This window comes from Uranotaenia lowii, chromosome 1, assembly GCF_029784155.1.
Source record: "Uranotaenia lowii strain MFRU-FL chromosome 1, ASM2978415v1, whole genome shotgun sequence".
Lineage (NCBI taxonomy): Eukaryota > Metazoa > Arthropoda > Insecta > Diptera > Culicidae > Uranotaenia > Uranotaenia lowii.
The window spans coordinates 60019384-60089768 of NC_073691.1; the positions used below are offsets into that span (position 1 = coordinate 60019384).

The window sequence follows — 70385 nt, forward strand, 5'->3', positions numbered from 1 at the left end:
AATTCAAAAATGTCCTCAAATCAACTCAGTCTAATCACGCACCCCCTTTGAAGAAAGTTTAAAAAAAATAGAAAAGGTTCTCGAAAGGTTAAGTTGGCGTGTTTCGTCGTGGATTTCTTGACTTCTTGATGAAATTTCAAGAGAAATCAAAAGTTTTGCTTTAGCTTCGAAAACAGTAAAACTACCAACTTCGATCGCCTTCGGATGCATTCTTAAATAGAAAAAGTTACATTCAAGCTATTTGTGGACCGAAGGAAGCTTGCTGTCAACAGAATTTTTGCAGATGAAGAAATTTGAGGACTGGGCCAGCCGGCAACAGATAGTTTGACATAATGTCACTCCCTGAGTTAAAGTTTAAAGCGAACATGGTGGTGGATTACACAAATCGAAAGGAGATGTAGTGGCTTTCACATTCCGTTCATGCGGTTGGGCTAAGTGTTGGTGCTAGTATCTTTTGATTGCCCTGTGATAATTAACCCTCATCCGCATTAGGGTGTCATTTTGACACCATTGCAAGTTTGAAGGCTTGTAACTTCTGTCAGAAGCTTCAAAATTCAAAAATTTCTTCGAGGACCCTAAATGAATTCAAAAGTTCTTCAATATTGCATCTTTACTTTTTTTATGGACGAACCCTGGAAGCCTGGACAAAAAAACTCCCTTTTCCGACTTTTGGTGTCATTTTGACACCACAAAAGTAAAATCTATTTAAGTCGTTTGAATTATTATGAACTTTACATAAAACTTATACCAATAGAAACCTTGTAATGTCAGTAAAATATGTTTAGAACATTATATACAGCTAAAGTTACTAGTTTTCTCGTTATTCAGCATGAAAGAAAAAAAATCCGAAAAAACATGCCTCACGAGAACTGCTGTAGTTCATATGTTACACGTCCAAAAAAATATTTGCCTTATGCATATGAAAGCTGAAGTTAATGCCTACATCATGGAGACAAGAAATATTTTTTTAAATTTTTTTTAATGAAATGGTCACAAAAAGTTTAAAAAAGTGGTCTAAAAAACCTACTTTTCATTCGATTGCTAGTAAATACTGTTTGAGCGATGGTAGAGTTTTGTAAAAAATATGACTACAAAATGTACTAAAATTCCAACATTTAGCTGTCTTTAGATTTTTGATGCAACAAAAATTGAATTAACTGGAATTTTTCAAAGTTCACTAATTTGCGCGAGTTTTTTACAAATTGAAATTTCATCTGTTTTTGTGGTCCACTGTCAGGTTGTACCCAGATTATCAGTGCTTTTACTTTGTTTGGACCAATCAAGAGTATATTCATTGGAAAGCACATTTAATCTAAATTCTAGTGAGGTGCTACAATTCCCGCTGTGAGATTTCACAAAAATATGAAAATTATAAACGTAATATCATTCCTGAATTTCTAGAACTACAAGCACCGCGTCCAGCAAATCGTGTTTGTTTGCTCTCCGAGTAGGTACGGTGGGTGGTGATTCGGGCAGAGAGCGAAGCCGACAGACGAAATAATGATGCATGTCGTACGTTTCGCGGTTGGAAATTTTCTGTTGAGAGTAGTTCTCGTTTGCTAGTCACGACACGCATCATTATTTCGTCTGTCGGCTTTGCTCTCTGCCCGAATCACCACCCACCGTACCTACTCGGAGAGCAAACAAACACGATTTGCTGGACGCGGTGCTTGTAGTTCTAGAAATTCAGGAATGATTTTACGTTTATAATTTTCATATTTTTGTGAAATCTCACAGCGTGAATTGTAGCACCTCACTAGAATGTAGATTAAATGTGCTTTCCAATGAATATACTCTTGATTGGTCCAAACAAAGTAAAAGCACTGATAATCTGGGTACAACCTGACAGTGGACCACAAAAACAGATGAAATTTCAATTTGTAAAAAACTCGCGCAAAGTAGTGAACTTTGAAAAATTCCAGTTAATTCAATTTTTGTTGCATCAAAAATCTAAAGACAGCAAAATGTTGGAATTTTAGTACATTTTGTAGTCATATTTTTTACAAAACTCTACCATCGCTCAAACAGTATTTACTAGCAATCGAATGAAAAGTAGGTTTTTTAGACCACTTTTTAAACTTTTTGTGACCATTTCATTAAAAAAAATTTAAAAAAATATTTCTTGTCTCCATGATGTAGGCATTAACTTCAGCTTTCATATGCATAAGGCAAATATTTTTTTGGACGTGTAACATATGAACTACAGCAGTTTTCGTGAGGCATGTTTTTTCGGATTTTTTTTCTTTCATGCTGAATAATGAGAAAACTAGTAACTTTAGCTGTATATAATGTTCTAAACATATTTTACTGACATTACAAGGTTTCTTTTGATGTAAGTTTTGTTTAAATCGGTTTAACACGCCAAAAGTTATAACGATTTGAGCTTATGGTGTCAAATTGACACCACAAGTGCTGATTAGGGTAATGAAATCTAATGCGGATGAGGGTTAATGCAAAAAAATCAATTAAGTGCTCTCTCTCTCTGGAGCCACGTAATTGAAGCTGGCAGAAAAAGCCTATTTCCCAACTGAATGCGTTGAGCAGCTTAACAAGAACTATATCATGTGAAGCTGAAGAAATTGAATTATAAGTTCATAACATTTATAATCGTGGCTCCAGAGAGTTAATGTTCGAGATTTTGCTCCAATCGTTCTAAAAGGAAACAAAACTGTTTACTAACAACCATTCCAAGATGTCAATAAACCCAAAACACGTCAGTAACAGGATAATTAAAAGGGTATAAATGATTTCAAAAGGTTCTACAGTGACCGAAATAATAAAAGTACCACTTTGTGTTTTGCTTGTTTAAATATGAATGATTGTAAATCACCAAAATATTCTTCTACAAGTAGTTTTGAATTGTTTAACGGATAAATCAAGCATGAGTTTACTTTTTTTGGATGTAGCAATAGGCGTTGAGGACCAAAAATATGAAAAAAAAAAAAAAAAAAAAAAAAGGTGCGAAGTAAGAATAGTACCACTTGTGTTTTTCAACAGAAACAAGATTTATTCTTAAACTTTACTGGGTAAAACTGAATAATAATGCTTCTAAGAATCATTTGAATAGAAAACTGCATTTTAAGGAGTATTCTAGAATTCCAAAGGTTTTCAAAGGTTTCAAAAGGGGGTTTTAAGAGATGAACCTTTAGCGCTAAGGAATTTGATATTCAGTCTCGTTATTTAACAGGTTTTCAAGACAATTTTCTCAAAAATAGCAGATCACGTTTGTTTTTTCAAGTCACATTTATTTAAAAAAACCCAATTGAGCAATACTGGCATTGTCAATACATTGTTATTACCCTTTATTCAGAGCATTCTAACGGACATAGAGAAAAAAATATTAGGAAACCGAAAAGACAAACTTCTCGCCGGTAGTCGATATTTTTTGGGTATTGAATATGATGGCATGGAAAAAGTTGTAGAAGAGGTTATCGGCGGGGCAACAGTTGGCAGCGAAAACTTCAAAACACTGCAGCAGCAGAACGAATGCCGTTTTGAGATCATCACCGAGGGGTATGTTCAAACTGTTCCAGCACAGGTAGCAGACGCCCTGGGAAAACACCTCGGATCGGACCACTAGCGAAGGGAATGCATTGTTGGTCGGCAGCTCCGAATCATTCTGCAAAAACCAAAAAAAAATAGTTCGTACGTGCTGTTAAAAATACAGTTAATTTAGTGTACAAGCTGAAATTGACTGTTTCTTAAAGTGTTGTTAAACAGGTATAATAGGTATGCTTTTACTAAAAACATGTCAAAGTTTGTGTTTGAAGAACGGAGCTGTAAATACTGTTTTCTGACACTTAGACATGGTTTTAGAAGAATAATATGTTAAAAATTTAAAAAGAAAACTATGAGAGATCATCAGATTTCAGCTTGTACATCTCGATTAAACTACCGTTATCCAATCGATGACTCCTCTAAGAGGGTTCTCCAATGCTTCGTTCTCCTGTCGTGCTTGCCGGGATCCTCTGTTGGGAGTTTTCAGTCGAATAATGGCCAAAGCTCGGAGAAACCCTAAGAAAAAAAGACAAAAATGTCAATTTGCTGGAACGAAACAAAGCGTATCCATAGCTAGCCATACCATTTCCACTTCCGATTTCTCTGTATAGAGTCCTATGCCCGTTTAGCGTCTTCTTCTCCCAGGTTGGCCAAGTGTAACCGAACATGGCCGCGGCATCAATGTTATGAATTTTTTCGTAGTCGTATGAAATCTGGAAGGCGAATCACATTAAATATGAATTAAATAAAATATATTTGAGCAACCAAAGGACTTGAATGCCTCAATGCAAGCTTCCAATGTTCCAAATTGGCTGAACAATAATTTCCAAAGATTATTAGAATGAAAATATGAGATAGAGACTCTTAAACGCTTCTACATGACTTGATAATATAATAAAAATTGTTTCGGAACTTCGTAGTTGCCTCAAAAGAAACTTAAAATTTGAGCTTTTACGAAACATAAGAGCTGCTTATTTTTATAGTTACCAGATCTCCGTTGAAAGCAAGCAAGATTGGGTACTCCTTGAGAAACGCCAACATTTCCTTATTTTTTCGACACTGATTTCGCCGTTCGAAGGTTAGGTCCCACAGTTCTCTGATCCGGTCTTCGTTTCCGAGGCTCGGCTTAATGTACTTCAGTTCGTTCAGCTAAAAACTCGTAAAAATAGAACCGATTTACAAATAAAAACTTACAGCTATTTCCTACCGTTTCCAACAATTCCTCTGCCGTCACCGAACATTCACTGACCAGCGAGTTATCGGCTTTTTCGGTCGATCCGGCTTGCTGCCGGGGTCTTCTTACGAACATCCGTGAAGTATCCTGCTTTGCCAAAGATTCCATGCGGTTTTGAATCTTCCCGGTGTGACCACCGTTCATACGAGCATTGCGATGGAAGAAAACCGACTGGGGACAATCGGGATTAACCTTCGAAGCGAAAATCGGATACCGATTTACAACTGCGATGGCCAAATTGTCTTTCTGTTCGGCGGACGGTCTCCTGAATGAGAAAATTTTAAAAAAAATAGTTGTTTTAAATTTAAAAATCTACTAAAAAAAACCAATTCACAACTTACAAACCGTAAACTGCGCTCAGATAGTCGCACAATATGTGGGTAGTTTGCGTCAGAAGCCTACAGGTTGGTTTTGTGGCTTCTTCCAGTTCCAGCATCAACTGTCGCCCCTTCATAGTGGTTGAAAAAATAAGTTCAACGTCGGTTTCCTGTACAAGTATATGAATTAGTAGATTGAAAGTCTTATATTGTGTAAATTAAAAATATATTAAAGTTAATGTTCTTCTGGGTTCAGTAATACTTCAATAAGAAGATATAGTTCTGTTGTGTTGTGAGCCTACTTGTTTGAGTGATTCAACGGAATCAAAGCAATCGAAAGATTCCTTTTAATTCAACCACGGTAAATGAAAAGTTCATATACCGGTATTTCGATAGCAACTTACTACCTTCTTCAATGAGCGTTGATCAATCGAAAACGCTCACTGAAGAAGGTAGTAAGTTGCTTTAAAAATATCGGTATATAAACTTTTCATTTACCGTGGTTGAATTAAAAGTAATCTTTCGATTGCTTTGATTCAGTAGATATAGTTGAAAGTTTGAACTTAAAACTCATGAGTCACGACTTCGAAATTTGTGAAATTTGACGTCTTTTCTCATTATTTTTTTTCTATTAATTGTCAATCAAGGTTTTATTTGTACTAGTATTAGCTCAAGCCGTTTATAATCAAAGAAATGCAGCTTTGTACAAGCCGGGTGGAGAACATCTATCAGATTTAAGCTGTGAGTGACTTGAAATATTGCGAGAAGTGGCAGGTGAACCAGGAAGTTTATCTAAAAGTGAGGCTTTGAGATCGAAATACATATTCTCAAAATCGATACGTTCCTCGGATATTTCTTCCGAATCGGGAGATTCGATTAGTTCAATATCGTCTTGAACATCTAAGAAAGGTAGCCAAAGTTTATCCAGCATATCAATACGAATGTGTACTTGTTTCTGCTGACAAATTTGAAAATCATCCGAGGATTATTTTATGTGACCTGCTGAGCCAAGTATTCAATGTTTTTAATTTAGTAGCATTTGTTAGACATTTTGGCTTAAACGGTATCCACGTTGAAATTGCCACACAGAAAAATCGATTCGCAAAATTCGAGTTTTCATCCGATTGCCATCAAATTTTCAGGGATTGAAAAATAACTGTTATACTTCATTTTACCATTATACTCGTATTTTATTTACAGTCCACACGCAAATTCCCGCACCTCAGCCTTAACCCCGGCCATAAAATGTTGCACAACCTGTGAATTATCCGTTTTTTGCATGTAAACCCATATATCATTCAGTTCCTCTACTGTCTTCACTAGCTTAGGTCATTTAGGGAGGTGCTGCTTCATAATCGCCCAGTACTTCTCGTTGGGGAGGAGCTCCGGAGTGTTGGGATGGTTGAACATTTTCACTTCACATACCACTTCAGCGCGTCCTTGGAGTAGTGGCATGAGACCAAATCCGGCCAGAAGGTTGTTGGGACGTTGTGGGCCTTCAGGAGTGGAAGCAGCCTCTTTTTTTTTAGTTGGTAACCACAGGTGGTAAACCCCGGTTTACAGATTGTTTTCCAAGGCACGGCGGGCCACCACGTCCCCCCAGTTTGCTACTCTGGGTCCACACAAACCTCTCCTTTTCGCGACTTGAGGCCTGATCTCTCCTCTAACGACCCCTCCTCGCAATCTCCTCTAACGACTTGAGATCTGACCTCTCCTCGTAACGACTCGAGGTGACCACTTGAACCCCTCCTCTTGTTGATACAGAGCCTGGTACCTCTTCTTACGATTCGGGACCCGACCCCTTGTCATAAAGACTCGGGGTTGACCACACAAACTTCTCCGCCTGAAGGTTTGAGACCTGACCTCTCCTCTAACGACTCTAGGCCCGACCTCTTATCTTCAGGGTTCGAAGTTTGCCACCTTGCCCGTCGGGTGCCTGATCGAGAGCAGCTTATCCTAGACTCGCGCCTGTCACGGCACACGCGCGGGATTTAACGCAACGACTCGGATGATTCCCGACGAAGACGTCATCCTACTCCGACTCGAATAGCTCACCCGGCGTCGAGAGCCACTCTACCCGTGGGTATTCCCCGAACGTGGAATAACCCTTTCCCAACGATTTCCACTGCGAAGAAGGTCAAGTCTTATCCCCGCAACTTCTGTCGTTGAGAACCGCTCTACTCGGATACTCCCCGAAGGTGGAGCATCCTACGCACGAACGCGGCGCACCCACGGCATCCGCTACGCAGAAGGTATTGTCTTATCTTTGTAACTTCAAACCGTGGGGTCGGACGCACTCTACTCGACAGCCCCCCGTCGATGGGGTCAGTCTACTCCGACCGTTGTCCGGTCTTCTTTATCCCTCTTGGCTGGCAACCCTAGGATTTTTGGCCCGCGGATTTTCCTGTCCGTTGTGTGCCAGATCGAGAGCAGCTTGTCCTGGACTCGCGCCTGTCACGGCACACATTCGGGACGGAGCAGCCGCTTCTGGAGGCCCACTTTCATGTACACCTGTCCGTTCATCGTGTCCTGGGTCAAAAAAAGTGCACTCCGCTTCCCGCAAATCCAGATGGCTGGCTAAACCAGGAATTTATTTGAAATTTGGACATCTTCTAAGTACAAACATGCTCCGGAACGCTGAACTTATCCTTGGCCGTGAAAAACAGATTTCCGGGGATCTCTTTGAAGTCGGCCTTCACATATGTTTTGTAGTCCATGATACAGCACTCAACTTTCGTCAGCATGTTGAGGTACAACTTCCTGGCACGGGTTTTGGCTGACTTGTTCTGCTTCTCGTCGCGATTAGGGGCCTTTTGTAGCTTGAACGTTTGAAGCCCAGCCTTAGTTTTGGCCTTCCGGACAAAACTTCGGCTTAGGTGCAGCTTCTTAGCCACATCCCAAACAGAGGCGTTCGGGTTTCGGTTGAAGGCCCCAATACTTTTTCCTTCACTTCTGGGCTTCCGATTGGTGGTGAATCGTTCCTCGAACCGCTTAATCACTCGCGACACCGTGGAATTTGCGATTCCCAACGTTTTAGCGATGGAACGATGCGAGAGATCCTTGTTCTCGTGATGAATGCGCAAGATTTTATCACGCAAGAGTTGTTCTTTCGACTCCATTTCCGCGAGTTTTGATCACACTATGTAACCAGCATAACTTGTACTGCCTAGTTCAGTAGGGATCTTTGATAAAAGCGCGTACCATGCAAGGAAATGCCTTAGTGAGCAACGAAGGAGGACCACCTGACATTCCCTAGCGCACCACCAACAAGCGCGATTAGGTCAACGGGGGCGTATTTGGCGGATAGATGGTGATGTACGTCTCGGTAGCACCATTACCAAGAATGACAAGAGGGCATGATGGGAGGAATCCAAAGGGGTCAAAGACCGCATGCAAGATCCGCTTCATTTGGATGGAAGATCTCGACGAAGCCACACAATCCTGCGAGCGCCATTAACCAGCTGTGAAGAGCGTTCGAACATCCAGGTAGCAATCCAACTCCACCCCGAAAAGGCAAGAATATAACGCTGGTGCAATTCTTTCTCCCATCATGTTCCTACAGGACCCCGATATTTGGCTTTGGAAAACCATCCCGCTGTGCCAGCGTCCGTCAACCAGTGCTGGCCGTTTAGGGTTCATTCCATCGAGCCACCTTGGCAGCATCCGTTTACCCGTGCTGGCCATTCTAGGGCTTGAACCCAGTTGGCCGGATTACCGGCCTCAGTCAACCTTGCTGTACGTCATTAGGCCCGTGCTGCACCCGTCCTGGCTCTTCGACCGCCCGTACACTGACCGCGTGTGTCGACCATTTGCACCGGAACCCCCCCCCCCCCCCCCCAGAGGTTTTCGGATTTAGTGTAGTGCAATCAGGCATCCATCAACAACCGACGGCCAGGACGTCAGAGGTGCAGTATCAGCAGTGACCCGTTGACCTACCTGTGACCCACGTTCCAGGGGTCCTTCCGGCATCCGTTTCTGGGAGAAGCCCTTCCTCGGCCCACGTGCTTCGGCTGTTCCAGCTCGCCGCCTGAAGGACGCCACCCTAAAGTAGAACACAACCCAGCTTGATCTAAGGAAAGTTCTGGTGACCATTTGTGTGAACCCCAAGATAGGGAAATAAAGGTGGGATTTCTTTAACGCGCATTTAAGGTGTTTCCTTGTTCCGAATAACTTATTGAGTGTGCCGACCCTGAGGCTTAGAGGGGGGTTCTTGCTCGGCTGAGCAGTCTGGGGAACCGTTGGTTACAAGTACTTTAATCTTTTTTTTCCTGGGATTTTAACGCCCGGGCGTTATTTATCCCCTTTCCGGCCGTGTCTGTCTAGTGCGTATAGTGTTGCCAATGTTGTAGATCTGTTTTTTGTTGTTGATTTTTTTCTTATATCTCTTCGAACAATTTAGTCTTTCGTAAGAAGCGTAACATTTTCTCTTCGTCTTCAGGATCATTTGAGAGTACTTCCCGCAGGTTTTGAGCCAGCATACAGTCCGAGCGAACCTGGTGATATATCGGACACTGAATTATGATGTGTTTGACGGTTACGGGAACTTTGCAAATGTGACATTCGGGGGGATCTTCGTTCCCCATTAGGTGACCGTGTGTCAATCTGGTGTGACATATGCGTAGCCGCGTAAGTACTCTCCGTTCCAGGAATGTGATTCAATCATTCCATGCCAGAGTGCAATTTTTCACTTCTCTCAAATTGTTCTTAGGGCAGGTGTTCCAACGATGTGCCCATAGTAGAGATAGTCTGTCTTTTATCCAGTTTGTCATGTCTGACGGCGGGATAGGAATATTTGGAAAAGTTATCTGACTGCCTTCAAAGCCAGACGATCTGCAGCTTCATTCCCGGGAATCATGGAATGCCCAGGGATCCAGCACAGGGTAATACTTTTCTGGATAGCGAGTTCAGAGAAGTTAAAGATCCAGGGGTGTTTTGTGTTATCTGCTGACACGGCACTAAGCACGCTAGCAGAATCCGAGACGATGACGGAACCAGATGAAGGGCATAAGTCTTCGGCGGTTTTTAAGACAGCGAAGGCTTCTGGGAGTGCTAGTGCGATGTTTCTTGTACTGCTAAATATACCACAACCTACCCGGTCATCGGTTGATTTGGAGCCATCAGTGTAGAATTGTATTATATTTTTGTACTTCCTCTCTACCAGTTGGTGGAAAAATTGCAAGACAATTGAAGAGCTTACTTCAGCGCGAAGTTTTGAAAGGAAACACCTGTCAACTTTCGGGATTGGCAATATCTGGAAGAGATGTTTGGTACTCTAAAAGAGCATTTTCAGCACGTCGGATTATGGGAATTCCGGGATGTTTATAGTAAGACAGCCACCTTATTGCTTTGATGGTGATGTTTTGGTGAGGATAAGTTCAAAAGGTGGTTGCCCACTCTCAGCCATCAGTGATACTCTACTCTAGAGCTGCTCCTAAAGGTACCGCTGATGATACGAATTGCTTCATTGTACATCGGTTCCAAATGTTTGGAGATGTGATCACCTCCTCTGCTGATCAATCCTAGACCGTGAAGAATTGTGGGTAATACCCATCCGTACAGGAACAGAAATAACGATTTGCGAGACCCAGCTCCCCTGACGCTGAATACTTTTCTAATGATGTTAAGTTTAAGGGAAGTGGATTTGCGAATTCGGTTAGCATGGTTGATGAACTTTAATCGGTCATCTATCCAGACTCTTAGAATGCGAGCTGAGTGAACGAGAGGAACAGAGTTGTCGTTCATGGTAACTGGCGGGAGCTTTCTGTTCCAGTTGCCGAAGTGCATAACCTTTAATTTACCTGGAGCGAAGGTGAAACCTAGCGTAGGGGTCCCAATCAGCTACTTTGTCTACAGCAAATTGTAATCGATTTCTGGCAAGTTTCGAGAAAGGAGCAACAGACAGATGTGTGATGTCGTCTGCGTAAGCCAAGATTTTGACATTTCCAGGAACAGTGTTGAGTATTGATTGCATCGTGATTAAGAATAGAATAGGGGCCAATACAGAACCTTATGAAACGCCGTTTGTAATGATCCGGGAAGAAGATGACATGCCGTCGAAAAACACTCTGGATTTCCGGTCAGTCAGAAAGCTTTTTAAAAATTGACTCATTCTACAGAGCACTCCCCAGTCTTTTAACGTGGACAAGAGTTTATGTCTGTACACCCTATCGAAGGCTTTGGAGAGGTCCAACGAGAGGCATTCAACATGTTGATTATTTTCGAGGGCATCGTCCAGTATGCTTTCAAGGATGGAGAGATGATCGTTAGTAGAGCACCCGGGACGAAATCCAAACTAACGTGTATCTAGCCGATTTTCTGTTTCTAGAACAGAGGACAGGCGACGTTTAACCATTCACTCCAGGATCTTCCCTGAGCAGTCCAAAAGAGTGATGGGGTGGTTTTGGGATTGGGATGATGAATAACTCTTTCCATTGAGATGGAAATACTCCGGCCTGCTAAATTTCATTCAATATTTTTAGAAAAGTTATCTTTCCGACTGGTGAAAGATTTTTTAATAAAGAGTATCCGATTTCATCCTGTCCTGAAGAACGACCTTTAACTTTCTGAAGTGCAATGTTGAGTTCGTGCAAAGAGAAGTCGGAGTTATATTACAGGTTCAAATCGGTAACAAAGTCGATAGAATGAGGAGTGTTGGGTGGGGAATCTGAAGAAATGGAGGAGAAGTGTTTAATAAAAGCTTCTGCTAGTTGCGAAGGATCGTTGGATTAGTTTTGGTTCAGTAGCAGGTGGTATCGGCTAGTCCGATTTGAACCATCCAGGCGTTTAAGTTTCTTCCCAGAGTTTCGCGAATGGGGTGTTGGTGTAAATTTTTTCGACGAATTCCTTCCAGCATTTGCTTTTTGCAGCTTTTATAATCGCAAAAGCGGCTGAGTGGGCAGCTTTGAACTGACTAAGAGCGGAGTCTTTTCTTGAGTCATCATTCGGTAGACGTTTGAGTGCGCGAAGTCTTTTTCTTCGGAGCTTCATAGCATCTCTGACTTCTGGGCTCGAGACTCGAGCCAGCGTGGCTCCGAGAAAAATGAACCAACGGCAAAACAAGCTTGATTTTGACACTAAACAAACGGACTTGCGATAAAACTAATTCCGGCGATACGAGTCCCGGGTTTCGGCACCATATGTTTAAACTTATTATAAGTTTCGGGATACGAGGGAAGATGTCCTGGCTTCTGCCCGTCGAAGAGTTTTTTTATTGCAATAAAAAAAATCCGTCTTGTTCGGTGGTTGATTTTGGTGGTTCGAATTTATTTTCTCTATCATTTCTGTTGAATTCACTGTTATACGAATTCTAATCTTTTATAATTCAATAGTGTCAGAAAGCGTTTAAAAATTATTGAAATGAGTTTTTCGGTATCCACAACAACCGGATTAGAATGCTTCGTTACTCAATAAGTTTATCTAAGATCATTTTTTATATCAAATCTTTTTCTTCTGACGTATCTATCACAAAAATTATATATATGAAGTATAAGGTGACTAGGGTTCGGCAAAGTGTGATGATATAAATAAAAAAGTTGGCGGTTATTTGTAGTTCTTGTAGTTTATTCAAATCCTCACTTCGTACAATGAAATTCTTTACATATTTGCATCGTTTCTGGCTTAGTTGAGTCAATACAAATTAATTATCAACCATTTTCAGTCAGCATTAGTGGTTGTGAAGAATGTAATATCTTGTTCTTGTTTTAAAAAGGAATTATCACAGCTAACAGGTTCCGAAACATTCAGTTGGTCATCCAAATTACCATATCCTTCACATGAAACATCAGTTGAATCTGATTCGTAATTTGTGTTTTGCGTCCCTTGTTCCACGACGGTAGGTTTCTTATGTCTTCTGACATGACGGGATCCACGACGCTGGCCGGTATTCGACAACCTTTTGAAGGCATTCTTCAGTTTCTTTTTGAAAAACACTGCCAACTTTTGCTGGGTAACTGTTTCCGTTTCCGTGTGTCCGATTCTTTGGAAAATGGACAGTATTCGACGATTCGGCATCATAGCAATCTTCGGACCTTTACGACTGGATCCTGTCCAGGTGCAACATGCTTGGAATTCCAGCGAGAATATCATGTCCAGCGCCGAGAGCATTCTGTTTTCCGCACAGTCACCGTCGACGTTGAAAAGGAGCCAATTAATCTAATAAAAAAAAAAGACAATTGAAGATTGCATCATTTTTGGTTATTTTAATTTTTTACTTACAAATTCAGATTTGAATTCCTCGTCTTCAAGTTTTGCTTCCAATTCTTCGAGTTCTTTCTCGTTGGCAATAGCTTGAAAAAGAAAATCTCCGCCGATAGATGGATTTATCCTTTTACCTTGCAACGAATTCATTATGTGGTCAAGTTGTAAGCTATGGTTCTTAGTTTTTTGGTCGAGTTTGTTCAACCGCTTTGTAATTTCACGAAGCATCTTGATAATTTCTTCCGGTTTGGTCAGTGCTAGTGGATTTAAAGTTTCACCAGTTGGAGTGGAAACCATTGGCGGATTTTCGTAAATGGTGTAACCATGGGTTTGTGCGGGCTGGACTAAATCGATCGTAGACGGTGAAGTAAACATATTTTGTACGTGCTCTGGTAACGGATTTGTTCCTATTCCAGCGTTGGACAATGTCGACGAGGGCAGGTTGCAAGGAATGTTTCGATCCAACATGCTGAAACCACCATCAACTTCTTCGGATCTTTCGCATCGATAGTGGAACTGAAAAAAATGAACATAAAACAATCATGAATAAATAGCAAATAACTAGTTTTTTTGATAATACTGAGTTACTTTTAACAATTTGCTTTCTTTGAGTTGTTCAATAAGTTTGCAGTTCGATTAGGAAAAAAAACACCATTATATAATTTCAAATTTACTTTATTGTTCAGTATAGTCCTCATAGGCATTGGTACACTGCTTCTGAGTTCCTAATTTGTGAATTCCAAATCTAGAGGGAGCACTTGGAAAGATTGCAAGATGCGCTTCGTACAGTTTTGACCTTTTTATTTGATTTTTCAAAAGCGTTCAAGAGATGCCCCATCAATTCGTACTTAAGTTCATGGAACTAAGTCTTCACGGTGCAATTGACAGTTTTAAAGGTTTGTGCAGGTCCAATACTTTCTATGTGACGCTACTATACGTTTACACGTAGAGAGTTCCAATATGAAGAAGCCATGTTTTTATCTCTTATCGAACGACAAAACTTATTGATCAACCTAGTAGTTGGATGTTAATGCAGGTTCTAAAAAGAGGTACTTAACTCAATTAAGAGGTAATTAGTTAATCCAATAACGGTAAGACTTACTTGAGCATCGGGTTGCAATCAGGCCTGTAGGTGAGTTCAGCTTCGACCATTGAACGTTGACTCATCAGGTGTAGATTCTTCATGTGTACTCATTGATTTATTACACTATTTTATGTTCTTACATGAACACATAAACCATTTATACATTCGTACTTTACACCGACATCTAAAATCACACCAAAAATGTTTGGTGTAAAAGTCAACAAATGTTAACTAAACACATATTTGAACTCACTAGCATTTATTCCAAAAAAAAATAACTTATTCCATTTGAGAAATTACATTTTACAGAATAAAGGACAGTAATACTACAGAGATACAAACATCTCCTATATGTTGAAAAAATTCTAATGGTTTCTCATGTCATTTCACACACGGACCTTACAGGGGCATTAACGTTGTCTAGGAAACGGAAAAAGGCATGGCCGCAGATGGACCCACTGAAAACCTCAGTAGTTCTCAGCAAGAGGAGCAGGTTCCATTCGCAGGAAAAGGTGCATCAAGGAGCATAAAGAAATGTGGCCTTTTGGAGGCAGCCGATATGTTCGACAAGATGAAGGAGTTTGTCCGAAGTACCACATTCGCCAAAATGTGTCGCGGAAAGGGATTGAAGGAAGCAAAATTGGATGCTTCTCAAGGACCTTCGAAGGAGTCCAAGCCGAGAAGAACCGCGAAAAGAGATCGCGACTCCCCCGTCGTAAACGATTCTTCCGAAAAAAAAGGAGGAATTCGGACTACGAGGATGCAGACGGAGAAAGCAGTGCAGGAGGCTAGCGAATGGTTCGTAATAGAAAGGAGAACACGAAAATAAAAAGCCGTCACGAAGCCAGAACCACCCCTAAAACCCGAACCTCAACGGGTGATGCCCTTATCGTGGAAGCGAAAGAAAGCACAACGTATGCGAACTTGTTCCGGAAGCTACGCGCAGAGCCAAAGTTATCTACTCTTGGCAAGAGCGCCACCAAAACAAGACAAACCCAAAAAGGCGAACTGCCCTTCGATCTAAAACCAGACCCGGCGGTAAAGAGCGCCGACTTCAAGAAGCGTGTCAAAAGCACCCTAGGCGATGAAGCGACTGTCCGAGCGCTATCGCAGGTCGCATCTATTGAATGCAAGGACTTGGATGAGGAGCTCGAGAAAGCACTCTTCAGCATACCTGGTATGGGCAACGAATCAGTAGCTATAAAACTGAGAAAGGCGTACGGTGGAATGCAGATTGCAACGGTTGTCTATCACCAACAGCGGCCAATACACTACTGATGATAGGAAGTGTAAGAGTTGGGTGATCAGTGAGGCACTGCTTTAATTGCTGGGACTTTGGCCACCAATCCCGAGGCTGCAACGGACCCAACCGGTCACGATGTCGATAAGAGATAAAAACATGGTTTCTTCATATTGGAACTCTCTACGTGTAAACGTATAGTAGCGTCACATAGAACGTATTGGACCTGAACAAACCTTTAAAACTGTCAATTGCACCGTGAAGACTTAGTTCCATGAACTTAAGTACGAATTGATGGGGCATCTCTTGAACGCGTTTGAAAAATCAAATAAAAAGGTCAAAACTGTACGAAGCGCATCTTGCAATCTTTCCAAGTGCTCCCTCTAGGTTTGGAATTCACAAATTAGGAACTCGGGATGTTGCCGAAGATGTGGTGAAGAAGGATACTTCGCTAGAGTTTGCAAAAATCAACCTGCTGTGCAAGCAGACGGACAACGCTCACGAAACTGGTGGCTTAGACTGCCAGGCATACAAAAAGACTAAGGCAAGCCAGTAGTAAAATTGGATGTCATCCGGCTAAACCTCAACCATAGCGAGGTTGCACAGCTTCTGCTGGATCAAACGGTAGGCGAAAGGAAGTGTGATGTGGCGGTTTTATCAGAACCATACAGAATTCCTTCTGGAAACGGTAACGGACAACGGACAGGTCTGGCTTAGCTGCTGTCTACGCCACGGGACGTTTTCCTATACAGGAAATAGTGGTAGATTCTCGGAACGGATTCGTGATTGCTATAATTCACGGCATCTTTTTCTGCAGCTGCTACGCTCCACCAAGATGGACGATCGGGGAGTTCAACGCAATGTTGGATAAACTCACTTACGAACTGATAGGAAGGGCCCCTGTAGTAATAGGAAGAGACTTCAACGCTTGTGCGATTAACTGGGGTGTACAACAACTCTAGGGACCACAGTCTACTGGAGTCCTTCGCGAGACTGGAGGTTGAGCTGTGCAACACTGGATCTGTCAGCACCTATCGTAAGCATGGAATACCAGACAGAACGTCAGTGATAGATATCACCCTTGCGAGCCCATCATGAATTGGAGAGAGTGTGAACCCAGGTCAAAGACCGAATCCCAATTCATGTAAAACGGCGAAGTTGGTGCTACTACCGAAACCTGGGAAATTCCCAGGGCATCTATCATCATACAGACCCATTTGTCTAGTGGACACCCTTGGTAAGCTACTGGAGAGGATAATATTCAACAGACTTATTACCCACACAGAAGGCGAAACCAGATTGTAGGACAGACAGTTCGGTTTTCGGAAAGGGAGATCTACGGTGGACATTGTTACAAACGACGTTAAGAATGCCTTCAACGATGCCAGCTGGGAAGCTATTGCCAAAGCGCTTCACAGGATGCGTGTTCCCAATACCCTCTGCAGGATAATAAGAAGCTTCTTCGAAAAACGAGTCCTCACGTACGAAACCGAAACTGGGTTACGATCTACTGCCCTAACAGCAGGTGTTCCACAGGGTTCCATACTTGGACCTGTGCTTTTGAATGCCATGTATAATGAGGTGTTAACGCTGAAACTACCAGCAGGCGTGCAGGCAGATAGTCGAATTTGGTGACGATATCGTGCTCGTGATCACCGGCGAAACAATCGAGGAGGTAGAAAACCTTGCCACGGTGTCTGCAGAAAGGGTTGGCATTTGGATGGAAGGAGTTAAGCTTATAATAGCTCACCATAAAACCGAAGTTCTGCTCGTGACCAATAAATGAGTTGTGCCGCACATGGAGATTACTGTTGGAGGGCGCACGACATCTTCGAAACAACAGCTGAAATACCTTGGAGTAATGGTCGACAATCGCTTAAGACCAAGTCGATGGAGATCGACACAGGAAATCCCTCCAGTTTCATGGTAGCTGCATGGGCAACAGGTTGAGACAGTGGAGTGCTTCCAGTATCTTGGTAGCCAGATAACGTACCAAGAAAGACATCGAAACCCGGATCAGAAAGGCCCGATTTGCGTTTGCGAGTCTCCGAAACATCTGGCGGTAACGCCAGATCTCTCTACCAACGAAAATTCGTATCTCCAACTCAAAAGTCAAATCCGTATTGCTGTACGCGTGCGAAACTTGGTACACATATGCGGTAACGACGCGAAAACTGCAAGTATTTGTAAACCGCTGCCGCGGAATATCATCCGCGCTTGGTGGCCTGGTAACTGGATCTCGAATAAGGAACTACATCGCCAGGGTCATCAAACGGCGCTAGAAATCGAGATTCGGGAGCGTCAGTGGAGATGGATTGGGCACACGCTGCGAAAAGATGAAAACGAGATTTGCAGAGAGGCGCTTGAATGGAATCCAGAAGGACATCGAAGAAGAAGCAGGCCCAGAAACTCGTGGCGGCGAAGCCTAGCCGCCGAAATCCGAACTGTCGACGAGAATCTTGACTGGGACCAAGTGAAGACGCTGGCTCCGGATCGTCAACAGTGGAGGTCTTTTACCACGACCCTATGCGCCGGAGGATCGGCGCGGGAACATTAAGATAAGAAGAAGAATTAAAAAAAGGTAAAATTTACCTGGAAAGATGGGTGAAAAAAATCACCTCGCTTTTCGTTCAATTTTAACCTTTTTTTTTATTCTCCGTGTATGATTTTTTGAAAGTTGAAATCACAGACCAACTGACTAGACACTTCGTTTTCTGGATAATTTTTCCAACAGTACGCAATATCGATTCCATAGTGCGCATTGATCGATTTGAAGAAATGCTATCCCAGTTAGGAAATGCCACCCAACTTTAAAAAACAGGCGATTTTTACGATAAAATCGGGCTATACAGGTACATTTTCCTATAGGGCATTTTTTGTCAAAATTTTCTGGTTCACCACCGGCCGTCGGTATTGCGAATTGCGAGCCTACAAAATCTCACCAAAAAATTAGACAGAAAATTGTTGAATTTTTGTTCTCAGTGTCATGTCAGTGTGATCAGGGTTGAAATGTTAGGGTGTGTCGAAAATAACAGTTTTCCGGCTCTAACTTTTGTGAATGAATTCATAAAACAAAAATGTCTTCTAAGCATTTGTATGAAATCGAAATAAGCTCATTTTACTTTCAGATAGCAAACTTGTTCCACGGGAACCTTTTTCGCGCTCCGGCGTATTTTTATGAGAAAAAATCGAAGCGAAGCGGGTTCGGTCGCTAGTAGGGGAGATGAGGGCATAACGAGCACCCAGGGCATAATGAGCACTCCTTTTTTTTCTACATAAGTACGTATTTTCTTAAACAAATTTTTATAAGGACTTGTTTCGTACTACCCATAGTATTAATTTTTCACCAAAAAAGAAATATCCTTTTCATCTTTACAGAAATATTAAATAATAACCAGCTAGGTTCTCAAGTGACGAAAATATTATAATTTTTGAGCACCACCAAATAAGCTTTTATGACCTTTAAATCATCTTGATCTGAAATGTACGCACTGCAACATGATCTACACATTGTTTCTCAATTTTCAACATCATAAAATTTTTGATTTTTCACTTTAATCAATTTTAAAACGCTTTTTAACTTTAATTTGTTCACTAGAGGCGAACAGAGCACTATCAATGAAGGCATAATGTGCATTTTCTGCCGTATAATCTAGCAGCGAATTCAACTCGATGAAGTCAAGTGAATAATAGAGCTACAGCTTGGCTTGTTTCATCTGTCGACCTATTGGCCTATTGGTAAGGTGTCGGAGAGGTAATCAGTAGACTCGAGTTCGATTCCTGTTCGAGGGGATTTTGTTTGCACATACCATTCATGATTGATTTTTTTTATTGTTACATTATACGGCTAATAGCATCAAAGCATCATCCGTCAAACAAAACACCAGAAACATAATGTATGAAAGAAACATAATGTAATTCTTTGAATTCTACAAACAGACCTAGATTATTTTGTTATTGCTTCGTTTGATGAATCTACGCCTCACCGTTTAGTGCAATCATAATCATGAATGATAAATGAAAAAAAAAATCACCTCGACCAAGAATCGAACTCGAGCCTACTGATTACCTCTCCGACATCTTACCAATAGGCCAAATCGTCAGACGATACAAGTTAAGCTGTAGCTCTATTACTGTTGACTTCATCGGGTCGAATTCGCTGCTAGATTCCCCGGCAGAAAATGCTCACTATGCCTTCATTAACACTAGAAGGACCGGCAAATTGAATATACCTATTCGGACCGTGACCAGTCAAAATGACTGGTAAAGGGGAAATTTTTTATATCATAATATTTTTAACTTTTTTCTTTTGAAATTGTTTTGTTATTTATTCGATATCATTTTTGTTATAAAATGGAAATATTTTTTCACCATGGGTGCACGGAATCACCTCATTTTGGCATAGTTGACGAAGGCGTGTATGTCATAAAATGAATATTTCAAATAATTATCAAAAAATTAAAACACATTATCAATCTAATTGTAAAATCATGTTAGATGGCAATGGGTATTGACTATGGGTGCACGGTTTCACTTCAGTTTTGTTTTAGTAGATATTTTCTAGCATCCATCGCTCTGAAATTTTTCAACACGTTGCCTATAAATTATACCTGATATTGTAGGTTTTGAAGCATATTTTTTCTATAAGTAGAGCAATTTACCATGGGTGCACGGATTCACCGCTATTCATCCAAAATCATTTTTTTTGCATGCTAAAGGCAAAGAATAAAGACTTTTATAGATTCAAATAAAAATTTATGTTATATACATGGTTTTTCACTATGGGTGCACGGACTCACCGCGTTTTAATCAAATATTGGTCTTTTTGCAAATTATTAAAAAGCATTTTTACAAATCAAACCAAAGTCGAAACCATGTCTTTCATGTTGAGACATAATGATTTAATTAACGATTTTTATTTAAAGTTCCGTTTTTTCATTCCTGGAAAAGAAATACTTCAATTTGATCATGAAATAATTAATCAATTTATTTATTATTACAAAACAGGTTTTTGCAATCGTACATTTATCTGATAAGATCTGATCAACATCCAAGAAATTAGAAAACGGTTCCCATGGACCGAGTGAGTGATGAATCAACATTGTCAAATGTACACGTTGATTTGTTTTTCCTTAAAAGTTTTTCGATTGACAAATATTGCATTTCAACTGCCTATCATATCTAACTCAAAAATATGTTGTGTTTTGAAGCAATTTGAAAACTATTTCACTCTATAGGGGGAAGTCGTCTACTACCGGACACTTAAGGTTTTTAAGCAATAACTTCAAAAATAGATTTTTGTTAATATTGGTTCCTCTACTGATTTGAAGAGTATCAATATTATGAACACTTAACTATATTAGAAAAAAATTAATTTAAAACATATTCATGTGGTAAAAGAAATCATGTCATGTTAGATTTCGCTCATTTCCAAAAGTGTTGTCTATGGCCGGACACTACGAATTACTTCACCAAAGTTGTCACCAATGGCACAAAAACGTTGCAAAATGACTGAAATCACTTGCGCAGATCTTGTGAGTATGTGTTTTCCAATACTAAACGTTCTTTGAAGCCAGTCATAAAAGTCCTTTTGACAAACCAGAATGGAACATTTGTTTCGAAAAAACTAGAGAAAAATTCTCTATGACCGGACAGCAAAATCTAAAGTTTTTCAGAGGACCAAAATAGTTTCGTTATTGAATCCTTATCTTCTGCTAACCATTTGAGGGTGCTATAGAGATGAAAAAATGAAAGTTTCAAGCTGAAATCATCTATAATCTTGAATATTTCCTTGTCCGGTCATAGACAACAATTTGGTGTCCGGTCATAGAGAAATCGCACTTTTTTCAACTTTCTTAATATTTCGTTTAAACTTCCTTTTTGTTATCTTATATCTGCTGTAGTCGAAAGATAACCAATTAACGATGTCGTTCATGTGCAGTTCAAATTTTACAAGCCGAAAAAACTGACCACAATACAAATGCAAAGTTTAGGCGATCCTCTCCGTACTACTAGGCAAAAGCTTTAGATGCCTATCATTGGTTTACCTTTTCAGATTAGATTACCATATTTCTAACACCATATCAGGCTACTATTTTCTTTATTTTCATGGTGTTAAAAAATTATTAGGATATTGTGTTTTCGAAAAATCTATGTTGTCCGGCCATAGACGATGTCCGGCCATAGACGACTTCCCCCTATAATATACAACGGCGAATTTGCAGCCATTCCGTGCACCCATGTTGAAATATCCGCATCCGATGTGGTCTATCAGATAGGCTGGCGCGAGTCTGGTCTAGGTATGCCAAGCGTACTGGGTTCGATTCCTTGTATCGGCAAGAAAATTCTTTGGTTCAAACCCCATTAGTTTCCGACAGGTAAGATGTGCTTCCTCTTATAATAAGAATGTTCAATCAGTTGCCAGCTGACCAGGTATATACACGGGTGCCGGAATACCTGTAAGTGAACTTGCATTGGAAATTTGTCGAGCCTAATAATCTAAGAATGCATGTGAATACATACTTGGGCAGAAACTGCGGTGAATCCGTGCACCCATGGTGATTAACCAACATATAAGAATATATCGTGCACCCATGATGAAATATCATTTTAATTATTCAGTTTTATAGCTGATGTCTTCAAATTTGAATAAATAAGTACTCAATTCATAATAATTTTACTCATTCTAGTTCAGTATAAAACATATTTATCACCTAAAACAACTCGATTACTCGAATGAACATGTATTAAATCTAACATAACTTTTACAAATCTTTATGAAATTTCGCCAAATTTTGACAGAAAGTTCGATTATAGTTGAGCAACAAAACAGACCAAAAAAATTGGGAGTAAAGTGCTTGAAGCGCCACACAGCGGCCAATCCGAGAACTTTTTCTTCAAATCTTCACGACTTCGCATCGAAAATCAATAATTTCATAACCAAAGACACACTTCTGCCCACCATAAATCAACTCATTGTCTTGAATGTAACTAGCAAATGAAACCAAAAGCAAGCGAACATTTTTTATCTTGTTTGAGTTATAGGGTTGTAAATTTACCAGTCATTTTGACTGGTCACGGTCCGAGTGTCCATGGCGAAATTTTTCTCGCTTACTAAATGAGCTAGTGAAATAAAAAATACACAGTTTTGTAGAGATTCAAAATTCATGAAAAGTCGTATTTTTTGCGAATTTTTAAAGCGAAGTATGCAAAAGATATTCAAGAAACAAAGTGTCCAACCAGTCATTTTGACTGGTGCGGTCTTTCTAGTGTTAATGGTGCTCATACTGCCTCGGGGGGTTTCTCATTATATATGCCTTTAAAGTGACTGGTTTTCAGCTTTCGGCAAAAATTTTTAAAATGCATTTTTAAACGTTTTTATCTACTTTTTCAAGTTTCATCCAATTAGGCAATAGACTATTTGAGTGTCTGAACACGAAACAATGATGTAATTAACATATTACAGCTGTTCTCTATGGTTAAATAAGCGTTTTCCTTAAGGTGGCCATTATGCGCCCATCTCCCTTAAGAATTAGTTTTTTTAATCCTTAGCTGTTGCAAAATGGTCTCGATCTTCGCGGAGAATTCAGCGACAATGTTAAGCATATTTTCGACTACAGCATTTTCTTCGTCAATTTCGGATCAACCAAGATGAGATAATTTATGATATTTTGGCACTGGAACCTCGTTTGCATATGAAAAAAATCCAATCTGGTTGCGTTAGTTGCGTGAAAATATAAGTAAGTAAAAAAAATCTCAACTTCAAGAACAAGAACGCTTGGATTGATGGTTTAGTTGCACTTTTTGTCTTTTTAGTTTTTTTTTTTTTTTGTTTATGGGTTTATGAGCGCCTGGCTGACCCGGAAAGAAAAAACAGAACGGGGGACAGAAGAGGAAAATTTTAAATGAGAGTAGTATAGCTTAGAAAAGGATAGCGGCCCGAGGGTTCTGAAGCACCAGATTAGGGGAAGCGTTAAAATAGTGCTCGACGGACTAGGACGGTTGGTGGGCCCCATATGAACTTCGAGTTAACCCAACCTTCAATTCAACCGAGCAATAGCAGTATGGTATCAAATAATATGATATCATATGCTAACGCCTCGATATCATTGTCAGAAGGGTTCACTATCTTACCGTAGTTGAATTTTCCCTACCTGTCATCTACCTTACTCGTTTCCATAAATTTGGATTCTTCCTAGTTTGATTTAGAAATAATCATAGATTTGCTAAGTAAAAAATATATGTTCAAGTGATTGATTCTACGCGACTACACGGTTATTCGATAACTCAATTAGGATATCATAAAAACAGAATCTAGAAAAGGTGTCTCTTAAACTCATCAACAATGAACTATAAGCTTAAATAGCAATAACTTTATTAATATCGTCAACTTATCAACAGAACAGGAAAATAACAGTGCTGTTCTTTAAAACCGTATCACTAATTGTGGTCAACTTCTCAAACAAACTTTAATACTCAATCTACACGATAGGGGTTCAATTCAAATAAACTGTGTGCCTGTGTTTAAATGCCCGAAATAAATGATCTGAAGTATCTACTCATTCTTGCTTATCGAAATCATATTTTCTATTTTAAACTTCGATTTATGAATTTCAATCCTAACCGAAAAAATAGCTCTACCAAAAGTAAATAAATAAATAAAAACAAATGTCGAAAGTGTATTACAAACTGAAATATCATATTTGTCAAAACAGCATTCCCGTCCAATGAGCCCCTAGTTCTTGTAAAATGCTTGATTTAAGAATAAGCCAACGAAATTCATAAACCGCAAATGCACACTTTCTAGAGCATTGGGGAGGCGAATACCATTACCTATACCTAACCTAGCAATACTTGAAACATCCTAATTCTATGAAACTAAACTAGCTAACTACCTTACCAAACAGATTATGCCCTATTGAAAAGTATCACTTTATGTCGGAAAAATGTGATATTTTCACTACAAAATTTTCCCATTGTTCAACGGAAGGGAGGGCAAGTGTTTCAACTCCCATTCATCTTATCAGCATGGATCATGAAAAATTGGGACACCATTGAACCTAACGCTAATTTAATTTAAATAAAGGTGTCCAGCACGCCTTCTAATTTGAGTCATATTATGATCCATGCTTGACAAGATGTGTGCAACGACCCTCTCAGGACAATGATAGTAAACCATCATTATCACAAGCATGCACACCGCCGCCGTGACCCATGGGAACCCAGGGTACGGACTTTTTGTCTTTTTAGTTGAAATAAAATTTTCTTCAAAACGGGAGCAAAGTAATTTGGTTAAATTTATTTTCAACCTTAAAAGAATCATAAAAAAATAAACGGATAATCGAGTCAAAATTTACGGATAATCTTGCCAACGCATAATCGAGTCCGACCTGTATTGTAAAAGTTATTGGATTTCAATAAATTTTGAAGTCTGAGTGTATTTGTAGATAAAAGTGAGTTAAATGCTAATGAATAAATTTAAAAATAAATAATAAAAGAATAAAACAGTTTTATTAACAGAATATAAAAAATCGTACGGAAAGAAAAATTTCACAGAATGAAGAACACCGTTTTTTATAACTAGGTACTTGTATTGAACATGCCTCACTCTTCAAGCGTACTCCTCTTCCCCCACGACCGATTCCACGTGTATCATATCCGGGGGAATCTCATCGGTCTCGTCGAATTCTTCCAAAACTTCAATCTCTCCCATCGCTTCGCCAGCATTCGCCACTTCACCCTTGTTCATGTGCTTTCGCTTAACGTGAAACGATCTCCAGTATTTGTTCTTGAACACAAACCCACAATGCTCGCACGGAAACTTGGCGACCCCGGTGTGTACCGTTGCGTGGTGAACCAGGTAACTTTTTCTCCAAAACCTTTTGCCACAAATGTCGCAGCCGTGTGGCTTTTCACTGATGTGCATCTTCCGGTGCCGATGCAGCGAACTGCGGGTTTTGATTTTCGCTCCACATATGTCGCAGTCGTAGACTTTGTCCCGATCGGCGTGCCGCAGCAGATGGCCCTGCAGTCCGGATTTGCTGGTGAAGGCATTGGTGCATCCTTCGACGGTACAGACAAAGGGCCGATGTCCGGTGTGTTCGTTCCGATGCCGGACAACTTGATCCCGCTTGACCAGTACACCGCAGATTTCGCAAACCTATGCGGGAGAAAAATCGATTTAGCTTCTCTATAGCAACTACCACCTGGGGGATGCAATTTGAAATGATAGAGGTCCTATACAGTTTCGTTTGTTAGCTACTGACAAATTGGTTTAGCATGTCAACATTTGGGTACTGTACCTGAACTATTTAAGAGCTCAAAGTTGTGAGAGCTTACAACAGAGCACTTGTGTAAAATAATTGCTCAGGCTAAAATGTAATAAAGGTAGTACAGGCAGTTGGAAGTTTACAGCAATTATCGAACAAGGCTTCAGCTTTTCAACCAATCGATTTTACATTTGGTAGTCCAACAGACGAAAACTGCGACAGTGCAGCAGGATTTTGTTTTTGTCGTTTCAACATTGAAAAAACTGTAAAATATAAAAAAGATTAGGTTAGAAAGCTGAGGAATAAGTTCATAACTACTCTCTGCCCTTGTAACCTACTTTCTTCAAGTAGGTTCTTGCCTGTATTGCACATCGACTTCAGGCTAGATTTGTCAAAGAGTAGTCCGTAATGAGGATAAGTTCTAGGTACTATACTTACCCTGGACTAAAAGACGAAAGTAATTTTGGGTTGCCGAACTGCTTCGCCTGTTAACAACCGTTTAAGTATACACTGCGCTCACCATTGACTAGAAACGATAACATTTTCGACAAAGTAAACGGTAGATTAAGGAATGTTCAATATTATTATTATTAACATTAAAGACGTTTTACCATTAATATGGTTTTCGTGTCTTAAACGATTTGAGTTTACATTTCATAGCTTATCCGTAAGTTTACACAATTTGATGAATTTTGACCTATTGAATAGAATGTCAAAAATTGAATCTCCTTCCATTCCAAATGAGAGGCGGGACTCGTCATATCCTCAACAATCAACCAGTATGTATTGAATCGTTAAACGAACTCCGCAAAAGGTGCAATTTGGTGGTGTTGGTCGTTCCATCAAGGAATGTTTAATACTATCCCAGGATAGTACCAAGATCTTAAAAAATAAGTGATCATTTTTTAGCCCTTGTCATCGCGATATTTCGAATCAGTAATTTTAACTAATTTTTAATTCTTCATCTGAAATTCATACCACTATAACTTAGAAACTTTCCAAGTGGTAGGTGGAAAATGATAAATTACTCAAAGCTCGAATAGTCGCACATCTTTTCGTAATTTTTCATTTCGAACAAAAGTAGCTCGCAAGTCTTTCGAACAAAAAATGGGTGTAAACTTTAAATCCACTTACCGATTTCTCCGGGTATCGCAGCCGTCCCGTACCCTTCTGCGGATCTCCAGATTTCTGTTTCTTATGTTTTCGCAGCTCGTCTGGAAGAGGCGGCCGGCCTCGTCTTTTGGGAGCCTCTAGAAGATCTTTGTCTTGCTGCTGCTGCTGTTGTTGTTGCGAAGTGCCTTCAGCCGTTTCCATTTCTTCTTCGCCAATATAATCAGGATCGCTCAGTGCTTCCCCAGCAAATTCATTCGAATCGCTGTTTGCGTCTTCTTCGACGTAAACATCACCGAAATTAGGATTCTTTCTTCTTTCACGCATTGCTGATGCTTTTGCGATGGACTTATATCCTTCCACTTCATCTGCGTTTGGCTCGGCTGGCAGCGGTTCATCGTAAACATCAATCTCTTCCTGCTTGATGGCGGTACTAAGTAGAACACACGTGGCGTCGTCAAACTTACTGGTGGACGTTTGTTCTGTTTCGGCCATTGGTTCCTCGTACTTTTCCTCGTAGTACATATGTGACTGGCTGTGAAAAACCTCATGCACTGCTGTATGGCATTGTTTGACCAGATCTCGACACCTCAGTATACTTTTGCCGTCCTTATCGTCGGACCAGAAGGCTTCCTTGGGGAATTCCACGCCTTGGGTAAGTAAAACGACCGACTTGCTGCACATATCTCGAAAGTCGTTGATCATTTTTACCAAATTCAGACAGCTCGGGCATATTTTGATGCAGCGATCTTTGCGATTGACCTAAAAAGAAAAATGAAAAAAAAATAAAAGGACTCGTTTTAATTTTGTTTATTATTGTCAGACATGTTAAAGGAAACGATTATGAATAGTTGTACATATACGAATCATAGTGATAGCAAGGAATCATTTAAAACACTCGATTCATTATATAAAACCTTTGTTTTAAGAATTTTGAATAAAAAGTCTAATTGAAAAAAAAAGTTTCAAGTTGTATTTTTTGATTGCACAAAAAAACTATGAACATCTAAGTTGAGGCTATCGTTACTCAATAAAATTACAATTACAATTACAAATAAGATACTGATAAATGAGCCGTTTCAAATAAAGATGTTACGAAAAAAAAGATACTGATAAACAATCTTTTGGAAAAAAAATTATTAAGCCTGTATGACGTGCAAATCACCAATGATTTCGCAAATTGGAGTTCCCATTCCACAATCCTAAGTCAAGAGGATTTGAATTCATTATTTTCAATTGTAAATTTTGGTCTATATGACCTTAACCGTTTTTGCTGATTGACTTTGGTAACCCCATTCAAACAACTAAAAATGAGGAATTAAAGAACTTTTCTTTTTGAGAAAAATCAGAAAATTTCATATCTAAGATATCGTATCGAGAAGGTTTAGTTTGGTTCATATAGAGCATAACCGAGGGAGGAAATTATTTTTCATTTGTTAATAAAAAGGAGAGTAACAAAAATACCTTATCGCTATAGTATCGATTTTTGTCTAGATTCAAACGCCATTAAATTTTGTTTAAATGATATCCGAATTTTTCGTAAACCAAATAAGAGTTAACAAGAAAAAAAAACATCCTTACCTCCACGTCCACCGCTTGCCGAACTTCCTTGTAGAAGTCCAGCTCCGAGAAAATGTCCTCCAGCTCCGCCTTCGGTAGGTTCCGCAAACATAGACGGCACTGGATGGCTTTCCGTACGTAGGCCCGCTTCCCGGGGCTCAAAGCCGACGAAAGTTCACTACCGGATTGATGCTGGTCCGATTCCCAGGCGGCATCACTGGACCGGACGGTCATTTCGATCCGTTTTTAAACCGCGGATTAACTTCGGGAAAACTGACGACGCTACTCGCGAAAACAAGGATTTTTCTCTGCATGCGAGACCGAGACGTGCGTGACAGTTCGAGAAGTATAAACAAGCGAGAGGTAAACAAAAATGCGCTCGCTTGGAGCCGAGGGGCGCTTGGATGAAGCTTTTCTTTTGCTCTTTGTAATGCTCCAACCATTTTAATTTAAAAATGCTAAATTTAACAAATTCCAAGTATGTTGGTAATTCACCATGGGTGCACGGATTCACCGCAGTTTCTGCCAAAGTATGGGTTCACATACATTCCTTAGATTATTAGGTTCGATAAATCTCCAATGCAGCGCGCCACCATACCCGGACCCCATGGCTTCGTATGAACTGTTATGTGGTGAATGTTTTGCGTGTGTTGATGTAGGTATATTTTGGAAGAACGAATCAATCAGGTGGTCTAGTTTACTTACAGGTATTCCGGCATCCGTGTATATACCTGGCCAGCTGGCAACTGATTGAACATTCCAATTATATAGTCAGTTATATAATGAAACACATCTTACCTGTCGGCCCGCTTATGGGATTCGAACCCAAAAGTTTTTCTTGTCGATACCGGGAATCGAACCTAGTACGCCTGGCGTACCAATACCAGACTCGCGCCAGCCTATCCACTAGACCACATCGGCGCTCCTAAATTTAACAAATTCCAAGTGGCCGTTTTATGTTTTTCTAATCTTTATTAGTTAATTGAGAATTTCCAAACATACACACAAAATTTTCGAGGCTCCACTTAGCAAAAATATTGGGTTACTTTCGATTAGCAATAAGGGTTGTTTTACTTACGCGATAGCAAAATTGTTATTTTGCTTGATTTTGGTCACAGAGAACAGACGTACAAGCTCGAACAAAAAATCTTCAAAAAAGTGTGTAAAATTTCAAATGCAGACATCCAAAAAGTATGTTGAAAATTGACTTTAAACAGTGGCACCTATTGCGCCGTTCAAAAGTTACAAATCAAATTCTCAAGTGTACAGTTTTCGAAAAGGCGTAATCGTATATATGAACTAATAATTAAACTAATGCCGCTGGAAATTTTACACAAGTTTCGTGGGCTAGCTTGTACGTCTGTTCTCTGTGTTTTGGTAAAAACGCAGCCTAGTTAGCCGCTTCGTTCGAAAAGCAGCCGCCGTCTTCGAGAAAAAAAAGTTCGACGCGAATCAGTGCGGTTGAGTAAATTAGATGCTGGCGGAACCTGCGGAGACTGGGCTGACAATAACGACGGAATGGAAGCCCGGTCAACATTGCTGCATGTGATGGACAATTGGATGCGGAAATAGTGGATAAATTCACATCGGGAGCGGACAGGTAAGAGCAGATTTGGCCAATGGAAAGTCCGGTTTTAAATTTGAAAAATTCTTTGTTTTCTTTCTACAGGTTGCTGCTGCCGGCGATAACAGACAGCATTGCCATCAGGATGATCGACAAGAAGGAAGCCAATCTGGACGCATCGGTTTTCCGCTTGGCGGATGGTCAGCTACCGCGGTCAAGTGCGGTTTTGTTTTTTAGTGAAGAAAGTGTTAATTGAAATTAAAAAAAGGTGTCAAATAAATTAAGTGAAAAAATTTGGTATTCTATTTTATAAACAGATATTTCCCCTGAATTTCCTGGAAAAATGGAAATTTCAAATCCAATAGGATCTTTTCTACCGGTTTTTGCTAAAAAAGTGAGCAAAAATTGCGGCGGCTAAATTTTTCTCTCGTTTGCTAAAATTCGAGTTAAAAAAATTTGCTAAAATGATTGCTAAGTTTCTAGCTGGTCAAATTTGAGCAAAATTTTGCTAATTTCTGGCCTCGAAAATTTTGTGTGTACACACAAAATTTTCGAGGCTCAACTTAGCAAAAATACACCATTACTTTCTGTTAGCTAATTTTTAATTTTACTTTCGAGTTAGCATTTTCTCAAATTGTCATGACTTCAGCTCAATTTGAGTAAAAAAAAACCCATTTGCTAGCTTTTAGCACTAACAGTAGCAGGTACTCGAACCTTGGTCGTTTTTTCAGTTGCACACTCATTTGGCGCAACACCTTAAACTTGTAAAATTGACCCATTATTGCGAACAGCCGAGATCTGTCAAAAAAAGTGTCGTTTCCTCGAGTCAATTTTACACATTATTTAGAAAAGCTGGCTTACTAAATAAAGGGTAGTTTTTTAACTTGTCATTCAGAATATAGAACTCTTTCTGCCGTAACCGATCTCGTTCGACGATTCAATGAATCGGTTAATGCTGAAAGATCAGTTCAATAGATTGAGTTGATTGAATATTTTCCTATTCTATAACAGGAGCATGAAAATGATTTCTTGCCGAATACAGAAATTCAAAACTAACTGATTTGTTTTTATTATTTTCTTTCCATACTTCTGACATTTTAAGGGCTAACATCAAAGGGCTGACATCGCAGAGCGGGCTTCCAAAATAATGTGTAGATTTTACATGCTTACATTACTAATTTTCACCTCTGCTTTGACGTACATGCTGTGTACACTATAAGGGGTACAAGGACTTTACATGAAAAAGGAGTTAACCCAGTCTTTTCCGATAACGGGTCAAAACTACACTATAAGGGGTTGCGCCAGATGAGTGTGTGCTTGTATTTTGTGTTTTCGGGTTCAAAACGAAAAGTGGAAAATTATTATTGTGCGCTTTTTCCGAATTTGGCCGGTAAGTAAATAATTTAAAAAGAAATAAAATGGTTTCTGATCGTAACAGATCACTAATTTGTTGTTTATTTCAGATCTTGCAGTTTCTCAACAAATAAAATTGGTGCAGCGGTTTGGTAAAAGATTGCCAACAAGGGCCAACAACAGTAGCTGTGACAAACTTTTCGGGATTTTTAACGGATACCTAAGGACAATTTCCGCTTGCTTTGGACGACCGGTTCGAAGTGTTTGAAATTGTTCAGATCTCTTTGTTCTCGAGAGCTGAAAAAAACTGCCTTCAACCAGAGCTGTCGTCCTTCTGATTGCATCCTCTCCGTCAGCCGGATTAATGAATTTCTACTTGACGTTGATGTTGGTTCAGACGGTGAACAGTATAACAAAAAACGGTGTTTCCCTCGGAAGATTTTGTATGTTTCGTAATGGTGTGGTTACGGTTCCGCGCGATTGAATTAAAATTTGGAAGAACCTTGTTATTTAAGGTTTAAAAATTTTATGAATTGACCGGATGTGCTAGAGAACCTACATGTAAGAGAAGCGACGTCTGAAACACAAAATTCCAATCGATTCAAAAGAACTGTCAAAATCGATTCCAATCGATCCGAGCTTTTGTCGTTGAGCTTTCAACTTTCTTATTGAAAGCTCAACCAACGAGAGTATTGTTATTACTTTTGTAGTTCAAGCAAATAATTATAAAGCTCGTCATAGAAGCAATTTTTTTCACTGCTCTGGTGCTTCGTGTTCCTGGTTAGAAAACTATGTGATTGTCAACAAAATTCAAGTCTTTTATATCGTTTATCGCGATCCATTTGGCTTCAAATTTAAAATTGTTTTGTTGGATTTACAGAGCGTTCACTTTAGGGCTTGAACATTGAGCCACAAAACAGTGCTGAGGATTTTTTTGTCCATGCTTTCGGCGATGTGGCCACATATTTGATTTTAAGAGGGATCAGATGTCGCTTCTCTTATATGTAGGTTCACTAGGATGTGCGGTCCACCTGAAAATCTACACCAGCCGCAAGAACAAATGCCTCGATGGGATAGGTATGGACGTTCATTCTATTCAACACCAGGCTTCAAATTGGCTGGAGGTCAAAGTTTCGGACAGGTGAGAATTTCAAAACTGAATTTTACTATTCAAATTTTCCATTTTTTTCTTTTTGTATTTTTGACTTAAGTTACTAAATACTTATTCATTGTTCGATACTAATTTTTCATGGAACCTCATTGTTATCAAACCCTCTCTGAACAAACATACAACAACAACTTTGTTACTTAATTTGAAACTTTTTTTTAAAAAATTTGAATCTTTATCAACAGTTTTTCTTTCTATAGGCAGTCGATCCGAAACCGTTACCAAATCTATACCGTTGGACTGATGAAATATTCAATCAAATTCAATCCAAACGTAAATTCATATGAAAACATAATGAGCCCAAATCATTCAATGGTCCTGAGTAAAATTCATTGGTTATCGACCGGACCCGGGTACAAGCCACGAAAAAATCTAGCCGAATTGCTCACCACAAATGATTTCAAGTTAAAAAATATCAATTAAACTCCTTGCTTTTCCAGTAAATTTAATAACCTACCTCTGCCATCGTCGAAGGTGTAAAGCCTCGCCAACAGCCTACAAACGTAATAAATGGAAATGCATCGAAGAAAGTCGCTCAGCTGATGTTCAATTCAGCAGCAGCGGGAGTTAATTATGCGATAAACAGACGACGGTAGGTTTGTGTTTAATATTTATTTTGCTTAGATACACCCGTTCATTGTCAATTTTTATTTCATATTCTCGATTTACAAATGGATGATTCAAATGTAGACTAAGAATCGTCGTTATTAAAACATTTTAGCAATGACCTTCATTTTAAGAATCCCTTTGAAATATTGTAGAATGGTGACAATGAAAAATTCAATAGATTTTTTTCCTCTTCCGAAATCTTGATAACATTTTCAGTCTATCAATCAATTTCATTTCAACATTGTTTTTCTTTTTCAGGTGAACTTGAAACGCAATAGATGATTAATTTTCCTACTTCTAAAGTAAGTCTCACGATTGCGGACCCACAGTGCCATTAGAGGTCATTAATACCCGCAGCCAGCTGGACTGCGAAGTTCAATCACGTTATACGCTCATACGTCGGGATCGAGTACTTCAAATTTTGATCAGCACACACAAAATTTTCGAGCCTCCACTTAGCAAAAATACTGCGTTACTTTCGATTAGCAATAAGGGTTGTTTTACTAACGCGATAGCAAAATGCTTATTTTGCTTGAATTTAGTAAAAAAGTCAACTAGCTAGCCGCTTTGTTCGGATAGCAGCCGCCGGCTACGAGAGAAAGAAAAATAAATCAACGTGAATCAGTACGATTGGCGGAACCTGTGGAGGCGGGGCTGATAAGTCAGTGACGAAATGGTAGCCAGACTAACACCGGAAGCGTACAGGTAAAGAACCGGTCATGACACGAACAGATTGAATTGAAGATCGATTTTTGAAGCAGGAAATTCTGTTTTTTTCTAGGAACTTACCAATGAATGAACAGTAATGCGGTTACGGAATCGGGTTCACTGCTAGTGGTGCCAAGGTGTGATGGCCAAGTGGCCGACGGAAGGTGGATAAAACATCGGAAGCGAATAGGTAGGATTCGATTCGACCATGAGAAAATCCGGCTTTTAATATGCGAAATTATTTGTTTTCGCCAGGTTGTTCCTGCCGGCCATCATTGCAGGATGATCGACAAAAAGGAACCATTTTCACCCGGGTGAAAGACCAATTCTAAAGATCAAGTGGACAAATTAGTTAGTTAGTTAAGTGACTTGCATTTTTTTTAAATAAATGAAGTGAAATAATCTGTGTTGACTTTTTCATATTCCCTCCAGAATTTCCATAGAAAAAATAAAAAAAAATCAATATTCCTAATCCCCCGCGGTCTTTTCCGCCGGTTTTTGCTAAAATTTCGGTAAAACATTCCGGCGGCTAACTTTTTCTCTCTTTTGCTAAAATTGTAGTAGAAAAAAATTGCTAAATCGTTTGCTAAATTTCTAGCTGGTCAAATTTGAGCAAAATTTTGCTAAATTCCGGCCTCGAAAGTTTTGTGTGCAGAGCTGATTGTGTGAAAAATAGAAAATGATAATGTCATTGCTGTTGTTGATGATAACCAATAAAAAAACAATAAGAAAACAAAACGGTGTCTTTGAAATTCGAAATTTACTAAAATTCTAGTAATTTTGAGGAAATACTTTTTGCTTAAATTTTAGCAAACAATAATTTTATTTACTGAAAAATTAGTAAAAAATTAGTATGGACACTTTTCACTATTTTACTAAAATTTTAGTAAAAAAAAAATGCTAAATTGATTGCTAAGTTTTTAGCTGGTCAAATTTGAGCAAAATTTTGCTAAATTCCGGCCTCGAAAATTTTGTGTGTACACACAAAACTTTCGAGGCCGGAATTTAGCAAAATTTTGCTCAAATTTGACCAGCTAGAAATTTAGCAAACGATTTAGCAATTTTTTTCTACTACAATTTTAGCAAAAGAGAGAAAAAGTTAGCCGCCGGAATGTTTTACCGAAATTTTAGCAAAAACCGGCGGAAAAGACCGCGGGGGATTAGGAATATTGATTTTTTTTATTTTTTCTATGGAAATTCTGGAGGGAATATGAAAAAGTCAACACAGATTATTTCACTTCATTTATTTTAAAAAAATGCAAGTCACTTAACTAACTAACTAATTTGTCCACTTGATCTTTAGAATTGGTCTTTCACCCGGGTGAAAATGGTTCCTTTTTGTCGATCATCCTGCAATGATGGTCGGCAGGAACAACCTGGCGAAAAACAAATAATTTCGCATATTAAAAGCCGGATTTTCTCATGGTTGAATCGAATCCTACCTATTCGCTTCCGATGTTTTATCCAACTTCCGTCGGCCACTTGGCCATCACACCTTGGCACCACTAGCAGTGAACTCGATTCCGTAACCGCATTACTGTTCATTCATTGGTAAGTTCCTAGAAAAAAACAGAATTTCCTGCTTCAAAAATCGATCTTCAATTCAATCTGTTCGTGTCATGACCGGTTCTTTACCTGTACGCTTCCGGTGTTAGTCTGGCTACCATTTCGTCACTGACTTATCAGCCCCGGCTCCACAGGTTCCGCCAATCGTACTGATTCACGTTGATTTATTTTTCTTTCTCTCGTAGCCGGCGGCTGCTATCCGAACAAAGCGGCTAGCTAGTTGACTTTTTTACTAAATTCAAGCAAAATAAGCATTTTGCTATCGCGTTAGTAAAACAACCCTTATTGCTAATCGAAAGTAACGCAGTATTTTTGCTAAGTGGAGGCTCGAAAATTTTGTGTGCAGGAATCGTGCTTTCCTGACCCTGGTAACAATAAGGGTCCGTTCAAATATTACGTACACACAAAATTTTCGAGCCTCCACTTAGCAAAAATACTGCGTTACTTTCGATTAGCAATAAGGGTTGTTTTACTAACGCGATAGCAAAATGCTTATTTTGCTTGAATTTAGTAAAAAAGTCAACTAGCTAGCCGCTTTGTTCGGATAGCAGCCGCCGGCTACGAGAGAAAGAAAAATAAATCAACGTGAATCAGTACGATTGGCGGAACCTGTGGAGCCGGGGCTGATAAGTCAGTGACGAAATGGTAGCCAGACTAACACCGGAAGCGTACAGGTAAAGAACCGGTCATGACACGAACAGATTGAATTGAAGATCGATTTTTGAAGCAGGAAATTCTGTTTTTTTCTAGGAACTTACCAATGAATGAACAGTAATGCGGTTACGGAATCGAGTTCACTGCTAGTGGTGCCAAGGTGTGATGGCCAAGTGGCCGACGGAAGTTGGATAAAACATCGGAAGCGAATAGGTACACACTTAATCTATTCGCCTGTGGTCGGAACGATTTTGTCCTGTATTTTCAACAGCTGAAATTACAGGACGATTTCAGGACAGCAAAACAGCTCAGGAAAACAAATGTCAAACTCATCTGTAAGGTTCAATCGATGTTCTCCTGTAATTTGCAGGTAAATTTGAAATTTTTATGTACGCTCGTACAGGGTTTCTCCTGTGATTTGAAGTAAATTTTGCTTTCCTATCCTATGAATATGAATTATTCTTGCACTTTTTAAAAAAGATAGAACACAATTGTAGTTGGAATACTCGAATTTATTTGCAGATGTTTTAAGCTTTTTATTTTGAATTTCACTTCGGTCGACACATTCTCACTATCACACTTTGACTTCGACGGGCCAGCACTTCTGTAAATAAAAAAAACACGATTGTTACTCAAGTTTTAAAACCGCTGGATGGTAGCGGAACTTACCAATACGCCCTGCGAACCTGCTGTCCTTGCGCTCCGGGGTCATGTCAGCGATTTGATTCGAATCGAATTGGCTTCCAAACCGGGGTGAGAGAATCTTCGACACGAATTAATTAACCAGCCGTAGAGTCTAGTTCACGATTCTCTATCGATGCAAAGATCACTGGAACCTGGTTCTGATAATAATCCGCCACAAAGGCCGCAACTGGAATTTTACCAGGCAAAATAAATCTATTTTAATCTAAATAAATACCTTCAACTCCGCGCGAATGGGCCGCAGCAAAGCAGCAAAAATCAACGATAACCTCAAAAGTTCCTGTTTCGCGGTTTTTAATTTTTATTCACATGGTGAAAAGAGAAAAAAATACGTTGTTGGTTTTTATGCAGGATAGAAAGAGAAAGATAATCTAACAAGAAATGTTTCTACCGTGATTCAGGAGAACACTGTTTTGAATTCACGGGGTAAGTCCGAGCTTCTGTGCACTTGTCGAAATGTCAGCCTTTATTACAGGAAAAATAAAGTGTCACGAGATTCGGGTGGGGTTTCGTTCGAATTTCGTGTAAATTTAGCCATTTTTCTGTGATTCGGAGAATCAGTATCCCGAGCGGAATAATTGCAATCTTAGTGTGTAGGATTCGATTCAACCATGAGAAAATCCGGCTTTTAATATGCGAAATTATTTGTTTTTCGCCAGGTTGTTCCTGCCGACCATCATTGCAGGATGATCGACAAAAAGGAACCATTTTCACCCGGGTGAAAGACCAATTCTAAAGATCAAGTGGACAAATTAGTTAGTTAGTTAAGTGACTTGCATTTTTTTAAAATAAATGAAGTGAAATAATCTGTGTTGACTTTTTCATATTCCCTCCAGAATTTCCATAGAAAAAATAAAAAAAATCAATATTCCTAATCCCCCGCGGTCTTTTCCGCCGGTTTTTGCTAAAATTTCGGTAAAACATTCCGGCGGCTAACTTTTTCTCTCTTTTGCTAAAATTGTAGTAGAAAAAAATTGCTAAATCGTTTGCTAAATTTCTAGCTGGTCAAATTTGAGCAAAATTTTGCTAAATTCCGGCCTCGAAAGTTTTGTGTGTAACGCAATTTTAATTCCCTACACACAAAACTTTCGAGGCCGGAATTTAGCAAAATTTTGCTCAAATTTGACCAGCTAGAAATTTAGCAATCAAATTAGCAATTTTTTTAAACTAAAATTTTAGCAAACTTGAGAAAAAGTTAGCCGCCGCATTTTTTACTCAATTTTTTAGCAAAAACCGGTGGAAAAGATCGCGGGGGTATTAAAATACCAAAACCAAAATTTCATTTGAAATTCATGGGGAACATCGGATTGTAAAAACAGAACACATACATTCTTTCACTTAATTTATTTGATTTTTTTTCATTTTTCAAGTCACTTAAAATTTAGCCCGTAAAAACAGATCTCAATCATCTGTTCGTTCCAAGGAGGCTTCGAATGCTGGGGTGTTGAATTCCACTGCTGGCTCTTTTTCTTCTTGGGGCCTGGTGAAAAAAAACAAAGAATTTACACATTAGAAGCCGAATTTTTCGATAGTTAAATCGGTTCTTACCATTGCGCTCCCAGAATTGTTTTGGCATCCTTTCCGTTGTCCTTTTATAGTCATCACCGTGTCCACAAATACCGCCAGAATCAAATTGTAAATCGCACTGATTTGCACGCGCCGACTTGTTTATTTTTTTCTTAGTCGGCGGCTGCTGTCTGAACAAAGCGGCTAGGTAGTATTGATTTTTACTAAAAACAAGCAAATTTAGCTTTTTGCTAACTCAAACGTAAAAAAATATTTTTGCTAACGGAAAGTAACAGCGAATTTTTGCTAAGTGGAGCCTCGAAAGTTTTGTGTGTACACACAAAACTTTCGAGGCTCCACTTAGCAAAAATTCGCTGTTACTTTCCGTTAGCAAAAATATTTTTTTACGTTTGAGTTAGCAAAAAGCTAAATTTGCTTGTTTTTAGTAAAAATCAATACTACCTAGCCGCTTTGTTCAGACAGCAGCCGCCGACTAAGAAAAAAATAAACAAGTCGGCGCGTGCAAATCAGTGCGATTTACAATTTGATTCTGGCGGTATTTGTGGACACGGTGATGACTATAAAAGGACAACGGAAAGGATGCCAAAACAATTCTGGGAGCGCAATGGTAAGAACCGATTTAACTATCGAAAAATTCGGCTTCTAATGTGTAAATTCTTTGTTTTTTTTCACCAGGCCCCAAGAAGAAAAAGAGCCAGCAGTGGAATTCAACACCCCAGCATTCGAAGCCTCCTTGGAACGAACAGATGATTGAGATCTGTTTTTACGGGCTAAATTTTAAGTGACTTGAAAAATGAAAAAAAATCAAATAAATTAAGTGAAAGAATGTATGTGTTCTGTTTTTACAATCCGATGTTCCCCATGAATTTCAAATGAAATTTTGGTTTTGGTATTTTAATACCCCCGCGATCTTTTCCACCGGTTTTTGCTAAAAAATTGAGTAAAAAATGCGGCGGCTAACTTTTTCTCAAGTTTGCTAAAATTTTAGTTTAAAAAAATTGCTAATTTGATTGCTAAATTTCTAGCTGGTCAAATTTGAGCAAAATTTTGCTAAATTCCGGCCTCGAAAGTTTTGTGTGTACGCAATTAACCCATTCGTCACGAAATTTTTAGCAAATACGTAATATTTGAATGGTCACAAACTAGAATTTCTTGAATTTCCCTGGTAAGGGGCCGTTCACTAATTACGTAAGCACATAGGGGGGGTAGGGGGGTCGATCTCTTACTAGGGGGGTAGGGGGGGTTTCCAAAAATCTTACGTAAGAAATGTTACATTGAGAATTCGTCACAGCCATATGAAACCATATTACTCAGTGTCGTAGTTTCAAACGTTTTTTTTTTAAACTCATGCAAATTTTAACCCGATAAATTAACGCGTGCTTCGTCACCAAAGTTCGTTAATAGATTGAACTCTCATTCATCATACAAGTATTGGTGTACTTCAATATGATTTCAAACACACCACTAAACATTCAATCTATATTCAAATCTCATAAAAAGGGAGATTCAATTTTGATCCGTGCACGAAAAATAATAAAAAGGTAAAATTTACCGAGTTAGCAAAGGTGAACGCTCGTGAAAGCCAAAAAGGTAACTTCTACCTCTTCGAGGTGAAACTCACCTCACAGTGAGGTAAAATTTACCTGAATCGAGGTTTGAAAAAAGGTACAATTCACCGAGAAAAAAGGTGAATCCAAAAAAGGTAAATCTTACCTCGTAGCGAGGTGAATTGAGCTCGATAAAAAAGTATAATTCACCTAGAAAAAAAGGTAAATCCAAATAAGGTAAAACTTACCTCGTAGCGAGGTGTAATTGACCTGGATTGAGCCAAACAAAACGGTACAATTCTTCTAAAAAAAAAGTAACTATTCGCCGAACCCGTTCATTGAGGTTAAGCTATTTTGTCATTCTAGGAACAAGTTTTGCTTTGTGTCTAATATGTGAAAATCGGAATAGAATGGTAAGTGTTCTTAAATATCATTTAGTTGTGCTGGTTCTCGTCATAATACTATTGATTTTGTTTCAGATCGGCCCATAGAGCTTTGAGGTGTATTCCACGTCATCTTCCAGCCGGAAAAGCCGAACCTGACCGGATTAGTAGAACGGAGGAGGCCATGAATGTACGCAACGCAGGTGGATTCAGCGGCCATAGCGGCTCAGAAGAACGCGAAGCCGAATTACCAGTCCCTAATTATCTCCAATAAATATCATTTTTGAAAGAATTTTGTATTTTTTTTAATTCTTATTGAAGAAAACAATCAAACCAACCAGCATTTACCTTTTAAATCAGTAAATGGGAAAACCGTATTATTTACTATTTTGCTAGGTGAATGCGAAAAAGGTAAAATTTACCTTTTTGCTAGGTAAATTGAAAAAAGGTAAAATTTACCTTTTTGCTAGGTGAATGAAAAAAAGGTAAAATTTACCTCGAAAGAGGGGTGGAAAAAATTCACCTCGCAAAAAGGTAAATTTTACCTTTTTTTTATTTTCCGTGTGCTATTTCTCTATCACAGTTGACACATATACGGATAAAAATTGCATGGGTTTTTCAAATACGTTGTCATGATAATTTTACTATATCCATCATTTAGTATTTTTAACCATGATTTAGTATTTTCTACCAAAAATCTTGGCGATAATACTACGACATAGTATTTTTACTATGCGCACTTTGACAGGTCATTGTAGTTTCCTCATGTCTAAATTACCATGCGCATGATGTTTTCACACTGCACAATTCGTGTTCTTGCAATTACTATGCGCATGATAATTTTGACACATCGTCCTAAGTGTGGTCGGAAATACTAAACACATGGTAATTTCATCATTGTTTTTCTTAAAACTCGCATCCGCATAGTAATTTCGATAATCATGTTCATTTTATGCTCTGATCTAGTAATTCTACTATGCGGTTGCGTTTGAGTGTTTGGTTTAGTTGTCGTCAGTCGGTTGAAATTCCGGTACCTGAATGAAAAAAAAAGTTTCCCCTGGGTACGTTGAATCGATGAATTGCTGGCGCGAATAAATTGAAGTGCGCTGATCGATTTCCGGTGTTCACCTGGGGCACCTGACAACACTGATGCCGGACAGGGCCTCAACGAGGCATTGAACCGACGCACCCGGAACCGAACAGCAGATCAGTCAGGTCGAGAAATACGTTTTTTCAGGTGAGTGAGTTTGTGTTATTTTCTTTAACCAGCTGCTTATTGGATAAGCAAACCAAAAATATGAAGTAAGATTTACTTTTTTTCTCATTTTTTTAGTGTTTAGTTGCGAATGCTGTTCTTGAGTTCCCGAACCGTGGGGACCTCCCTGAGAGGCCAACGCCGGAGGATTTCAGGAACGAAGGTGCTGAACTGGCGAACTGTTAGCGCAGCAGTATCTTTACATCTACCGGGCCGAGGAATGCAGTCTTTCGGTGAGTGAAATTGTGTTGTTTCTGATTCATCTACTGCTTATTGAATTAGCAAACAGTTTTTCTATTTCCTATAGTTAATTTTTCCCGTCTTTTCATTTTCATTTCAGACGCTAAGCGTTAATTATCTGTGAAGCGGTTATTATGAAAATTTACTTTTTTACGTGTTCTCCGACCGTGGATGTTGCGTCGGTGAATTAAGTGAAAATAAGCTATTGAATAAATAAAAATTTAAATGGAAATAAAATGAATATTATTTTGAGGCCTTCCAAAATATCATAAAATATGATGATTCTAATTTTCTGAAAGATCACCATACCATGGTAGTTTGCATCATGATACGGTACGGATTTGATTATAAATGGATATTATTTTTCTTAATGATATATTGCAATTTTACAATGGGCGTATTAAAAAAACTCATTCTGGCATTAACAGTTCTACTACAAATGCGGTCGAAATCACTATGCGCAGCAAAAATCAACGCATAGTAAAATTACTATGCTCGTAGTGATTTCAAGAACAAAACATTATTGACTCAAAAATATGGTTGCGTGTTGTTCATTTAAACCACGGATCTAGTAATTTTACTATGCTTTTTTTTTGTGTGTACTTTGCAAGCTTAGGGTGTGTCCACGACACAAGCTATAATATTATTCCTAACAATACTTTTGTTGTTCACATTATTTTTGTGTTCCAGGCTCTATTCCCTACATTCGCCTACTTCTCTACTCTGATTTAAAACTTTCTACACTTCGTAAATGTATCAAGAAACAGTCTGTAGAAGTTTATCTAACGATGTTTTCGTACACAATCCAGTTCACAATGTTAAAAAAACCAAATATTTGAATCACAGTATTTCTTCCACCTGATTCCATGAAATCTCGTTAATTTTGGAACATTGTTTGATTATTTTTAAACTTAATAGTCTTCTGCACTTTCTTTTTTTTTATACCTTATCGCAGTTTTGTCAGTTGAATTTCTGTTTTCGTTCGTTACTCTCATTCGCAGTGTTTCGTCTTATTTTGCATTTGGAAAATGTTACGTTCTTTTCACTTATAGATTGAATTTTATACTTCTCTAATGAGAATCACAATTTTGTTCTTTATTTCTCGTTTATCTCATCATCAGACATTTTTTACAATCATTATTCATATCTCGCTTTCTACAATCGTGTTTTGTTTTTAGCTACTTGCTCAATTCTCACTTCCATCTCTTTAGTCTTCTTTTTGCTTATACCAATTTTCATGAATTGAGTTTAAATTTTTCGTACTTAACTCTCATTTAATTTTTTTTCCAATGTACATATTCTTTTTTTTTTAATGTTCTATTATTTTCTCTAATTCACTCTGCTTTGATTAATTTTTAATTCCATTATAATTTAAAGTTTTAACTCCCCCTAATTTATATACTCTTCGTAGCTCTTGTCGCAATTTATCTAAATTAAATTCAAATTTCTTCTTCAATATCTCATTCGCTTTACCGTCAAATTTTGAAACATTACATTTCGTTCTCCTTTAAAATTTTCTTTCAATAATTTATAGTTTTACTCTTGATGTCTTCGTTTTATTTATTGAACCTTTTTATTTGAGAAAACAGTATTCGGATTCTAAATTTAAAATTCAATTTTTTTCAAAAAACATTTTTCAATTTTCTAATTTTAATTATTTTCTCAATTCAATTTCTTTCCTGTTTTTTTCCGTTCTATTTTTTTACGCTTTATGTATCGCTTATCCTCATTTAAGTCAATTAGTTCCATTTTCTTCTTCCCTATCTCATTCCTTTTTTTGATAAATTTTACCTTTATAACAACTTTCATTTGCCAATCAATAATTTCTATTTATTACTTTTTTGTCATTTATTTGTTTCTTGAAATTTGTAGTTTTTTTAGCTTATTTCAATGAATCGAGATGAAATTTCTACTTCTAAATTCTGGACAATTAACATATTCAAACTTTTTCCTTTTTTTTCAATTTATTATACTTCGTCTCATTTTCCACTCTCCACAATGGTATTGAATATTTAATTTCTTGCTCTGACTCTCTCACTCAACATTTGCACTTTCTCTTCACATCAAATTTTCAATCAGATTTATCCTTCTCTATTCTCATCCCAACTTTTTCTTCTTTATTCATTTTTCAATTTTTCGTTTCTTCCTCCACTTCCGAATTCCTGCATGTCGTATCTTGTATTGCGATTTTGAATAATTAAATTTTTCTTATTTAATATTTATTTTTAAAAACATCCATTATTCCAAATTTCGATATCGATAAAAGCTTTTTGTTTATCATCTTCTCTTAATTTTTCTTTCAACTTCCTATGATTCTTATTCATTGCTTTCTGTTCTAGTTTCCATTTTTTTTTAATTTCTTTCAACGTTTGTTTTATATTCATTTGTGTGCTGGCACACTTATCTGAAATTTTCTGCGGTACGCTACCGCGCAAATTATAGTTAAATATCCGCAATCAATTTTTTTTTATTACATGCGGATTAGATTGTGTTTTCCAAACTTATTAAGTTAGTGATTTTTTTTTCTTTGTGTCCTGCCACACAAAGTATTTTTTTTTTTAATTTGCGTCCTGTCACACAAATTTGATATTTATGATTTTTGTGTTCTGCCACACATTTTTTTTTCATTTTGTGTCCTGCCACACATTTTTTTTTTATTTGTGTCCTGCCACACAAATTTGTTTTTTTTATTTGTGTCCTGCCACATATTTGATTTATTTTTGTGTACTGCCACACAAAGAAAAAAATTCTCTTAGTCATTCGTGTACTGCCACACGATTTTCGATTAATTCTCTTTTTTTGTGTCCTGTCACACAAAATACCTTCGCATTTTGGCAATCAGCCATTTGCAGTTCGTATACTGTCATACGAGTTTTTTTAACAGCAAACATTAGTTCGTATTCCACTTTCCGTCACTTCATAATCACGCAATTAAGTCGCAGTATTTCGACCGACGTCACTTTCACAAATGGTTTTTAATAACTTCTCGAAACGCCGAACGGATGAAAATACATTTACCGTTTTACATGGTATACTTACAAACGATTCCGGGAGCCTAGAGTACGCCATTGTCGTAGTTTCAAACGTTTTTTTTTTTTAAACTCATGCAAATTTTAACCCGATAAATTAACGCGTGCTTCGTCACCAAAGTTCGTTAATAGATTGAACTCTCATTCATCATACAAGTATTGGTGTACTTCAATATGATTTCAAACACACCACTACATTCAATCTATATTCAAATCTCATAAAAAGGGAGATTCAATTTTGATCCGTGCTATTTCTCTACCACAGTTGACACATACTTTGCAAGCTTAGGGTGTGTCCACGACACAAGCTATAATATTATTCCTAACAATACTTTTGTTGTTCACATTATTTTTGTGTTCCAGGCTCTATTTCCTACACTCAGGTTTTATTTTTATTTCTCACTACCTATTTGTTGGTAATTTTTGATGTTATGTTATTAATCTTTTAATCTGTTTTAAATAATAAAAAAAAAGTTGCTTGCTCTCTAAAATTAATAGAGAACCAATTCAAACCAACATGTCACCAGAAACACTGAATCACATTACTTCAAAAGATCGTCGCTATTCACTTTTCACCATAACAATCTTTTTAATTGAGAAATTTATAGAAACAAAAAGGTAAATGGTGCGTTCTGACACCACAATTTGAAAACATTTTATTTCGAAAATGACTTCATCAAGTAGAAGTCTTTAAAAATCGATATGAGGGCTTTTAGATAATAGGGTAAAATACCTAGATTTCGACAGTTTTGGCTTGATTTGTCAGAAAAACCATGTTAATAAACTATTTGACTAAAGTTTTTCATTTCAAATGTGATTGGTTATATGAATCAGATTTTTTTCTTCATTCTTTACCTTTTTTATTGATCAAAAGTTTCAAAACAACGTTTTTATTAGCCTTTTACTAAAATCTCTCGATGATCTAGTTTTCGACATTCAATTTTAGTTTTCGACACAAAAAGTTTTAGTTTTCGACAAGCATATTTCCACCTCCTTTGTTAGCTCAGCAATATGAATATTTGCGTATTGTAATTGCTTCTCTACTTCACGGCGTTTTTTACACCATGGAAACAGTATAAATATACAGAAGAAGATGGGTGTCGAAAAATAGATTATTGGGAGAATGTTCAGCGCTAGTTTTCGACAGCTCAAAAAACAGTTGAAATTTCATTAAATGTTAGCAAAAATATTCAATAAATTACCGAAAAGATTGATCTCAGAGCCTTAACCTTTCCATTGATTCCTTTTATGTTGCTTTTAATCAAATAAAAGGGGGGTTTTTCGTGATTAAAAATCATTCTTATTTGGTCGTTGGAATTGAATTTCACAGGTGATTTAGAATATTACTTTTAAATTATTTATTTACAACTATTCAATAACTTATTTAGAGGAATTTTTATATTCAAGGTATACTAAAGTGGGAGAGCAAAAATAGAAAAATATGAAAATAGATAGCTTGAGTCACCAAACAGAAAGATAAGCCTTTCCTTAAAATTTTGTCGAAAACTAGTTCCTGTCGAAATCTAGGATATCTACCCTAAATTACTAGACAGTTTTTTCAGTAATACTAACTAAGCCACTACCACTCTAAATTTTACAAACTATTTACCAAAAAAATCGTAAAACGTTATCGCTTATTGCTGAAGTGAATCTCGGCTTTTAGTTTAATTAACAACGTTTTTGTCGTTAAACATTTTTGCACCAATTCTAGTAGCATATAATAAGTTTTTTTTGATTTTTATGATAGTACCTTGTGCTAACCTGATCTCTCACTTGTTTTTAAATCGGAATTAAGATTTTATATTGTTTTTTTTCGATTGTGGTAATTGATTGAAGATTACTTTAACCCCGAACATGCTATGTCCTCAAAACTTAATCTTTTCTATAATCGTTCTTGACATTTAATCTGTTGTTTTGTATAAATTATGCTTTTCAAATGCAGTTATTAAGTTTGAATTAAAAAGTGCTCTGCTTTGAAGCATGGATGACACATTTTTAATATTTTCAAGCTGGTTTTTAAAAATACGTGTCAATTTCTTATAGAATTAAAAACGTAAGATCTTACTAGGGGGGGAGGGGGGGTTTCGAAAAATCTTACTTTGTCTTACCAGGGGGGGAGGGAGGGTTGAAAATTTGGAAAATCGTGCTTATGTAATAAGTGAACGGCCCCTAAAGCAAAATTTATCCTTTTCAGATCTGTTTCGATCTGAACGAGCTTCGAATCTTTGTTTTAATTGCATGTTTATTTTCCACAAATTGATTCGAAATTGTTACATATTCAACACAAAACAAAAAATATGGGACCTTGTGACGTCATGACTTAAATCGTCCAGATATCACCATTTTGTTGTAGTTTAAATAAACTTTCAGTAACAAAATGTAGCGCTTCATGAATCAAATGGTACGACACGTAGCTTTCCCGGCTGGATGCAGTCAAGTGGACCGACGGCCCCGCTGCGGCAGCCCGGAACAGTTGGGCTTATTCTGCTACTCGAATGACGTGACTTAAGAAATTTCATATCGTTTTGCTGGCATAAATAGCCCACTTTGGCCTCGAAATTTTCGTTCGGATTAGCTGTTATTGGTCTTCAGAGCTCATCGACCAACAAATTTCTTTTCTGAAGCATTTTTCTGGAGTCAGGACGAAGAAGTGAAATTTCGTGAGTCACGTCACTCGAGTCGCAGAGTAAGCCCCAGATGAACGCACACTATTGATATAGCTTTCTATTTTTTACGCAATCAAACGTAAATTTCATACACGATCTACTAAAACAAATGCTCTGAAAAGATCCGCTCGGAATTGGTCATCATTAGTACAAATTTTGTTGTACTAATCAAAAAAGGGTACATTATTATTGTTAATATTTATTAAAGACCCATTAACAAATGTCATTCGGATCAAAGTTAATGAAAGTACATGAAGCGAGAGAATTATTCACGAAACACTTATATTCAACAGGTAAACGCACTTCTCTCCGTGTGTTTGTGTAAATGTATACGCATGTGTATATGTACGTGTTAACTCCATGCACTTTAATAGGAGTGATCATCCGTTGGATGGTTCAAAAAAAATTTATTCCACCTGAACGTAACTTATGTTTTTTCCGGGATTCTTTTTTTAAGCTGGCGTTGAACGATTCTTTTCTGCGCGTATTTGGAAATCGTCGATCGTATCTTCAAATGGAAAGCAGAACTCAATTATGTCAATTTACAATTAAAAAAAATCTGCAATCACTCACCTCAGGCGGCGCTTCGGCAGCACACAGTTGAATGATATTATCGGGTTGCTCGGAAATGTCTTTCGACTTTTCCCTCAAGGCACTGCGAAACTTAGTTAGTTCCACCTTGACCGGATCCGGTTCATGATTATGTTCGCCCTGCGTTTGCAGCGATGGTTTTCTACCCTGGATCATCGTTTTTGCCTTTGCTCTGCATCGTTCAGATTTATTTGACATCCTTCTTCGTTCACAATCCCAAATCCAAGTAGTTTCAGTCTGGAAAGGCATGGTTGATAGTTCATTATTGTTGTTATAAACGTGCAGAATGCATCATTTACCTTTGTTAATAGATTGTAGAGGTGCCCGTTTTCCACCAACTTATATCCTCCACGACTAGATGTCACTATTTTGCAATCTTTAACATGGATTTTATTGAAAACTTTCAAGAATTCCTCATCTCCTGTCGTCTTTTGCAGTAGTTGGATAAAATTAGAAAATTTAAAATAGAATTTTGCTGTGCTTGTTACAAAATATAGTCATCATACCGATTTCTTCGGAAGTTTCTGCTGCTTGGTTTCCATTTCCTGATCCGTCATTTCCTGATTCGTCTCTTCCTGACTCGTCTCTTCCTGACTCTTCATTTCCTGACTCGTCATTTCCTGATTCGCCTTTACCTGATTAGTCGAATCATCATTCTTTCTTTTTCTTCTTCGAGAGCGTTCGGGAAGTGGCAAAGATTCACGTTTCTCGTGATCTTCCGAATTGCTCGCCTCACATTTCTCGTTATCTTCCGCATTGCTCGCCTCACATTTCTCGTTATCTTCCGCATTGCTCACCTCACAGTTGTCGATATCGTCCGCATTGCTCACCTCACAGTTCTCGTAAACTTCCGAACTGCTCGCCTCACATTCCTCTTTGATTAAAACGTTCAAAAAATCGAAAGTTGTTTCACCTTCTATCTGTTCTTGCTTAACAATGGTGGGAGCTGAATTCAAATGCTCACTGTCACTCTCGTTCAAAGGATTAACAACCTCCGGTTCAGGCATTGAATTGTTGAGCCTTTCTTCTTCGGAGGAAGCATCAGGAGAAGGGTTCTGAAAAATATCGTCTACTGCCATTTGGCACTGTTTGACCAGCTCCCGACAGTGAGATATGCTTTCGTTATTTTGACCGTCGGACCAGAAGGCTTCGCCAGGAATTTTCACACTTTTCAAGAGCATCAGGCTCGTTTTACAGCACACATCCCGGAAGTCGTTGATCAGTTTAATCAAATTATAACAGCATGAACAAATTTTTACGGAAATGTCGTTTGGTGTGACCTGAAAAATAGTATTCAAATTAAAATATGTATTCATATTGAATTATCTGAACCTAAATCATTCATTTTACTTTTACACGAACTGCTTGATGAATGTCCTTTTCGGTATCGGCATCGGAGTAGAAAATGTCCTTGAGCTCAGCAGTGGGAAGCATCCTGAGACACAGTCGACATTGCTCCATATTTCCTTCGAACGACAAATTTCCAATGCTTGCAGATTGCGGCAGATCTCTAGGTGAATTCGGCGTTCCCATTTCCACTGCACTCTTTTCAAACCTGGAAAAACAACTTAATGGACGGTTTCGTAAAAAAAAGCGGCCTTAACTTGATTCAAGCGGTATTCAAACAACAAATAAACACAACGGTTTCTGGCAACCGAGGGGTCCACAAAACTGTATCCCGCGACGCAATTTTGAAACAGCCGGGACAATTCTTGCGAAACAAACCTAAAGCTTTCAAGGAAGTTTCTCGACAAAGCTTTGCTCCAGTTGCTATTTGTGACAACTAGGTGTCAGCACAGATACCCCTATGAAATTTTCATAAGACATTTCAGAACAGCCAGAAAAGCTTGATTGACATGATTGCAATCGATTGCAATGATTGATCCTAGTTTAAAAAACAAAAGGTTACCATAATTTGGTAATTTGAATTACCAAACAGAAGCGTTTTTCCGGCATTCTGAGCTTAATTTGGGATCAAAACTTTAAAATGCATTTTCTGGCTTTTAGAAGCGTTTTTCGGGGATTCTGAGCTTAATTTGGGATCAAAACTTTAAAACGCATTTTCTGGCCTTTAGAAGCGTTTTTCGGGGATTCTGAGCTTAATTTGGGATCAAAACTTTAAAATGCATTTTCTGGCCTTTAGAAGCGTTTTTCGGGGATTCTGAGCTTAATTTGGGATCAAAACTTTAAAATGCATTTTTTTACCTTTAGAAGCGTTTTTCGGGGATTCTGAGCTTAATTTGGGATCAAAACTTTAAAACGCATTTTCTGGCCTTTAGAAGCGTTTTTTCGGGATTCTGAGCTTAATTTGGGATCAAAACTTTAAAATGCATTTTCTGGCTTTTAGAAGCGTTTTTCGGGGATTCTGAGCTTAATTTGGGATCAAAACTTTAAAATGCATTTTCTGGCCTTTAGAAGCGTTTTTCGGGGATTCTGAGCTTAATTTGGGATCAAAACTTTAAAATGCATTTTCTGGCTTTTAGAAGCGTTTTTCGGGGATTCTGAGCTTAATTTGGGATCAAAACTTTAAAATGCATTTTCTGGCCTTTAGAAGCGTTTTTCGGGGATTCTGAGCTTAATTTGGGATCAAAACTTTAAAACGCATTTTCTGGCCTTTTGAAGCGTTTTTCGGGGATTCTGAGCTTAATTTGGGATTAAAACATTAAAACGCATTTTCTGGCCTTTAGAAGCGTTTTTTCGGGATTCTGAGCTTAATTTGGGATCAAAACTTTAAAATGCATTTTCTGGTTTTTAGAGGCGTTTTTCGGGGATTCTGAGCTTAATTTGGGATCAAAACTTTAAAATGCATTTTCTGGCCTTTAGAAGCGTTTTTCGGGGATTCTGAGCTTAATTTGGGATCAAAACTTTAAAACGCATTTTCTGGCCTTTAGAAGCGTTTTTTCGGGATTCTGAGCTTAATTTGGGATCAAAACTTTAAAATGCATTTTTTGGCCTTTAGAAGCGTTTTTCGGGGATTCTGAGCTTAATTTGGGATCAAAACTTTAAAACGCATTTTCTGGCCTTTAGAAGCGTTTTTTCGGGATTCTGAGCTTAATTTGGGATCAAAACTTTAAAATGCATTTTTTGGCCTTTAGAAGCGTTTTTCGGGGATTCTGAGCTTAATTTGGGATCAAAACTTTAAAACGCATTTTCTGGCCTTTTGAAGCGTTTTTCGGGGATTCTGAGCTTAATTTGGGATCAAAACTTTAAAATGCATTTTCTGGCCTTTAGAAGCGTTTTTCGGGGATTCTGAGCTTAATTTGGGATCAAAACTTTAAAATGCATTTTTTGGCCTTTAGAAGCGTTTTTCGGGGATTCTGAGCTTAATTTGGGATCAAAACTTTAAAATGCATTTTCTGGCTTTTAGAAGCGTTTTTCGGGGATTCTGAGCTTAATTTGGGATCAAAACTTTAAAACGCATTTTCTGGCCTTTAGAAGCGTTTTTCGGGGATTCTGAGCTTAATTTGGGATCAAAACTTTAAAATGCATTTTCTGGCCTTTAGAAGCGTTTTTTCGGGGATTCTGAGCTTAATTTGGGATCAAAACTTTAAAATGCATTTTCTGGCCTTTAGAAGCGTTTTTCGGGGATTCTGAGCTTAATTTGGGATCAAAACTTTAAAACGCATTTTCTGGCCTTTAGAAGCGTTTTTCGGGGATTCTGAGCTTAATTTGGGATCAAAACTTTAAAACGCATTTTCTGGCCTTTAGAAGCGTTTTTCGGGGATTCTGAGCTTAATTTGGGATCAAAACTTTAAAACGCATTTTCTGGCCTTTAGAAGCGTTTTTCGGGGATTCTGAGCTTAATTTGGGATCAAAACTTTAAAATGCATTTTCTGGCCTTTAGAAGCGTTTTTCGGGGATTCTGAGCTTAATTTGGGATTTAAACTTTAAAATGCATTTTCTGGCCTTTAGAAGCGTTTTTCGGGGATTCTGAGCTTAATTTGGGATCAAAACTTTAAAATGCATTTTCTGGCCTTTAGAAGCGTTTTTCGGGGATTCTGAGCTTAATTTGGGATTTAAACTTTAAAATGCATTTTCTGGCCTTTAGAAGCGTTTTTCGGGGATTCTGAGCTTAATTTGGGATCAAAACTTTAAAATGCATTTTCTGGCCTTTAGAAGCGTTTTTCGGGGATTCTGAGCTTAATTTGGGATCAAAACTTTAAAATGCATTTTCTGGCCTTTAGAAGCGTTTTTCGGGGATTCTGAGCTTAATTTGGGATCAAAACTTTAAAACGCATTTTCTGACCTTTAGAAGCGTTTTTCGGGGATTCTGAGCTTAATTTGGGATTTAAACTTTAAAATGCATTTTCTGGCCTTTAGAAGCGTTTTTCGGGGATTCTGAGCTTAATTTGGGATCAAAACTTTAAAATGCATTTTCTGGCCTTTAGAAGCGTTTTTCGGGGATTCTGAGCTTAATTTGGGATCAAAACTTTAAAACGCATTTTCTGGCCTTTAGAAGCGTTTTTCGGGGATTCTGAGCTTAATTTGGGATTTAAACTTTAAAATGCATTTTCTGGCCTTTAGAAGCGTTTTTCGGGGATTCTGAGCTTAATTTGGGATCAAAACTTTAAAACGCATTTTCTGGCCTTTAGAAGCGTTTTTCGGGGATTCTGAGCTTAATTTGGGATCAAAACTTTAAAATGCATTTTCTGGCCTTTAGAAGCGTTTTTCGGGGATTCTGAGCTTAATTTGGGATCAAAACTTTAAAATGCATTTTCTGGCCTTTAGAAGCGTTTTTCGGGGATTCTGAGCTTAATTTGGGATTTAAACTTTAAAATGCATTTTCTGGCCTTTAGAAGCGTTTTTCGGGGATTCTGAGCTTAATTTGGGATCAAAACTTTAAAACGCATTTTCTGGCCTTTAGAAGCGTTTTTCGGGGATTCTGAGCTTAATTTGGGATCAAAACTTTAAAATGCATTTTCTGGCCTTTAGAAGCGTTTTTCGGGGATTCTGAGCTTAATTTGGGATCAAAACTTTAAAATGCATTTTCTGGCCTTTAGAAGCGTTTTTCGGGGATTCTGAGCTTAATTTGGGATTTAAACTTTAAAATGCATTTTCTGGCCTTTAGAAGCGTTTTTCGGGGATTCTGAGCTTAATTTGGGATCAAAACTTTAAAATGCATTTTCTGGCCTTTAGAAGCGTTTTTCGGGGATTCTGAGCTTAATTTGGGATCAAAACTTTAAAATGCATTTTCTGGCCTTTAGAAGCGTTTTTCGGGGATTCTGAGCTTAATTTGGGATCAAAACTTTAAAACGCATTTTCTGGCCTTTAGAAGCGTTTTTCGGGGATTCTGAGCTTAATTTGGGATCAAAACTTTAAAACGCATTTTCTGGCCTTTAGAAGCGTTTTTCGGGGATTCTGAGCTTAATTTGGGATCAAAACTTTAAAATGCATTTTCTGGCCTTTAGAAGCGTTTTTCGGGGATTCTGAGCTTAATTTGGGATTTAAACTTTAAAATGCATTTTCTGGCCTTTAGAAGCGTTTTTCGGGGATTCTGAGCTTAATTTGGGATCAAAACTTTAAAATGCATTTTCTGGCCTTTAGAAGCGTTTTTCGGGGATTCTGAGCTTAATTTGGGATTTAAACTTTAAAATGCATTTTCTGGCCTTTAGAAGCGTTTTTCGGGGATTCTGAGCTTAATTTGGGATCAAAACTTTAAAATGCATTTTCTGGCCTTTAGAAGCGTTTTTCGGGGATTCTGAGCTTAATTTGGGATCAAAACTTTAAAACGCATTTTCTGACCTTTAGAAGCGTTTTTCGGGGATTCTGAGCTTAATTTGGGATTTAAACTTTAAAATGCATTTTCTGGCCTTTAGAAGCGTTTTTCGGGGATTCTGAGCTTAATTTGGGATCAAAACTTTAAAATGCATTTTCTGGCCTTTAGAAGCGTTTTTCGGGGATTCTGAGCTTAATTTGGGATCAAAACTTTAAAACGCATTTTCTGGCCTTTAGAAGCGTTTTTCGGGGATTCTGAGCTTAATTTGGGATTTAAACTTTAAAATGCATTTTCTGGCCTTTAGAAGCGTTTTTCGGGGATTCTGAGCTTAATTTGGGATCAAAACTTTAAAACGCATTTTCTGGCCTTTAGAAGCGTTTTTCGGGGATTCTGAGCTTAATTTGGGATCAAAACTTTAAAATGCATTTTCTGGCCTTTAGAAGCGTTTTTCGGGGATTCTGGGCTTAATTTGGGATCAAAACTTTAAAACGCATTTTCTGGCCTTTAGAAGCGTTTTTCGGGGATTCTGAGCTTAATTTGGGATCAAAACTTTAAAATGCATTTTCTGGCCTTTAGAAGCGTTTTTCGGGGATTCTGAGCTTAATTTGGGATCAAAACTTTAAAATGCATTTTCTGGCCTTTAGAAGCGTTTTTCGGGGATTCTGAGCTTAATTTGGGATCAAAACTTTAAAACGCATTTTCTGACCTTTAGAAGCGTTTTTCGGGGATTCTGAGCTTAATTTGGGATTTAAACTTTAAAATGCATTTTCTGGCCTTTAGAAGCGTTTTTCGGGGATTCTGAGCTTAATTTGGGATCAAAACTTTAAAATGCATTTTCTGGCCTTTAGAAGCGTTTTTCGGGGATTCTGAGCTTAATTTGGGATCAAAACTTTAAAATGCATTTTCTGGCCTTTAGAAGCGTTTTTCGGGGATTCTGAGCTTAATTTGGGATCAAAACTTTAAAACGCATTTTCTGGCCTTTAGAAGCGTTTTTCGGGGATTCTGAGCTTAATTTGGGATCAAAACTTTAAAATGCATTTTCTGGCCTTTAGAAGCGTTTTTCGGGGATTCTGAGCTTAATTTGGGATTTAAACTTTAAAATGCATTTTCTGGCCTTTAGAAGCGTTTTTCGGGGATTCTGAGCTTAATTTGGGATCAAAACTTTAAAATGCATTTTCTGGCCTTTAGAAGCGTTTTTCGGGGATTCTGAGCTTAATTTGGGATCAAAACTTTAAAATGCATTTTCTGGCCTTTAGAAGCGTTTTTCGGGGATTCTGAGCTTAATTTGGGATCAAAACTTTAAAATGCATTTTGTGTCCTTTAGAAGCGTTTTTCGGGGATTCTGAGCTTAATTTGGGATCAAAACTTTAAAATGCATTTTCTGGCCTTTAGAAGCGTTTTTCGGGGATTCTGAGCTTAATTTGGGATTTAAACTTTAAAATGCATTTTCTGGCCTTTAGAAGCGTTTTTCGGGGATTCTGAGCTTAATTTGGGATCAAAACTTTAAAACGCATTTTCTGGCTTTTAGAGGCGTTTTTCGGGGTTTCTGAGCTTAATTTGGGATCAAAACTTTAAAATGCATTTTGTGTCCTTTAGAAGCGTTTTTCGGGGATTCTGAGCTTAATTTGGGATCAAAACTTTAAAATGCATTTTCTGGCCTTTAGAAGCGTTTTTCGGGGATTCTGAGCTTAATTTGGGATCAAAACTTTAAAACGCATTTTCTGGCCTTTAGAAGCGTTTTTCGGGGATTCTGAGCTTAATTTGGGATCAAAACTTTAAAATGCATTTTCTGGCCTTTAGAAGCGTTTTTCGGGGATTCTGAGCTTAGTTTGGGATCAAAACTTTAAAATGCATTTTCTGGCCTTTAGAAGCGTTTTTCGGGGATTCTGAGCTTAATTTGGGATCAAAACTTTAAAACGCATTTTCTGGCCTTTAGAAGCGTTTTTCGGGGATTCTGAGCTTAATTTGGGATCAAAACTTTAAAATGCATTTTCTGGCCTTTAGAAGCGTTTTTCGGGGATTCTGAGCTTAATTTGGGATCAAAACTTTAAAACGCATTTTCTGGCCTTTAGAAGCGTTTTTCGGGGATTCTGAGCTTAATTTGGGATCAAAACTTTAAAATGCATTTTCTGGCCTTTAGAAGCGTTTTTCGGGGATTCTGAGCTTAGTTTGGGATCAAAACTTTAAAATGCATTTTCTGGCCTTTAGAAGCGTTTTTCGGGGATTCTGAGCTTAATTTGGGATCAAAACTTTAAAACGCATTTTCTGGCCTTTAGAAGCGTTTTTCGGGGATTCTGAGCTTAATTTGGGATCAAAACTTTAAAATGCATTTTCTGGCCTTTAGAAGCGTTTTTCGGGGATTCTGAGCTTAATTTGGGATCAAAACTTTAAAATGCATTTTCTGGCCTTTAGAAGCGTTTTTCGGGGATTCTGAGCTTAATTTGGGATCAAAACTTTAAAACGCATTTTCTGGCCTTTAGAAGCGTTTTTCGGGGATTCTGAGCTTAATTTGGGATCAAACTTTAAAACGCATTTTCTGGCCTTTAGAAGCGTTTTTCGGGGATTCTGAGCTTAATTTGGGATCAAAACTTTAAAATGCATTTTCTGGCCTTTAGAAGCGTTTTTCGGGGATTCTGAGCTTAATTTGGGATTTAAACTTTAAAATGCATTTTCTGGCTTTTAGAGGCGTTTTTCGGGGATTCTGAGCTTAATTTGGGATCAAAACTTTAAAATGCATATTTTGGCCTTTAGAAGCGTTTTTCGGGGATTCTGAGCTTAATTTGGGATCAAAACTTTAAAACGCATTTTCTGGCCTTTAGAAGCGTTTTTCGGGGATTCTGAGCTTAATTTGGGATCAAAACTTTAAAACGCATTTTCTGGCCTTTAGAAGCGTTTTTCGGGGATTCTGAGCTTAATTTGGGATCAAAACTTTAAAATGCATTTTCTGGCCTTTAGAAGCGTTTTTCGGGGATTCTGAGCTTAATTTGGGATCAAAACTTTAAAATGCATTTTCTGGCTTTTAGAGGCGTTTTTCGGGGATTCTGAGCTTAATTTGGGATCAAAACTTTAAAATGCATTTTCTGGCTTTTCGAGGCGTTTTTCGGGGATTCTGAGCTTAATTTGGGATCAAAACTTTAAAATGCATTTTCTGGCTTTTAGAGGCGTTTTTCGGGGATTCTGAGCTTAATTTGGGATCAAAACTTTAAAATGCATTTTCTGGCCTTTAGAAGCGTTTTTCGGGGATTCTGAGCTTAATTTGGGATCAAAACTTTAAAATGCATTTTCTGGCCTTTAGAAGCGTTTTTCGGGGATTCTGAGCTTAATTTGGGATCAAAACTTTAAAACGCATTTTCTGGCCTTTAGAAGCGTTTTTCGGGGATTCTGAGCTTAATTTGGGATCAAAACTTTAAAATGCATTTTCTGGCCTTTAGAAGCGTTTTTCGGGGATTCTGAGCTTAATTTGGGATTTAAACTTTAAAATGCATTTTCTGGCCTTTAGAAGCGTTTTTCGGGGATTCTGAGCTTAATTTGGGATCAAAACTTTAAAACGCATTTTCTGGCTTTTAGAGGCGATTTTCGGGGTTTCTGAGCCTAATTTGGGATCAAAACTTTAAAATGCATTTTGTGTCCTTTAGAAGCGTTTTTCGGGGATTCTGAGCTTAATTTGGGATCAAAACTTTAAAATGCATTTTCTGGCCTTTAGAAGCGTTTTTCGGGGATTCTGAGCTTAATTTGGGATCAAAACTTTAAAACGCATTTTCTGGCCTTTAGAAGCGTTTTTCGGGGATTCTGAGCTTAATTTGGGATCAAAACTTTAAAATGCATTTTGTGTCCTTTAGAAGCGTTTTTCGGGGATTCTGAGCTTAATTTGGGATCAAAACTTTAAAATGCATTTTCTGGCCTTTAGAAGCGTTTTTCGGGGATTCTGAGCTTAATTTGGGATCAAAACTTTAAAACGCATTTTCTGGCCTTTAGAAGCGTTTTTCGGGGATTCTGAGCTTAATTTGGGATCAAAACTTTAAAATGCATTTTCTGGCTTTTAGAGGCGTTTTTCGGGGATTCTGAGCTTAATTTGGGATCAAAACTTTAAAATGCATTTTCTGGCTTTTCGAGGCGTTTTTCGGGGATTCTGAGCTTAATTTGGGATCAAAACTTTAAAATGCATTTTCTGGCTTTTAGAAGCGTTTTTCGGGGATTCTGAGCTTAATTTGGGATTAAAACTTTAAAATGCATTTTCTGGCTTTTCGAGGCGTTTTTCGGGGATTCTGAGCTTAATTTGGGATCAAAACTTTAAAATGCATTTTGTGTCCTTTAGAAGCGTTTTTCGGGGATTCTGAGCTTAATTTGGGATTTAAACTTTAAAATGCATTTTGTGTCCTTTAGAAGCGTTTTTCGGGGATTCTGAGCTTAATTTGGGATCAAAACTTTAAAATGCATTTTCTGGCTTTTAGAGGCGTTTTTCGGGGATTCTGAGCTTAATTTGGGATCAAAACATTAAAATGCATATTTTGGCCTTTAGAAGCGTTTTTCGGGGATTCTGAGCTTAATTTGGGATCAAAACTTTAAAATGCATTTTCTGGCCTTTAGAAGCGTTTTTCGGGGATTCTGAGCTTAATTTGGGATCAAAACTTTAAAACACATTTTCTGGCCTTTAGAAGCGTTTTTCGGGGATTCTGAGCTTAATTTGGGATCAAAACTTTAAAATGCATTTTCTGGCCTTTAGAAGCGTTTTTCGGGGATTCTGAGCTTAATTTGGGATCAAAACTTTAAAACACATTTTCTGGCCTTTAGAAGCGTTTTTCGGGGATTCTGAGCTTAATTTGGGATCAAAACTTTAAAATGCATTTTGTGTCCTTTAGAAGCGTTTTTCGGGGATTCTGAGCTTAATTTGGGATTTAAACTTTAAAATGCATTTTCTGGCTTTTAGAGGCGTTTTTCGGGGATTCTGAGCTTAATTTGGGATCAAAACTTTAAAATGCATTTTCTGGCTTTTCGAGGCGTTTTTCGGGGATTCTGAGCTTAATTTGGGATCAAAACTTTAAAATGCATTTTCTGGCTTTTAGAGGCGTTTTTCGGGGATTCTGAGCTTAATTTGGGATCAAAACTTTAAAATGCATTTTCTGGCTTTTAGAGGCGTTTTTCGGGGATTCTGAGCTTAATTTGGGATCAAAACTTTAAAATGCATTTTCTGGCCTTTAGAAGCGTTTTTCGGGGATTCTGAGCTTAATTTGGGATCAAAACTTTAAAACGCATTTTCTGGCCTTTAGAAGCGTTTTTCGGGGATTCTGAGCTTAATTTGGGATCAAAACTTTAAAATGCATTTTCTGGCCTTTAGAAGCGTTTTTCGGGGATTCTGAGCTTAATTTGGGATCAAAACTTTAAAATGCATTTTCTGGCCTTTAGAAGCGTTTTTCGGGGATTCTGAGCTTAATTTGGGATCAAAACTTTAAAATGCATTTTCTGGCCTTTAGAAGCGTTTTTCGGGGATTCTGAGCTTAATTTGGGATTTAAACTTTAAAATGCATTTTGTGTCCTTTAGAAGCGTTTTTCGGGGATTCTGAGCTTAATTTGGGATCAAAACTTTAAAATGCATTTTCTGGCCTTTAGAAGCGTTTTTCGGGGATTCTGAGCTTAATTTGGGATCAAAACTTTAAAACGCATTTTCTGGCCTTTAGAAGCGTTTTTCGGGGATTCTGAGCTTAATTTGGGATCAAAACTTTAAAATGCATTTTCTGGCCTTTAGAAGCGTTTTTCGGGGATTCTGAGCTTAATTTGGGATCAAAACTTTAAAATGCATTTTCTGGCTTTTAGAAGCGTTTTTCGGGGATTCTGAGCTTAATTTGGGATCAAAACTTTAAAATGCATTTTCTGGCTTTTAGAGGCGTTTTTCGGGGATTCTGAGCTTAATTTGGGATCAAAACTTTAAAATGCATTTTTTGGCCTTTAGAAGCGTTTTTCGGGGATTCTGAGCTTAATTTGGGATCAAAACTTTAAAATGCATTTTCTGGCTTTTAGAAGCGTTTTTCGGGGATTCTGAGCTTAATTTGGGATCAAAACTTTAAAATGCATTTTCTGGCTTTTAGAGGCGTTTTTCGGGGATTCTGAGCTTAATTTGGGATCAAAACTTTAAAATGCATTTTTTGGCCTTTAGAAGCGTTTTTCGGGGATTCTGAGCTTAATTTGGGATCAAAACTTTAAAATGCATTTTCTGGCTTTTAGAAGCGTTTTTCGGGGATTCTGAGCTTAATTTGGGATCAAAACTTTAAAACGCATTTTCTGGCCTTTAGAAGCGTTTTTCGGGGATTCTGAGCTTAATTTGGGATCAAAACTTTAAAATGCATTTTCTGGCCTTTAGAAGCGTTTTTCGGGGATTCTGAGCTTAATTTGGGATCAAAACTTTAAAACGCATTTTCTGGCCTTTAGAAGCGTTTTTCGGGGATTCTGAGCTTAATTTGGGATCAAAACTTTAAAATGCATTTTCTGGCCTTTAGAAGCGTTTTTCGGGGATTCTGAGCTTAATTTGGGATCAAAACTTTAAAATGCATTTTCTGGCTTTTAGAAGCGTTTTTCGGGGATTCTGAGCTTAATTTGGGATCAAAACTTTAAAATGCATTTTCTGGCTTTTAGAGGCGTTTTTCGGGGATTCTGAGCTTAATTTGGGATCAAAACTTTAAAATGCATTTTTTGGCCTTTAGAAGCGTTTTTCGGGGATTCTGAGCTTAATTTGGGATCAAAACTTTAAAATGCATTTTCTGGCTTTTAGAAGCGTTTTTCGGGGATTCTGAGCTTAATTTGGGATCAAAACTTTAAAATGCATTTTCTGGCTTTTAGAGGCGTTTTTCGGGGATTCTGAGCTTAATTTGGGATCAAAACTTTAAAATGCATTTTTTGGCCTTTAGAAGCGTTTTTCGGGGATTCTGAGCTTAATTTGGGATCAAAACTTTAAAATGCATTTTCTGGCTTTTAGAAGCGTTTTTCGGGGATTCTGAGCTTAATTTGGGATCAAAACATTAAAATGCATTTTTTGGCCTTTAGAAGCGTTTTTCGGGGATTCTGAGCTTAATTTGGGATCAAAACTTTAAAATGCATTTTCTGGCCTTTAGAAGCGTTTTTCGGGGATTCTGGGCTTAATTTGGGATCAAAACTTTAAAACGCATTTTCTGGCCTTTAGAAGCGTTTTTCGGGGATTCTGAGCTTAATTTGGGATCAAAACTTTAAAATGCATTTTCTGGCCTTTAGAAGCGTTTTTCGGGGATTCTGAGCTTAATTTGGGATCAAAACTTTAAAATGCATTTTCTGGCCTTTAGAAGCGTTTTTCGGGGATTCTGAGCTTAATTTGGGATCAAAACTGTAAAACGCATTTTCTGGCCTTTAGAAGCGTTTTTCGGGGATTCTGAGCTTAATTTGGGATCAAAACTTTAAAATGCATTTTCTGGCCTTTAGAAGCGTTTTTCGGGGATTCTGAGCTTAATTTGGGATCAAAACTTTAAAACGCATTTTCTGGCCTTTAGAAGCGTTTTTCGGGGATTCTGAGCTTAATTTGGGATCAAAACTTTAAAACGCATTTTCTGGCCTTTAGAAGCGTTTTTCGGGGATTCTGAGCTTAATTTGGGATCAAAACTTTAAAACGCATTTTCTGGCCTTTAGAAGCGTTTTTCGGGGATTCTGAGCTTAATTTGGGATCAAAACTTTAAAATGCATTTTCTGGCCTTTAGAAGCGTTTTTCGGGGATTCTGAGCTTAATTTGGGATCAAAACTTTAAAACGCATTTTCTGGCCTTTAGAAGCGTTTTTCGGGGATTCTGAGCTTAATTTGGGATCAAAACTTTAAAATGCATTTTCTGGCTTTTAGAGGCGTTTTTCGGGGATTCTGAGCTTAATTTGGGATCAAAACTTTAAAATGCATTTTTTGGCCTTTAGAAGCGTTTTTCGGGGATTCTGAGCTTAATTTGGGATCAAAACTGTAAAACGCATTTTCTGGCCTTTAGAAGCGTTTTTCGGGGATTCTGAGCTTAATTTGGGATCAAAACTTTAAAACGCATTTTCTGGCCTTTAGAAGCGTTTTTCGGGGATTCTGGGCTTAATTTGGGATCAAAACTTTAAAACGCATTTTCTGGCCTTTAGAAGCGTTTTTCGGGGATTCTGAGCTTAATTTGGGATCAAAACTTTAAAATGCATTTTCTGGCCTTTAGAAGCGTTTTTCGGGGATTCTGAGCTTAATTTGGGATCAAAACTTTAAAACGCATTTTCTGGCCTTTAGAAGCGTTTTTCGGGGATTCTGAGCTTAATTTGGGATCAAAACTTTAAAATGCATTTTCTGGCCTTTAGAAGCGTTTTTCGGGGATTCTGAGCTTAATTTGGGATCAAAACTTTAAAACGCATTTTCTGGCCTTTGAAAGCGTTTTTCGGGGATTCTGAGCTTAATTTGGGATCAAAACTTTAAAATGCATTTTCTGGCCTTTAGAAGCGTTTTTCGGGGATTCTGAGCTTAATTTGGGATCAAAACTTTAATACGCATTTTCTGGCCTTTAGAAGCGTTTTTCGGGGATTCTGAGCTTAATTTGGGATCAAAACTTTAAAACGCATTTTCTGGCCTTTAGAAGCGTTTTTCGGGGATTCTGAGCTTAATTTGGGATTTAAACTTTAAAATGCATTTTGTGTCCTTTAGAAGCGTTTTTCGGGGATTCTGAGCTTAATTTGGGATCAAAACTTTAAAATGCATTTTCTGGCCTTTAGAGGCGTTTTTCGGGGATTCTGAGCTTAATTTGGGATCAAAACTTTAAAATGCATTTTTTGGCCTTTAGAAGCGTTTTTCGGGGATTCTGAGCTTAATTTGGGATTAAAACTTTAAAATGCATTTTCTGGCCTTTAGAAGCGTTTTTCGGGATTCTGAGCTTAATTTGGGATCAAAACTTTAAAATGCATTTTCTGGCTTTTAGAAGCGTTTTTCGGGGATTCTGAGCTTAATTTGGGATCAAAACATTAAAATGCATTTTTTGGCCTTTAGAAGCGTTTTTCGGGGATTCTGAGCTTAATTTGGGATCAAAACTTTAAAATGCATTTTCTGGCCTTTAGAAGCGTTTTTCGGGGATTCTGAGCTTAATTTGGGATCAAAACTTTAAAACGCATTTTCTGGCCTTTAGAAGCGTTTTTCGGGGATTCTGAGCTTAATTTGGGATCAAAACTTTAAAATGCATTTTCTGGCCTTTAGAAGCGTTTTTCGGGGATTCTGGGCTTAATTTGGGATCAAAACTTTAAAACGCATTTTCTGGCCTTTGAAAGCGTTTTTCGGGGATTCTGAGCTTAATTTGGGATCAAAACTTTAAAATGCATTTTCTGGCCTTTAGAAGCGTTTTTCGGGGATTCTGAGCTTAATTTGGGATCAAAACTTTAAAACGCATTTTCTGGCCTTTAGAAGCGTTTTTCGGGGATTCTGAGCTTAATTTGGGATCAAAACTTTAAAATGCATTTTCTGGCCTTTAGAAGCGTTTTTCGGGGATTCTGAGCTTAATTTGGGATCAAAACTTTAAAACGCATTTTCTGGCCTTTAGAAGCGTTTTTCGGGGATTCTGAGCTTAATTTGGGATCAAAACTTTAAAACGCATTTTCTGGCCTTTAGAAGCGTTTTTCGGGGATTCTGAGCTTAATTTGGGATCAAAACTTTAAAATGCATTTTCTGGCCTTTAGAAGCGTTTTTCGGGGATTCTGGGCTTAATTTGGGATCAAAACTTTAAAACGCATTTTCTGGCCTTTGAAAGCGTTTTTCGGGGATTCTGAGCTTAATTTGGGATCAAAACTTTAAAATGCATTTTCTGGCCTTTAGAAGCGTTTTTCGGGGATTCTGAGCTTAATTTGGGATCAAAACTTTAAAACGCATTTTCTGGCCTTTAGAAGCGTTTTTCGGGGATTCTGAGCTTAATTTGGGATCAAAACTTTAAAATGCATTTTCTGGCCTTTAGAAGCGTTTTTCGGGGATTCTGAGCTTAATTTGGGATCAAAACTTTAAAACGCATTTTCTGGCCTTTGAAAGCGTTTTTCGGGGATTCTGAGCTTAATTTGGGATCAAAACTTTAAAATGCATTTTCTGGCCTTTAGAAGCGTTTTTCGGGGATTCTGAGCTTAATTTGGGATCAAAACTTTAAAACGCATTTTCTGGCCTTTAGAAGCGTTTTTCGGGGATTCTGAGCTTAATTTGGGATCAAAACTTTAAAATGCATTTTCTGGCCTTTAGAAGCGTTTTTCGGGGATTCTGAGCTTAATTTGGGATTTAAACTTTAAAATGCATTTTGTGTCCTTTAGAAGCGTTTTTCGGGGATTCTGAGCTTAATTTGGGATCAAAACTTTAAAATGCATTTTCTGGCCTTTAGAAGCGTTTTTCGGGGATTCTGAGCTTAATTTGGGATCAAAACTTTAAAATGCATTTTCTGGCCTTTAGAAGCGTTTTTCGGGGATTCTGAGCTTAATTTGGGATTTAAACTTTAAAATGCATTTTGTGTCCTTTAGAAGCGTTTTTCGGGGATTCTGAGCTTAATTTGGGATCAAAACTTTAAAATGCATTTTCTGGCCTTTAGAAGCGTTTTTCGGGATTCTGAGCTTAATTTGGGATCAAAACTTTAAAATGCATTTTCTGGCTTTTAGAAGCGTTTTTCGGGGATTCTGAGCTTAATTTGGGATCAAAACATTAAAATGCATTTTTTGGCCTTTAGAAGCGTTTTTCGGGGATTCTGAGCTTAATTTGGGATCAAAACTTTAAAATGCATTTTCTGGCCTTTAGAAGCGTTTTTCGGGGATTCTGGGCTTAATTTGGGATCAAAACTTTAAAACGCATTTTCTGGCCTTTAGAAGCGTTTTTCGGGGATTCTGAGCTTAATTTGGGATCAAAACTTTAAAATGCATTTTCTGGCCTTTAGAAGCGTTTTTCGGGGATTCTGAGCTTAATTTGGGATCAAAACTTTAAAACGCATTTTCTGGCCTTTAGAAGCGTTTTTCGGGGATTCTGAGCTTAATTTGGGATCAAAACTTTAAAATGCATTTTCTGGCCTTTAGAAGCGTTTTTCGGGGATTCTGGGCTTAATTTGGGATCAAAACTTTAAAACGCATTTTCTGGCCTTTGAAAGCGTTTTTCGGGGATTCTGAGCTTAATTTGGGATCAAAACTTTAAAATGCATTTTCTGGCCTTTAGAAGCGTTTTTCGGGGATTCTGAGCTTAATTTGGGATCAAAACTTTAAAACGCATTTTCTGGCCTTTAGAAGCGTTTTTCGGGGATTCTGAGCTTAATTTGGGATCAAAACTTTAAAATGCATTTTCTGGCCTTTAGAAGCGTTTTTCGGGGATTCTGAGCTTAATTTGGGATCAAAACTTTAAAACGCATTTTCTGGCCTTTGAAAGCGTTTTTCGGGGATTCTGAGCTTAATTTGGGATCAAAACTTTAAAATGCATTTTCTGGCCTTTAGAAGCGTTTTTCGGGGATTCTGAGCTTAATTTGGGATCAAAACTTTAAAATGCATTTTCTGGCCTTTAGAAGCGTTTTTCGGGGATTCTGAGCTTAATTTGGGATCAAAACTTTAAAATGCATTTTCTGGCCTTTAGAAGCGTTTTTCGGGGATTCTGAGCTTAATTTGGGATCAAAACTTTAAAACGCATTTTTTGGCCTTTAGAAGCGTTTTTCGCGGATTCTGAGCTTAATTTGGGATTTAAACTTTAAAACGCATTTTCTGGCCTTAAGAAACGTTTTTCGGGGATTCTGAGCTTAATTTGGGATCAAAACTTTAAAACGCATTTTCTGGCCTTTAGAAGCGTTTTTCGGGGATTCTGAGCTTAATTTGGGATCAAAACTTTAAAATGCATTTTCTGGCTTTTAGAAGCGTTTTTCGGGGATTCTGAGCTTAATTTGGGATCAAAACTTTAAAATGCATTTTCTGGTCTTTAGAAGCGTTTTTCGGGGATTCTGAGCTTAATTTGGGATCAAAACTTTAAAACGCATTTTCTGGTCTTTAGAAGCGTTTTTCGGGGATTCTGAGCTTAATTTGGGATCAAAACTTTAAAATGCATTTTCTGGCCTTTAGAAGCGTTTTTCGGGGATTCTGAGCTTAATTTGGGATCAAAACTTTAAAATGCATTTTCTGGCCTTTAGAAGCGTTTTTCGGGGATTCTGAGCTTAATTTGGGATCAAAACTTTAAAACGCATTTTTTGGCCTTTAGAAGCGTTTTTCGGGGATTCTGAGCTTAATTTAGGATCAAAACTTTAAAACGCATTTTCTGGCCTTTAGAAGCGTTTTTCGGGGATTCTGAGCTAAATTTGGGATCAAAACTTTAAAACGCATTTTTTGGCCTTTAGAAGCGTTTTTCGGGGATTCTGAGCTTAATTTAGGATCAAAACTTTAAAACGCATTTTCTGGCCTTTAGAAGCGTTTTTCGGGGATTCTGAGCTAAATTTGGGATCAAAACTTTAAAACGCATTTTTTGGCCTTTAGAAGCGTTTTTCGGGGATTCTGAGCTTAATTTAGGATCAAAACTTTAAAACGCATTTTCTGGCCTTTAGAAGCGTTTTTCGGGGATTCTGAGCTAAATTTGGGATCAAAACTTTAAAACGCATTTTTTGGCCTTTAGAAGCGTTTTTCGGGGATTCTGAGCTTAATTTAGGATCAAAACTTTAAAACGCATTTTCTGGCCTTTAGAAGCGTTTTTCGGGGATTCTGAGCTTAATTTGGGATCAAAACTTTAAAACGCATTTTCTGGTCTTTAGAAGCGTTTTTCGGGGATTCTGAGCTTAATTTGGGATCAAAACTTTAAAACGCATTTTCTGGCCTTTAGAAGCGTTTTTCGGGGATTCTGAGCTTAATTTGGGATCAAAACTTTAAAACGCATTTTCTGGCCTTTAGAAGCGTTTTTCGGGGATTCTGAGCTTAATTTGGGATCAAAACTTTAAAACGCATTTTCTGGCCTTTAGAAGCGTTTTTCGGGGATTCTGAGCTTAATTTGGGATCAAAACTTTAAAATGCATTTTCTGGCCTTTAGAAGCGTTTTTCGGGGATTCTGAGCTTAATTTGGGATCAAAACTTTAAAACGCATTTTCTGGCCTTTAGAAGCGTTTTTCGGGGATTCTGAGCTTAATTTGGGATCAAAACTTTAAAATGCATTTTCTGGCCTTTAGAAGCGTTTTTCAGGGATTCTGAGCTTAATTTGGGATCAAAACTTTAAAATGCATTTTCTGGCCTTTAGAAGCGTTTTTCGGGGATTCTGAGCTTAATTTGGGATCAAAACTTTAAAACGCATTTTCTGGCCTTTAGAAGCGTTTTTCGGGGATTCTGAGCTTAATTTGGGATCAAAACTTTAAAATGCATTTTCTGGCCTTTAGAAGCGTTTTTCGGGGATTCTGAGCTTAATTTGGGATTTAAACTTTAAAATGCATTTTCTGGCCTTTAGAAGCGTTTTTCGGGGATTCTGAGCTTAATTTGGGATCAAAACTTTAAAACGCATTTTCTGGCCTTTAGAAGCGTTTTTCGGGGATTCTGAGCTTAATTTGGGATCAAAACTTTAAAATGCATTTTCTGGCCTTTAGAAGCGTTTTTCGGGGATTCTGAGCTTAATTTGGGATCAAAACTTTAAAATGCATTTTCTGGCCTTTAGAAGCGTTTTTCGGGGATTCTGAGCTGAATTTGGGATCAAAACTTTAAAATGCATTTTCTGGCCTTTAGAAGCGTTTTTCGGGGATTCTGAGCTTAATTTGGGATCAAAACTTTAAAATGCATTTCGTGTCCTTTAGAAGCGTTTTTCGGGGATTCTGAGCTTAATTTGGGATCAAAACTTTAAAATGCATTTTCTGGCCTTTAGAAGCGTTTTTCGGGGATTCTGAGCTTAATTTGGGATCAAAACTTTAAAATGCATTTTGTGTCCTTTAGAAGCGTTTTTCGGGGATTCTGAGCTTAATTTGGGATCAAAACTTTAAAATGCATTTTTTGGCCTTTAGAAGCGTTTTTCGGGGATTCTGAGCTTAATTTGGGATCAAAACTTTAAAATGCATTTTCTGGCCTTTAGAAGCGTTTTTCGGGGATTCTGAGCTTAATTTGGGATCAAAACTTTAAAATGCCTTTTCTGGCCTTTAGGAGCGTTTTTCGGGGATTCTGAGCTTAATTTGGGATCAAAACTTTAAAATGCATTTTCTGGCCTTTAGAAGCGTTTTTCGGGGATTCTGAGCTTAATTTGGGATCAAAACTTTAAAATGCATTTTCTGGCCTTTAGAAGCGTTTTTCGGGGATTCTGAGCTTAATTTGGGATCAAAACTTTAAAATGCATTTTCTGGCTTTTAGAAGCGTTTTTCGGGGATTCTGAGCTTAATTTGGGATCAAAACTTTAAAATGCATTTTCTGGCTTTTAGAGGCGTTTTTCGGGGATTCTGAGCTTAATTTGGGATCAAAACTTTAAAATGCATTTTGTGTCCTTTAGAAGCGTTTTTCGGGGATTCTGAGCTTAATTTGGGATCAAAACTTTAAAATGCATTTTGTGTCCTTTAGAAGCGTTTTTCGGGGATTCTGAGCTTAATTTGGGATCAAAACTTTAAAATGCATTTTCTGGCCTTTAGAAGCGTTTTTCGGGGATTCTGAGCTTAATTTGGGATCAAAACTTTAAAACGCATTTTCTGGCCTTTAGAAGCGTTTTTCGGGGATTCTGAGCTTAATTTGGGATCAAAACTTTAAAATGCATTTTCTGGCCTTTAGAAGCGTTTTTCGGGGATTCTGAGCTTAATTTGGGATCAAAACTTTAAAATGCATTTTGTGTCCTTTAGAAGCGTTTTTCGGGGATTCTGAGCTTAATTTGGGATCAAAACTTTAAAATGCATTTTCTGGCCTTTAGAAGCGTTTTTCGGGGATTCTGAGCTTAATTTGGGATCAAAACTTTAAAATGCATTTTCTGGCCTTTAGAAGCGTTTTTCGGGGATTCTGAGCTTAATTTGGGATCAAAACTTTAAAATGCATTTTCTGGCTTTTAGAAGCGTTTTTCGGGGATTCTGAGCTTAATTTGGGATCAAAACTTTAAAATGCATTTTGTGTCCTTTAGAAGCGTTTTTCGGGGATTCTGAGCTTAATTTGGGATCAAAACTTTAAAATGCATTTTCTGGCCTTTAGAAGCGTTTTTCGGGGATTCTGAGCTTAATTTGGGATCAAAACTTTAAAATGCATTTTCTGGCTTTTAGAAGCGTTTTTCGGGGATTCTGAGCTTAATTTGGGATCAAAACTTTAAAATGCATTTTCTGGCTTTTAGAGGCGTTTTTCGGGGATTCTGAGCTTAATTTGGGATCAAAACTTTAAAATGCATTTTGTGTCCTTTAGAAGCGTTTTTCGGGGATTCTGAGCTTAATTTGGGATCAAAACTTTAAAATGCATTTTGTGTCCTTTAGAAGCGTTTTTCGGGGATTCTGAGCTTAATTTGGGATCAAAACTTTAAAATGCATTTTCTGGCCTTTAGAAGCGTTTTTCGGGGATTCTGAGCTTAATTTGGGATCAAAACTTTAAAACGCATTTTCTGGCCTTTAGAAGCGTTTTTCGGGGATTCTGAGCTTAATTTGGGATCAAAACTTTAAAATGCATTTTCTGGCCTTTAGAAGCGTTTTTCGGGGATTCTGAGCTTAATTTGGGATCAAAACTTTAAAATGCATTTTGTGTCCTTTAGAAGCGTTTTTCGGGGATTCTGAGCTTAATTTGGGATCAAAACTTTAAAATGCATTTTGTGTCCTTTAGAAGCGTTTTTCGGGGATTCTGAGCTTAATTTGGGATCAAAACTTTAAAATGCATTTTCTGGCCTTTAGAAGCGTTTTTCGGGGATTCTGAGCTTAATTTGGGATCTAAACTTTAAAATGCATTTTCTGGCCTTTAGAAGCGTTTTTCGGGGATTCTGAGCTTAATTTGGGATCAAAACTTTAAAATGCATTTTGTGTCCTTTAGAAGCGTTTTTCGGGGATTCTGAGCTTAATTTGGGATCAAAACTTTAAAATGCATTTTGTGTCCTTTAGAAGCGTTTTTCGGGGATTCTGAGCTTAATTTGGGATCAAAACTTTAAAATGCATTTTGTGTCCTTTAGAAGCGTTTTTCGGGGATTCTGAGCTTAATTTGGGATCAAAACTTTAAAATGCATTTTCTGGCCTTTAGAAGCGTTTTTCGGGGATTCTGAGCTTAATTTGGGATCAAAACTTTAAAACGCATTTTCTGGCCTTTAGAAGCGTTTTTCGGGGATTCTGAGCTTAATTTGGGATCAAAACTTTAAAATGCATTTTCTGGCCTTTAGAAGCGTTTTTCGGGGATTCTGAGCTTAATTTGGGATCAAAACTTTAAAATGCATTTTGTGTCCTTTAGAAGCGTTTTTCGGGGATTCTGAGCTTAATTTGGGATCAAAACTTTAAAATGCATTTTCTGGCCTTTAGAAGCGTTTTTCGGGGATTCTGAGCTTAATTTGGGATCAAAACTTTAAAATGCATTTTCTGGCCTTTAGAAGCGTTTTTCGGGGATTCTGAGCTTAATTTGGGATCAAAACTTTAAAATGCATTTTGTGTCCTTTAGAAGCGTTTTTCGGGGATTCTGAGCTTAATTTGGGATCAAAACTTTAA

At 37.9% G+C, this 70385-nt stretch overlaps 3 protein-coding genes and 3 long non-coding RNA genes across 9 annotated transcripts; 2 read left to right on the top strand and 4 right to left on the bottom strand.

Moving 5' to 3' along the window:
• Positions 1–3224: 3224 nt before the first annotated feature.
• On the bottom strand, positions 3225–30716 carry LOC129740075 (uncharacterized). Its single transcript, XM_055731666.1, has 8 exons — positions 28529–30716; positions 26972–27709; positions 5074–5219; positions 4706–4997; positions 4486–4647; positions 4082–4211; positions 3896–4014; positions 3225–3619 (listed from the first exon to the last, which is right to left on the bottom strand). The coding sequence occupies exons 1-8, from the start codon at positions 28739–28741 to the stop codon at positions 3341–3343; spliced, it is 2079 nt and encodes a 692-aa protein (XP_055587641.1). The 5' UTR covers positions 28742–30716; the 3' UTR covers positions 3225–3340.
• Positions 8902–44927, bottom strand: LOC129740083 (uncharacterized). Of its 2 annotated transcripts, none has more exons than XM_055731677.1 (3): positions 44823–44927; positions 13264–13761; positions 8902–13200 (listed from the first exon to the last, which is right to left on the bottom strand). In XM_055731677.1, exons 1-3 carry the CDS (start codon positions 44850–44852, stop codon positions 12703–12705), a joined length of 1026 nt encoding a protein of 341 aa, XP_055587652.1. In that variant the 5' UTR covers positions 44853–44927; the 3' UTR covers positions 8902–12702. The 2 variants fall into 2 exon arrangements, with proteins under 2 accessions (XP_055587652.1, XP_055587663.1); XM_055731688.1 differs by lacking the exon at positions 44823–44927 and adding an exon at positions 14348–15890.
• LOC129740090 (uncharacterized) lies at positions 32366–34311 on the top strand. Of its 2 annotated transcripts, XR_008736099.1 has the most exons (5): positions 32366–32565; positions 32793–33184; positions 33460–33906; positions 33983–34099; positions 34165–34311. It is a non-coding gene; the product is annotated as an uncharacterized LOC129740090 (long non-coding RNA). The 2 variants fall into 2 exon arrangements; XR_008736102.1 differs by lacking the exons at positions 32366–32565; positions 32793–33184 and adding an exon at positions 33269–33357.
• On the bottom strand, positions 35147–35829 carry LOC129740099 (uncharacterized). Its single transcript, XR_008736104.1, has 3 exons — positions 35545–35829; positions 35352–35468; positions 35147–35285 (listed from the first exon to the last, which is right to left on the bottom strand). It is a non-coding gene; the product is annotated as an uncharacterized LOC129740099 (long non-coding RNA).
• LOC129740105 (uncharacterized) lies at positions 41019–42029 on the top strand. The gene is made up of 3 exons (XR_008736111.1): positions 41019–41525; positions 41622–41776; positions 41884–42029. It is a non-coding gene; the product is annotated as an uncharacterized LOC129740105 (long non-coding RNA).
• Positions 44928–47695: 2768 nt separating the features above from the next.
• LOC129738517 (uncharacterized) lies at positions 47696–49704 on the bottom strand. Of its 2 annotated transcripts, XM_055729737.1 has the most exons (6): positions 49420–49704; positions 48672–49349; positions 48576–48641; positions 48369–48497; positions 48052–48306; positions 47696–47986 (listed from the first exon to the last, which is right to left on the bottom strand). In XM_055729737.1, the coding sequence occupies exons 1-6, from the start codon at positions 49600–49602 to the stop codon at positions 47906–47908; spliced, it is 1392 nt and encodes a 463-aa protein (XP_055585712.1). In that variant the 5' UTR covers positions 49603–49704; the 3' UTR covers positions 47696–47905. The 2 variants fall into 2 exon arrangements, with proteins under 2 accessions (XP_055585712.1, XP_055585711.1); XM_055729736.1 differs by having other exon boundaries at positions 48576–49349; positions 49420–49703.
• Between the last annotated feature and the right edge of the window lie 20681 nt (positions 49705–70385).

What these genes read in the sequence shown, in the direction of transcription:
- LOC129740075 (XM_055731666.1), bottom strand. Translation starts at nt 28,741, where the DNA reads ATGACCGTCCGGTCCAGTGATGCCGCCTGGGAATCGGACCAGCATCAA. An exon ending in GGCAAGCGGTGGACGTGGAG is followed by an intron (nt 27,710 to 28,528) that starts GTAAGGATGTTT and finishes TTTTCTTTTTAG; the next exon opens with GTCAATCGCAAAGATCGCTG. An exon ending in AGAAATCGGAAGTGGAAATG is followed by an intron (nt 4,015 to 4,081) that starts GTATGGCTAGCT and finishes TTTTTTTCTTAG; the next exon opens with GGTTTCTCCGAGCTTTGGCC.
- LOC129740083 (XM_055731677.1), bottom strand. Translation starts at nt 44,852, where the DNA reads ATGGCGTACTCTAGGCTCCCGGAATCGTTT. An exon ending in CTAGGCTCCCGGAATCGTTT is followed by an intron (nt 13,762 to 44,822) that starts GTAAGTATACCA and finishes CATTTTTTTCAG; the next exon opens with TTCCACTATCGATGCGAAAG. An exon ending in AGGAATTCAAATCTGAATTT is followed by an intron (nt 13,201 to 13,263) that starts GTAAGTAAAAAA and finishes TTTTTTTATTAG; the next exon opens with ATTAATTGGCTCCTTTTCAA.
- LOC129738517 (XM_055729736.1), bottom strand. Translation starts at nt 49,602, where the DNA reads ATGGGAACGCCGAATTCACCTAGAGATCTGCCGCAATCTGCAAGCATT. An exon ending in AGAAACTTCCGAAGAAATCG is followed by an intron (nt 48,498 to 48,575) that starts GTATGATGACTA and finishes CTACTGCAAAAG; the next exon opens with ACGACAGGAGATGAGGAATT. An exon ending in CTGCCGAAGCGCCGCCTGAG is followed by an intron (nt 47,987 to 48,051) that starts GTGAGTGATTGC and finishes TTCCATTTGAAG; the next exon opens with ATACGATCGACGATTTCCAA.